This window comes from Onychomys torridus, chromosome 1 (assembly GCF_903995425.1).
Source record: "Onychomys torridus chromosome 1, mOncTor1.1, whole genome shotgun sequence".
Taxonomy (NCBI): Eukaryota; Metazoa; Chordata; class Mammalia; order Rodentia; family Cricetidae; genus Onychomys; species Onychomys torridus.
In genome coordinates this window covers 150412862-150484950 of record NC_050443.1, presented here as the reverse complement: position 1 = coordinate 150484950, position 72089 = coordinate 150412862, and the positions used below count along the sequence as shown (strand labels likewise).

The following is a 72089-nucleotide window of genomic DNA, read 5'->3' as shown; positions in this document are numbered from 1 at the left end:
GCAGAGACACATTAGCTTAATGAGGAGGTTTACAAGCTCTAACAGGAAATCAGCAAGACTAGCCAAGGGTCATGAATTATCCCAGCTCTTATCAGAAAAAGCAAGCCAAGAGTTTCCTCTGAGAACTAGTAAGTTCTAATGTGAGTACATGTATGGGTGTGCATGCTCGCACACACAATTTAAATCATTGTAGCCACTAAATGGAGGATATAGTAACATATTGCCCACACCCCACTGCTATGTTGAAAAGACTGGGTCAGAGACCACAATTATCTCCTCAATAATTAGTTTGGTTTCTTCTGGTAGTGTTGTCACTAGCAAAGAAGAAAGTAGGCAGCTACCAAGACAAGAATGATTCAGGTGGCTTTTGTTTGTTTGTTTGATTATTTTTGCTTTTTTTTTTTTTTTTTAAATAATTTGCTAACTGAGACACATGTTTTGAGAGCCACATGACTTGTACAGGATGGAGTCCCTTTCTTGGGGACCAGAAATTGTGGTTGGCCTTTTAGTCAATAGGAATTTTGAAACTTCCTGAGGAGTTCCCTGGCAGTCTCATTAATATCTGTTTTGGAAAATGGTGATGTTCAAAATAGTAGCATAGCTTATTTGAAACTATACGGTACTAGAGGGCATCACTCCAGACCATGTTATACTACAGTAACAGAAAATCGGTGCAAGCATGGAAGAGGATTGGTCGATGGCTGCAGAGCAATTTATCAGGACTGGTAATTTTTGTACCCAGAGCACTGGACTCTTCCTTCCTTTGTTCATCTGATTGATCTACTATTGTTCCTATTGCATTCCTAGTTTTGGGTAGTTTTTATATAGAGGAATTATTAATACATAATATTCTATAGCTTGGTAAGTTTTGAAAGATGTTCATTGTCACAAAATCATCATCACAGTAAGATGATGTACTGATCTTACCACACTTAAAAGTTTCTTAATGCAACTGGGTGTGGAGGTGAATGCAATACTTGAAAGGCTGAGGCAGCAGAGTTTTTGCAAGTTTGAGGTTTGCTTGTTTTATGTGATCAGTTCAAATCCAACCTGGGTTACATAATAAAACCTTGTATTAAAAAAGAAACCAGGGAGGAGAGGAGGGAATCAGAGAAGGATGGAGGAATGGAGAAAAGAAGAAAGGAAGATTCATATTGGCGTCTGTAATTCTTCCCCATGCCTCTCCTCCCCTGGCAGACAATGATCTGCTTTCTCTTATACAAGTCTGCACATTTTAGGAGTTTATACACATAAAGCCACACAGAATACACACTGACTTCTTTTGCTTGTCTTCTTTCATCTGAGAGGAGTCCAAGCTGTAGAATGCATCAGTGGTTCACACTGTTCATTGCCGAGAAGCCCTCTAGTGTTTGAATGTATTACAGTTGACCAGCCTGTTCATTCACCTACTGATGGATGCTTGAACTTATTTTGGTTATTGGACATTGAAAATAGAGCTGCTGTGAGCATTTGTGCATGTGTCTCTGTAGGGAATATGTGCTTTTGTTTCCCTTGAGTCAGTATCTAAGAATGGAATGGCTAGACCGTATGATACGTGTTTAGCTTAAGAGTAGCTTTATTGCTATACAGATATACTTTACATGTTTAAATTACATACATTAATAGATTTTGACCCTGGTAAATATCCATGAAAATGTAATCACAGTCAAGGGATGAGCCTGGGACTGGAGAGATGGTTCAGTGGTTAAGAGCATTTGCTGCTCTTGAGGAAGACTTGGGTTTGATTCTCAGTACCCACAGGGTGGCTCATAACCATCCATAGGCACATGCAAGGGCACATGCATGCATCCAGGCAAAATACTTAGATATATAAGAATTAAATAGATAAATATAAAAAATTTAAAAAAGGCAATGAGCATACCTATCACTCAAACCTGTTTGTTCTGGTTCTATGTTTCTTTGCTTCCCAGCACCCAAAACAAGAAGCTTTCTGTCATTCTTGAGGAATTTATTTCCATTTTCCAGATTTTGTAAAGTCTTTTATTTTAGCTGTGTTTGGCTTATCTCCCATGATCTCTCCTTCCTCCACACTCTCTGGCTCTGAGAAATTCCTTGGGTTCTTCCAGGAGGACATTGTTTCCATGTACTCAAGTCATCCTCAGGTCAAAGTGCAATTGTGATAAAGGAGAAAAGTTCCTGGAAATCACTCGCTGCCTTTGTGGAAATCTTCACACTGACTCCAGCCACATCGCCTGCTGCAGTTTTCTGCCCTGATTCATGTAGAAGATGAGCTGTGGTCAGTTAATTCAGACCAGGAGTCTTAGAGACTGAGTTCTACGTGTTCTTAGAGAAAAGAGTCCTACCAGGTGTTATGTATAGAGTGTGGTAGAATATTATTTTAAGGTGTGTTATACTTGTTTATGCTGTGGAACATTTGTTTAATGATGCAAAGATGTGTTACATTCTTTTATGTTGCATTTGTTTAACTCTGTGAAGCTGTGTTACTTTGCCTGCCTAAAACACTTGATGGTCTAATAAAGAACTGAACGGCCAATACCAAGGCAGGAGAAAGGACAGGCGGGCCTGCCAGGCAAAGAGAATAAATAGAAGGAGGAGCAAGGACAAGGAGAGGAGGTCACAAGGGGCTTGACCCCCAGCCACACAGTTATCCATGGAGTAAGAGTGAAAGTAAGATTACAGAAGTGAAGGAGAGGAAAAAACCCAGAGGCAAAAGGTAGATGGGATAATTTAAGTTAAGGGAAACTGGCAAGAAACAAGCCAACTAAGGCTGGGCATTCATAAGTAAGAATATGCCTCTGTGTGTGATTTATTTGATAGCTGGGTGGTGAGACCAAAGAGGCAAAAATCTGGAAAGAATAAGAACGCCAACAACAGTAGAGATTTGTAATAGTTGTGACATTAATTTATTTGGTGCATTCCATATCAGGTAATGTGGTATGTACACAATCCCAGTCAACCATGGTAGCTCTATGAGGGAAATATATAATTTATCCTGACTGATGAGGAAATGGAAGTGGGGACTCTAATTTCTCCCTAAGAAAATGGTGACTGGCAGAAGAAATTCACTTCTGACTGGTCCCAACACTGTCTCGTGCCACTCAATGGGGCAGCATGAGAAGCAAAAGGCCAACTTGGAGCTCTGCTGAGGTGAGCCTTGAGGGTTGGAGTGGCAGGTTTCAGTACACAAACCCAAAAGAAAAAAACATTTTTTATGGTTATTTTTTGACTGATCTCTCATCTGCGAGGATGGATGAAAAGAAAAATCTCCAGGAGTTACACTGCCATTCTAGAGAAGTTAAAATTAAAAAAAAAAAATGGTCTTCATAACTTCTGAGAGGGTCAAATCTCTGTCTCCATTAACCTCTTTTATTTCCCATGAGAAGTCCCTATAGTGTTTAGGGCATGGACATCTGCTTGGGGTGTTCAAACTTATTTTGCTGCTGTTCTGGATCTGGTCACCTTCTGGTTGGCTCTGCTTTGGAGCAGGAGTTCAGTTCCCTGTGCTCTTGGTTCCTTAGGTTCATTTTCCTTTCTTTGCTCACCTTCATCCTGCCTTGGCTCTGGGGCCGCCCTGTCCCCTCATTGCTTCTCAATGGTGCTCTGTTGCCATTAGGAATTTCTCTCTCTCTTACCCCTCCTACCAGCTCTGCCCAAACTTTGGCATTGTGGACATGTCATTGTTATCTACAAACTTCCTGTTGGAGAACCATGCAATTGACACACACACACACACACACACACACACACCAGGGAGAACAGCCAAACACAATGCCATGACTAAGTTTTTGTTTTGAGTTGGCTTCATTCCTAGCTGTTCTGCATGTAGCTTGTGGGCCTCAGGTAGGACACACCTGCCGGGGATGCTGTAAATTATACTAACCATGAAAACTTTTGGTAAAACACAGCCAGAAAGTTTCGTGTTTGGCAGACACTTATACAGAGGCAAAGACAGACAGATAAACTTGCTGAGAAAATACAGTGAGAATAGAAGCAAGTTATTACCTAAAGTGTTTGGCCAGTCACACAAGCAAAGGCATCTGTATTCAGTTTAGGAGACTGACACTTCGATTATTGACTGTAGAAAGGTTTTACCTTAAAATAAACTGTAAGTCGTTTTGTTTATGATAACCTAAGTTTTTTGAGGAGTACAGTAAAGACAAAACCAGGGTGTGTATGTGTGTGTAAGACTCAGTTGTGTGTCATCTGAAACTGTAAATGACCATGTTGCAATGTTAAAGCTTGGACAGGAGCAGTGCACAGAAATAAAAGAGAGAGAAAGGAATTCATAGTGAAGACAAAGCATCATGGATAAGCAGGGAGAGGCATGTGATACCCAGAGGACTAGCCTTGGGTCATTCCTCAGACATCACCCATCCTTTAAAAAAAAAAAGTTGATTTCATTGTATTTTATTTATTTGTTTATTGAGAGATGGGGTCTCTCACTGGCTTGGAACTTGTTGGGTCAGCTAGGCTGGCTGGCCACTGATCCCCAGGCATTCATCTACCTCTGTCTCTTCAGTGTCAGGATTACAAATTCAAATCACATCTGTTATGTTTTGTGAGTTCAGGGCACCAAACTCAGGTCCTTCTTATACAATAAACACTTTACTGACTGCAGTCTCCACAGCCCAGAAAGTAACAATTTACTGTATCATTTTCAGGTGGTATGCTGGTCAGTTCACAGTGACTATGTGAAGACCTGGGACATAAAGGATTTCGAGATTATTGCAAAGATCAGCAAGGATCAACTGAGTCGGTTTCAGTGTCTGCCAAAGGGCCTGGAAGGGACTGCCTGGTTGCCAGCACGTTCCCTGTTGCTATGCCTGCTGCCTTCCATCGTTCTGTTTCTTGTTAGGGAATCAAAGGAGATGGAAATTGAGCATATCAAGGAAGTAGGCATTGTGATAATAATCTGTTGACTTTAGGTGGCTAAAATAGTATTGACCTAGACACCACTGTCGTCACATGTTTGGGTAGTTATTTTCCGTCATAGTTTCTCAAAGTCCCAGTCAGGTGTTAGAGAAGAGCCAGTCAATGACACAAATCCTGGACTCTTGCCTCAGCATCCCCGTTTTTCACTGAGACTTCTATATCTGTACACATTTCACTATGGGGGAGTTTGTTCTTATTTGGCAAAACTTTTCCTGGATCTAGAATGGTTCCCACTATGAAGTGCTCAGAAAATTGGATTGTTTTAATTAGTTCCATGTCTTTTCTGTTTCCCTCCATTCTTCCTTCTTTTTGTTTTCTCTCTTTCTATACCCCTGTGTGGTGGTATTGTGTTCCCCAAAATATTGTTCACCCTAGTAAATTTATCTGGGGTCAGAGAACAGACAGCCACTAGATACAGAGCCAAAAATGGTGGCTAAAAAATGGGTCAGAGCAAGCCATGGCAGAAGCTGGGCGGTGGTGGTGCACGCCTTTAATCCCAGCACTTGGGAGGCAGAGCTAGGCGGATCTCTGTGTGTTCAAGGATACAGCCAGCATGGAGACACATACCTTTAATCCCAGGGAGTGACGGCAGAAAGAGAAAGATATATAAGGCGTGAAGACCAGAAAGTAGCAGCATTTGGCTGGTCAAGCTTTTAAGCTTTGGAGCAGCACAGTTCAGCTGAGATTCATGTGGATAAGGACTCAGAGGCTTCCAGTCTGAGGAAACAGGGTCCCCTGAGGAACTGGCGAGGTGAGGTAGCTGTGGCTTCGTCTGCTTCTCTGAACTTCCAGCATTCACCCCAATAACTGGCCTCAGGTTTGATTTTATTAATAAGAACTTTTAAGATTCCTGCTACACCCTGACCTTCTTTCAATCCACTTGGTCTCCCTCCCCAGCTCCCCTTCTCTCTCCCTTCCTCCCTACCCCTCACCCCTTCTCTTCACTCATCTCTTCTGTTCTTGAACACCCACTTTATCAGGTAGAGATAGTTCCTTGGTTTTCATCTTCTTGGAGGCACGCTGTGTCCTCCCACAGATATCAACAGAGGTCTTGGTTGAAAAACTGAGTCGGTTTCTCTGAGTTTTTGAAATGGCTTCCAGGACGCTCACATGAGCGGTACATGTGAGTCAACTATAATCACTTCCACTGCTGTGTCACTTACCTGGGGCTGTGACCCTTGGGTGACAAACACATGTGAATGTGTTGCCATTTTACAACTTGTGTTAGTTGTACCAGTTTACGGGCTCATAACAAAATTTTCAGAAAATGCAACTTCTGCTGACATTTGTAATTTCATTTCCTGTGAGGCTAGAGACAGGCACAGCTTGCTCTGTCCTCTGCTTCAGAGACACTCTTCGGTTGTACTCACCACTTTAGCCTGGCCTGCAGTCCTTTCAAGGCTCAGCTAAGGGTGCTGTGCCCAAGTTCTGTGACATGGCTGCTGGAGGGACTCAGCTTTCAGGGTTCCTGGCTTCAGACGGCACAATCCCCTATCACTCTAGTTTCATGGGCTCTGACACTGTTTTCTGGTATCCGAGGTCACTCATATGCATGCCCCCTCCCCCTACATACACATAATTAAAAATAAATAATTAAATATATTTTGAGAATGGAATATGAGACTATGAGTATTTTTCTCTGTCCTTGGATAGAGACATGACATTCTGAATTGCCCAAAAAGTCACTGATAGATAAGCATCTAAAGCTCTGATTACTATTTAGCAGAAGGCTTTTGGTACAAAACAAATTATACCTCTGGCCGTTGCTCACTTCCACCCCTTGTGAGTATTTAACTTTATCGTGTAATACATTCTTCCTATATTCTACTCATCTTTGAGTATCTCCGTGAACTCTTTTGATGGAGATTACAGAGCTGGATCAGTGAAGAGAGTCCAGAGCAAGCTCCCCATGCCATGCTTACTTTCACTGCCAACCATGCCTAGTCTTAATTAGTTCAGAATGTAGTGTCTGGAAGTGGGATGCTATATGTAAAAGAAACCAAAATATGTGTTCTTATCTTAACACAGGGTTGGCGAGCTTGTAGGCCAGATAGTGTAGAGAACATGAAATAGAAACTGGTCAAGCAGTTTAGAGCAAGGAACCGAGAAGCATGGTTCTGTTCTTGTCTTTGGCTGGAAGCTGAAAATGTCCTTAGTTCTGCCCTGGAGTGCCAGAAGGGAGCTCTGGTTTCTGACCTTTTTTTTCTAAATAAGAAGCCCTGCCTGGGAACTATGGACACAAGCCCATGACTGTACTCCGGTCCTGATGCGCATTCATTCTGGTGAATAGCTTTGAAACCGGATCTCTGAAGTTTCACAGTTAAAATGAGTTATGTATATCCCCAATCTTAGCCAGATTCTTAGGTGATTTTAGGGTCTCCGGTCTTGAAGGGGTAGAAAACCAGACAGGCATTCTGGAGCTTGAAAGCTATTAGGAAAAGACTCTTCTTGAGGTCAACTTTGGCTTAAACCTCCTGTTCCCCTGTAATACTAGAAAAGGAAGCCCCTCCTTAGGATTTAAATTACCATACATATCTGGGCTTGGTAAGGGCCCAATAAGGCAAAATTACTTCAGTCTGGTCAACAGAATTCAAATTCTACCTCTGGCCCAGGGAAGGACATTCTCGGCTACTCAAAGTGTTCCATACTATTGTCTCCTCCTTTTAAAGAGAGAATCTAGTTGGGGTTGATAACCATATGCCCAGGAGCCTACCCCTAGGAAAACTGGTTCATCTGAAGACATGCTAAGTGTGTGTGGGGGACTAATTATCCTTTCAATGAGATAATGTACTTATTCTTCCGGAAGCCTTCAATCGGTGCAGACATTTGGAGTGCTTCCGTGAGGGTGAACTGTGGAGCCTGTCCAGTTTTCTGAGACCTAACTTGGCAAAGTGTAACTTCTCTCTTTCTCTTTTCCCTCTTTTTTTTCTTTCAGATACTGCTCCAAATCCTAAGTATAGTAGGAATCTCAAAAGTACTTGTTAATGAAATCAAACCCGAGGCCAGTTATTGGGGTGAATGCTAGAAGATCAGAGAAGCAGAACAAGCCACAGCTATCTCACCTTGCTAGTTCCTCAGGTGATCCTGTTTCCTCAGGCTGGAAGCTTCTGAGTCCTCCTCCACATGAATCTCAACTGAACTGAGTTGCTCCAAAGTCTGAATGCTTAACCAACCAAATGCTTGCTTAACTAACTACATGCTTTACTCCTCCTTTAGTTCCTGGTCCTCACGCTTTATATACCTTTCTCTTTCTGCCCCCACTCCCTGGGATTAAAGGTTGGGTTGCTGGGACTAAAGGCGCGGGGTCACCAGGCTTAGCTGTTTCTAAAGTGGCCTTGAACACACAGATCCACTTGGCTCTGCCTCCCAAGTGCTGGGATTAAAGGCGTGTGCTACCACCGCCCAAATTCTGTTATGGCTTGCTCTGACCCATTTTCTAGCCACCATTTTTGGCTTTGTTCTAGTGGCTGTCTGTTCTCTGACCCCAGATATGTTTATTTCGGGGAACACACAATATTTCAGGGAACACGATACCTACCACACCTAAGCACGCTTTCCCTGGCACACTGGGTTTTCTCACTCTACCTCCTTGGCCTCCTCTCCTGTCATGTGGCGGCATACCGACCTCCATAGATGATGCACCTGTGTTCTTGAACCATCTCAGAAGCCATGACTTTCGCTCTCCTCCATCTTCCTTCTCCGGCATTCACTGAGAATGACAGCTTCCCTGTCCTTGGCTTTCTCGAAAACTCTAACAAGTCACTGCGCCTCCTCCGAGTCCACTTCTAGACTCTTTTATTCAGGAGACTAAAAGCTTCAATTTCCTCAGTAACAACATGAAAAATTTTAGGCTTTGCTGTCCTTGTATGATTATACAGCCACAAATTCTTGCTTTTTATCTTTTTTCCTAAACAGCTTTTTTGAAGAGGAAAAGAAAACATTCTTCACTAAGCCGTTTACAAATGGGAACCATTTTTAGCTCAGGGATCAACAAATAGGACTTGTTCCCAGGGGACAGTTTACTGGTGAAGCTCTGCTTTTCACTATGGATTAGCAGATGCCGCAGGCAAACGTTGACTTCGGCGCACACTAACCTGTCTGAGGTCTCTTTCTCTCTATTCTTAGTTTCTGGGTATTTCTTTCACTTTCTTGGTTGACTGGAAAATGACATATAGTCCCAGAGGTCACACTGTGAGGCAAAGACACACACATGGAGTGCTGAGAACTAACCAGGAGCACATCATAATCACGTGCTGTTTATATTTGGATGCTTCCAGAAAAAAAACGAAAGTTTAGTTTTCAGGAAAGAAAAACATTAGCAAGCCACGTTGATAATTTCTAAAACTTTATTATGGAACTGAAAAACTCAATTAAAACCATATCACCATCCTGAAACCCCACAAATCGCATCATTTCTCATTTCATTTGATTTATGATTCTAAGTGACCAGTATATTTGTATTCTCCAAAGCAATGATCATTTTCCCAATAAGAGAATGATACAATTTTACTATATTAGTTAGATTATTTAGCTCTGTAAAACATTGTACTCCAAGTACAAAAATAAGTGCTTACATGCACATTCTTTAATACTGTTTTTTTTAAAGTTATCTTTCTTTTGGTACTCTAGATAAATCCATATAAATAACAATAAAATGAAAAGAAGCAAGAGATTGTTAACAACTGGAAACTGGAAGTATAGTTTGCTTAAAGCTTCCTTCTCATTAAAAGATAAGATATATGACTATATTGCAGCCACAAAAATTCGTTTAAAAAAGAGATTTCTGCATGAGAATGGCACTAAAAATACCAGTGATTAAATATTTAACCCAAGTTAATGATGACCAATTTAAATAGACATGTTTGCAGTTTGAGCTCCCAAATATGTCCTAGGAATTATAGTGGAAAACAAATTTCAAAATTGTGTATTGGCAAAAGGTACAAAGACCACACTGCTAACTATTTACTGCCAAAACATGGAGCTATGGTTTGTTCAATAAAGTTTTGAATTTTATAAACATAAGCATACTTAGAAAACAGAAATGCTTAATGACCCAAATGTTTTCAAGTAAGTAAGCCTGGTGCTGACTGACCAGCACCTTAGATCATTGTGCACGTTCCTTACAGCCAGAGTTAAAAGTTTTCCAGAAACTAAACCTTGTTTTCTACTTCTGTGTAGTTTTTGGTATTTTTCTTGGGAGAAATACTTGAAAACTCATTTGACTTTAAGAAAAAATCATCGTTTATGTTGGGTGGGCATGCCGGAAACAAAGGTTCTGGGTAGAATTGATTTATTTTGGGAATTCTTATCAAGCGGTAAAGCTACCAGCAGACCCAGTCGTGTTCAGTTTGGAAAGCATACAGCGTGTCTGCCCTGGATTCTGTGCCCACTGCAGAAGAGGAGAAACACACATGTTTGCACTCATTGCTTCTGGAGGAAGGGTGGGTACATAGTAACAAAGACACATCTGGTTGTGAATGAACAGGTGGGCCAATCAGTACAGCTTGTAAAATTTTCACCTTTAGTAAAAGAAGATAAACGGAGGGCGAGAATTACAGGACACAACCAGCAGATGCTATTTTCCATTAAAAAGTGATGAAAGCCTTGGATAGGAGAAGGTGGGAGAGTTTGGGTGAGGAAGCTGGAGAGAGACAGGAAGAGTGAAGTTAAGGGCAAAGGAAATTGTGTTTGGGAACATTCGGTAAACGGAAGGGAAAAAGCAAAACGGAAACATCTACACAAGGCATTTCTTTCTAGTTTGAGGAGTAACTAGTGTAACTGAAGGAAAGGGAACCAGCAAAAACTCTGAGACTCTTCTGGTGCTCTGGGAATCTTGGGAGGGTAAGCAAACATTCCCAAGAGACATCTTTTATCTTGTCCCCCATCCAGTGTGGCCTAGATGGTCCTCCCTCACACAGACATACAAGCAGGCAAAACACCAATGCATATAAAATAAAAATGTATTGTTTAATTCAGTCTCCAAAATGACTGACATTTCCCTGGCTTTGATTGGAATCCAGCCTGATTTTAGATTCTAGAATTCCATGAAGGAGTTGACAATATTTTCTGTACCTTTGTGTTTGTTTACCCTTGAGTTCTACAGACTTTCACAAGGGACACTTCTTCTTTTTTTTATAAAATGTGAATTCTAGTGCTATGACTCCTAAATCAATAATAAAACGAGAGTAGTGATTGTGGATTTTGACTTTCTGTTTTGAACACACATAATCTGTATCAAAGCATCACATCCTTATAACCTCCATTTCTGGCTAGAGAACTTCCCCCACTACCAGGTGTTCTGAATACTCAGGAACATTTTGGCAAGTAACACTTTTACTGAACTCTGAAGGGATGGTCTCTAAGCAACCATTATGGGTGTCTTTCCTGGAATAGTTTCATTATGAAAGGACCCAGTCATGGTAAGTGCTCCTGCACACACTGAAAGATCAAAACACAGGAAGGACAATGATTCTTGGTGGATTTAATATGAACCGGGTAGAGAATTCAAAGCTAACCTGAAGTTAATATAACTGTTTGGAGCTGGCTGTGGTGTTGTGTATCAACAATCCCAGCACAGGGGTGCCAGAGAAAGGAGGACCACAGATTTGAGGCTAGCCTGGACTACAGAGTGAGAAAAACAAACAAGTTCACTTTTGTCTTTGAAAGGACTTTTTGGTCAATTTCTGATTATGAAAATATGATAGTACTACTGATTTACTGATTTATTTGATCAGTGTTTGAGTTCAGCAAAATGTGTCCGAGATGAAAGCAAATAATATGGACAAGTCAGGATTTCCAGACAAGAAAACGTCATTTTTCCCTCCAGTACTCAGTGCTGACATGGTTTCTGTGATCCGGGCGGCCTTGGGCAGGGTAGGAATTGTGAAGGAAAACAGTAGCTTAAGGTGTCGAATAAATCCAGGGCTTAGATTTGTCTCAAGCATGTTTGAAACACATCATATTGATTTCTGGGAAGTCCCCAGAGGTTGCAGGAAGAGGAAGATGCTCATTTATGACAGATTTTTCACACCAAAAATGATAATGGAACCTTCCACATTTGAGACAGTTTTCATGAGCTCAGGTCTGGGTTTATCTTATACTGTAGACGATGGTGAATACCTCTTATGAAGCCTCCTGCTTTCTAATGGTCTCTTTTGATTTTGTGAGTGATAAAGCAGCTGTGAGCCAGTAACTGAGACAGGGGTTTTACTGTCTGTGCCTTGCTATTGACTGCCTAGCTCTGTCTGGCCACAGCTCCTGGTACTAAGAGAGCTTACACCAATTTGTTAGGGTTTTATCACTTTATCAAGACACTCAGGATCCTTGGAAGAGCAACTTTTGCTGTCAGTGGTTCTTCAGATTTCTTTTAAGTAAAAGGCTTCTTAACATTTGATTTCGTTGAAGAATAATATTCACATTTCATGAGTAATACAAAGAGTAAGTCACACAGTCTCAGGAAAGTCCTTGCCTTGGGGAAGGAATGGCTTATGATCACGAGGGATCTGGTTAGAGGTTTGTATCTTCTACTGAGCATTCTGTGCATCTTATTCTTAGAAGAAAAGGATCTTCAGAAGGCTCCATATGCATCTCCTCGGGTAGTCACTGCAAAAGTAGGGTAGACCTCATAGGTTGTATATGCAGCTAAATCTTGTCCAAGTGTCACTGCTTGCTTGAGCTGAGCTGCAGACACAGGGGCAGTGCCACTGGGGACGGCATATCCTGGAGGAGGAGGAGGAGGTAGAGAATATTTCATGAAAAGGATTCAGATTTCCTCCTTATTTGGTACATTGTTTTAGCAATATGAAGAATTAGCATATTGCTGAAAACAAATGATATATATGATGAAAGTGTGCTCTGAGAAGACACAATATATGGATGCAGTTGTGTAGCATAGCATTGGTGGTTTTTGTTTGGTTTGGTTTTGCCTTTTTAGGTTTTTGACCTTAAAATGGGTCTTTTTTGTAGCCCTTGCTAGCTATCCTGGAACTCACATGTCGACCAGGCTGGGTCTGGAACACATAGAGACCCTCCCACCTCTGCCTCTTGAGTGCTGGGATTAAAGGCAAACACCACCCAGCTGGAATAAAATTGGAAGATTGAAGATGACATTCTCTAGAGGGAATCAACTTCCCTGTGTCAGGCTTACTTCACATCAGCAAATAGAGATGTCGGAGAGAGGGTCCAAAGAACAGAAAGGTACCATATGTTGCTGGCTAGCACTACAGAACTTGCCCAGGGATATATATATATATATATATATATATATATATATATATATATATATATATATATATATATATATAGGAATGTATACGTGAGGCAAGCTGTTGAGGTGTTGGCAGGGCATACTAATGGTGGGGTTTATGGGTCTGGTTCTGTTGAACACTACACTGGCCTAAAAACTTAAAATACTAAAAATATCAGGGCATGGTGGTTCATGCCTTTAATCCCAACATGCCAGGGAAGTAGGGACAATGGCAGGAGAATCTCTGTGAGTTTGAGGTCAGCCTGGTCTACATAGAGACTTCCAGACAACCAGGGCTACAGAGAGAGACCCTGTTTCAAATAAATGAATAAATAAACAAACTACTTTTACATAAGATGAAAACTAGAGACAGAGTATCCTAGTAGAGGAGATGCTGTACTGTTTTTAGAGTGGCTTAATTATCACCTCAAAAAGAAGTAATTTTTAAATTTTTTTTGTCAAAAACTGCAATCTGGTTTATTTTTATCTATTACAAATGCGAAAAAGATCCCTCATCACATGAACCCTGAGAATTACACTTTCAGTTTTCTGTAGAAAAGTAACACAAATTACACTGTAAAAAGTCTTTGAAATTGGCACAAAATGTTGTTGTAACGATATAACACCAGTTTTAAAAGTTCAGTAACTAATGAAGGTAGCCTTATATGGATGGTACATGGAGAACTGTAAAAGCTATCTCATTTGACCAATGAAAAAGATACCTTTTCTTTCTGGTTTCTGGATAAAAGCTAAGCATGCTTTCCCTGGCACTCTGGACTTTCTCACTCTTTTTCTGAAGAAGTCCCCCATACTTCCTCTGCTGTGTGGCTATTTGTGGCCTGCCACTGCAAACAGCATGGCTTACTTTCCTTCATCCCCATTTTCCTCCTGGGAGCTGCCGAGATTTACAGCTTGCTTACCTGTTGTCTGTCTCTGTCTCTCTCTCTCTCTCTTTATCTAAACCTCGAATGTAACTGTCCTCAAGCTTTCTTTTGAACCCATTTCTAGATTCTTATATTAAACAGACTAAGAACCTTAAAGCAAATTTCAATTTCTCTGGTAACACCAGGTTCAGGGAAAGACTGTGTCTCAAGAGATGAGATAGAGGGGTTGGAGAGATGGCTCCGTGGTTGAATGCACACTGCACGCACAGTGGGTCCGACTTTGATTTGGGCACTCATGTTGGGTGCCCAAGTGCCTGCAAAACCAGCTTCAGTGACTCTAACATTCTGGCCTCTTCAGGAACCTGAACTCAAGGAAACAAACACACACCCACCCCCCCCCACACACACACACAAACACACGTAAAACTCAATCTTTAATTAAAAAAAAAAAGATGAGGTGGAATGTGATAGAGGAAAGCAGCTAACCCTGACCTCTGGTCTCCACACACACTTGCATGCAAACAAGTATATATGTATATATACACACACCCTATACATACACGCACACATATGCATTCACACACAGGCATATAGACATAAACAAAACACAAAAAGTAGAAACAAACTCCAAACAACTACTAAAGGTTAGCTGATAGTGGCCAACATGCTTAATCTTCGAAGTCCTAGGATTCTACATCTGTAATATAAAGGGATTATGTTCTCACACAACTGCAAAGTGCCATGGAGGGTGACTGGGGGAACATAAAGCTTTCTGAACACTTCAGTGAGTACCCAGCTCATAGCAAGAGCTCAGTTAAATACCAGTTAATAAAGTACCAAAGTCTGTCTCTCTCTCTCTCTCTGTCTCTGTCTCTCTGTCTCTCTGTCTCTCTGTCTCTCTGTCTCTGTCTCTCTCTCTCTCTCTTGGTTTTTCAAGACAGGGTTTCTCTGAGTAGCACCTTTCCTGGACCCACGACGTGATTTGAACATTCAACCGTCTGATCTGGAGTCAGATGCGCTACCGTTGCGCCACAAGGCCTCTCCAAAGTCTCTTAATAACAGGTGAAAAAAAAAAACCCACTGGAAACTGACCGGGACTCAGGGGTGTTGGCTCAGTCAAGGTCACACAGCTGCTTAGAGCAGAAGCAGACTGAAATCAGCTTAGGCTGCTCTGGCGCAGTTTCTCTAGCTCCTTTCTATGGACACATGGTGCAAGTCAGAATTATTGTACATGAGGTTCCTACCAAGGAGGGATTCCCACACATTCCACAGTCTGCAGCGTCTGCCACAACTAATGCCCCTGCCCAGTACCTGGGAACACAGTGGCGGGTGTGACTGTGCCCGCTGCAGACCCAGTGTCACCTCCTTCTGTGGGGATGCCGAGGGTCTGTAGAGTGTGCTCAGCAGCGTATGTCTTCGCTTCATCCACGTAGGCGCTTAGCTTCGGAGGTGTGAAAGGCTGTCTGAAAAACACAGTCAGCCATTGTTACTTTTATTATTACAGGTAATTATTCAGAAACTTCAGTACCCAGTCAGGTGAAAAACCAAGGCATTTTTAACTTTTAAAGATGATTGCATGGTGAGAGTCTATGTTTCCCCCCCTCTGTTTGCCGTAAAAAGCTTCTACACATACGCAAGCACGGGGATATTTGTGAACTGATCTAGCACCTTGGTAGCTGACGATATTCCTGGGGAACACATGTAAGTTTTATTATACGACCCCTCTAAGGTATGTGCGGTCCCTAAAATATACAAATGCAGCCTGGAGGTGAAACCCACTAACAGATCAGATCTTCGCTATAAAATTGAAAAGGCGGCTCAGAAGGTTTCATAGCAAATGACAATGTCACAAGGATCACTTGTTTTGCGCCAAATGCTGCAGGAAGAACTGTCTTACAGTTTTGCTCCCCTCAGGTCTCTCACCAGCCCCCAGGATTCCCTCAGTCTATGAAACTTGGGGGCTTCTAGATGCCATCTAACAGCTGGCGCATATATCCCAGCTCAGCATTTTGCTATTTCATTTCTTTACAAAGGGGTAGGTAGCAGACTTGACCGAATACACTTAACACACAGGCTCATCTTATTCTAAAATCCCTATTACTAGGAGCTGGAAGAGGGTACGCACATTGCAGGGTTCTGGCTGGCCAACGCTGGGATAGTTACTTTGTATAGGAATAACTGTCTTTGGTCCTGTCCAATGGCAGAATGCAGCTGGTACACTGGCTGTCCCCAGTTATTTTTCTGACAGATTTCTTCTAGTATCTGCAAGAGTTAAAAAAAAAAAAACCAAAAAAACCCCCATATATATATGATTTCTTCCACAAATGCCACATTTGCATCACTTCTCTAGCTCTTAGGCTCTGAGTTCTGAACTTCAGTTTCAATTAATAGAAGAGAAAAAAATGCCACGTGACTTAAGGACTCATAAAATTTAAATTGAACTCAATCTGAACTCCATTTAAACTGCGAATGTCTATTATAGCTCATAAAATTATTTTCACACCATTTATTCCAGTAGTTTTAGCTTAGGCCATTACACACACACACACACACACACACACACACACACACACAACTGCACATGCACACACACATAACACACATTTACTATAAGCTTAATAATTCTTCATAATTTTTGTGTAGTTATTACAGTTTTTAGGAAATTGGTGCTGTAGCACTGTGTGGGTGGATTTGCATATTTTCTACCCCCACTACTGCCCTGCCCAGACCTTGTTCATAGTGTCTTAGGGAAGTTGACCTGAGAAGGTATTTTTACTTTGTGCCATATGTCATAGGATTTTTAACTTCATATTTTTGAAAAAAAATCATTTTTGGAAAGTTTTGAAAATGTTTTCTTGACTTATTTTATTTATTTTTACTTTATACTTATGAGTGTTTTGCCTGCATGTATGTGCCTCACATGCATGGTACCTTCAGAGGCCAAAATATCTGGAACTGGAGTTACAGACAGCTGTGAGCCACTATATGGGTGTCAGGAACCAGACTTGTGTCCTCCACAAGAGCAGCAAGTGTTCCTTACTGAGTTATTTTTCCATTCCTTGGGTCAGAATTTATTAATAAACACTAATAAGTATTCACAGTAGTGATTTTTTAAAAAGAATTTACTTGGCACTGTGCTAGTTTTAGCTACTTATGACAATCTGTTTTTATTACCCATCTGCATGTTATTTACTGCTGTGATCACCCCAAACTGAATCTTTTCTCAGAAGATTCATGTGTTCTTTACCCTAAAGCCAGTTTTGGTGATGCTGAGGTTCTGATCCTCTGTTCAGTATCTGGGTCTCACAGGACAAGAACGGTACAACAGAACCCCACCTCCTGGCTCTCCAGAACCTCTTAGCCTCTCAACATTGTTCTCATGTTAACCCAGCTGCTCTGTCATGACATTTTCCAGTTTATTCATTTGAAGATTGTGTTGATTTTTCCCATTATAAAAAAAAGCACTTGGTGGCATCTTCTATGTTTATGAAGTGTGTTCTGAGGTTCCTGAGCAATAGTCACTTAGCTTTTGATGCTAGACCAGCTGTCTACCCATTTATGCCCATTGAGCAAATACACTGAGCAGAGTGGCTTCTGCAGCTGCTGCAGGGCAGTTCTTGAACCCTGTCTACTGATTGGAGATTCCTGCTTCTGGGAGATATGGGGGTTAGTTTCCAGCCACAGTGGTTGGGGTGGTATGGTCTTTAATTTTTCAACTATGGCTGTAAAAATTCAAAGACACATTAGTTAAATACCTCTCATTATGGCCAACCTCTTACCTGCATTTAATGCATAAGCAGAGAGTTTTGCTCAGAATGACTGTTTTCATCATGATACCTGGTTTCATTGTAATTATCTGTTGATGTGTCAGTATTATCCCACTGGGTTGCCATATGATTTATGATTACAAGGATTTTTGTTATATTCATTTTTATATCCCTAGTGTCTAGCACACATAGCACACCAGAGAAGCCCAATAAATATTATTTTTTATACAAATGGTTCTTGTTTATCACTGCAATAGACATTATTCTGTTTATTTTTTTCTTAATGCCTGGGTAGAGTCTGAAGAAGCATTACTTAAAGGTACATGCAAGAAAAACATTGTCAATACCTCCTCTTTCATTCTCAGGTCTAGCTCTTAGATGTCATCTTTCCCCCTTGCTCACAGTACTGAGACTATTTCTTTTAAGCTATAGTTCTACCTTCCTCCTGAGGGCAGGGACATTTCCCTCAGCATCCACAGACTGTAACTCTAGCCATTCAGCAAAAGTGGCTTCAGAGGGAGCAGCACATGATACATACTAATGGGATAACCTGGGCTTAACAGGGACTGAGTCTGTTTTGCTTTAATTTTCAAATATGATATTTTGCTTTAATTTTCAAAAATTGGAACAACCTTTATAAGTTTTGGTTTCTACTACTACTAAATGAAGCACAGACTACTAAATGAAAGCAAATAGCAGTTACCATGATGACACTGCCCGATAAAAAGCATTGTAGAAGGTCTTATATAACTGATGGCATTTTATAGTTAAAGATTTACCTAGATTTCATGGTAGAACGTTCTCTCTCTTTTTAGATTATAATACAATGACAGCATTTCTCCCTTCCCTTTCTTCCCTCCAAAGCCTTCCACATGCCCCTCCCTACTCTCTTTCAGAATCATGTCCTTTTTTCCCCCATTAATTATTATTACATGTATATATGTATATTTACTCATATATTCTTAAATAACCTGTTCTGTCTGTATGATGTTACTTGTGTGCAGGTTTTCAGGGCTGACTGGCACTGAACAACCAATTGGTGTTTTCTTCCCTGGGAAAGGCTATCTTTCCTGCTCCCAGTTTTACTCAGTTGCCTATAGTTCTTTGTGGAGGTTGCGGTCCAGGGGACTTTTCCCCATCCACTTTGGCATGTCCATTGTTGTTGTGGTTCTTTTAATGCCATGTCCCCAAGAAAGGACCTGAACAGTCTACATCACCTTCCTAGCTATGACTCCTCAACTCGTCTCTTCCGTGGCTGACCAAGCCTTTGTTCTGAGCTGGGGTCTTCACTTAACTGTATTTTCATTGAAGATTTTAGTTGACCCTCTTTTTCAGTTTCCCTTGTTTGTTTTGCATTTTGATGGATTGTGATGAAACAAAACAAAGGTCCTTCTAGTGCCAAAGTGGAGTGGCATCCAGTCTCAGCAGCCCTCCTGATACGTTAGGCTGAGTGTCACAGAACAGTAGCCCATGTAAGCATCAATGCAAATCATATGGATGATGGTCCCTGGCCCAACTTAACCACCTCTGGAGTGATATTACCTACCTGAGGAGCAAGTTTAATTCCTTGTGGTTTTAAAGAGATGGGATTCATTGGGGTGAGTTCCATCCCAGGTAGAAGGTCATAGAGTTTGTCTTCCCGCTTGTCTCCTTTGACCTGGTATCCGCGACCCAGGCCTGTGTATGCCAAATACCCACGGCCGCCCAGTCCTCTCACTCCCGCAGCCCCTACAGGGACATTCATGTAAATTTCTAGGAATGTAAGAAGGCATTAAACCGAATCAAACCACCAGAAAATCACCCTGAATCTTACTGTAATAGAAAAGTTAGCCCAAGTCACATTGATTATTGCCATGAGGATGGACAGATAACCAGAGATTCTCATGTAATGAAACTCAACATCAGGTAAGGCCCACTACAGATTCTCAGTTTCTTAAAGCTCCTTGGGAAGAAAGCAGTCCCTTCCAGGAAAATGATAAGCACACAAGCCATTTAAAATTTTGTCAGAGAGAAAAGTATTTTAGTTACCTTTTTGTCAATATTATTTGGAGATTCACTAAGGTTCAGTATGAACTTATTAAAACATCCCAACATAATATGACCACTTGAATTATAGTTAGTCTGGTATAGAGACTATTATAGAGAATGTGGCTCTGCCAGCAAGCCAGAATGAATTTGATTATCACAACCCCAGAGTGTCATCAGACAAACATGTAGAAAGCATTTTTTTCTCTTTTAAGTTCACCACTCTCTCTGTTATGCATTGTTGATGTGGGGTTTACATTTCCATTGAGTTTCATACATAGATTCCTGTTGATTTTTGTTTTGCCATTTTGCTACATTGATTTTCTATTGGTGACATAAAGGAATACACTTTAAGTTGATCACTCTTTGCCCATAAATATTATTTATTGATTACTTTTTTGTTAATGCTATGTATTATTTTCCCTTGGAATGGAGTTTACTTTTTTTCTACATCACAACTGGTTGATAACATGTATTATATATATGCATAATGTTTCAATGGCATAGCTTGTTATAATATATAGAAAGTATTTTGAATAAAACCTTGATCATTACTTTTACATTGCAAATTTGGTAGGGGTGGTTGTATTATGAGCATAGACTTTTAAGTCCATTGAAGAGGTCTTAAATTTCTCAATTCATTTTTCCCTGAAAAAGAATGCAACGCAGTAAGGTAATTGTTTCTACAGTAATCTAGATGGGCCTCTTCTAAGTTGCCCAAGAGTGGATTTCAGTACATCATTTATTCCTATTTTCCAGATTGCTGTCATATAGGGCAAAAAACATATAGGACTGGGATCTAGAAGGTGTTAGCCACAACAAAGAAAAACTTCAGTGGAAAATACCACAAGGCAGAGACAAACTGGCTACATCTGTATGTACATTCATACATATACACATATATAAATTTACTGAGCTCAGAAACCTGCTCAAACAGAGCATCTGTGTAGGATTCAATCATGAAATATTTCCTGTCTGATAGTGAGATTGAGTTTGTTTTCTATTTTGAATTTATTTAGTTTCCTATATACTAAAGAAACATAAATTTCCTTAATAGTTTGGCCTTTTCAATGTTTTCACACACACACAGCCAGATGTGATGCACACCTGCCATCACAGTTCTCAGGAGGCAGAGGCAGACATTGTGAGTTCAAGACCAGCCTGGAACATATGGTAAGCCCTTGTCACCAACATATAGACAAACAAATGGAATAATAAAGGTATAAGACACATATCTGGAAGAGTGTTCAGACGGGAACATCTCATACATATGAACCATACAGATGTTAATTAGTGATTGGCATACAAAGGTGGTGTCCGTCAAGTACATATGTGCCTTTAAGTGATTTTGCTATTTGTAGTAGTTTCCATTGGGCCATGCTTCTCTCCCTTAAAATTCTGTAATCAGTCTAATAAGGTATATATTAGTGCCAGATGGTAGTCTAATAGAGAGAAAGAAGCAATGGGTATGGTGCTAGGTTGTACTCTGGGTATATTTTATGGGTCCATGCAGGGATCTAATTTGTATACTAGGCTCACTCGCACCAATTTCTGACAAGTATTTTTCAATAACCAGTTGTAATGTAGAAAAAATAGATTCCTAAAAAAAGAGAGATTATGATATATTTGATTTTTCAGTTTTCTAGTTTTTTTCTCCCAATGAATCTGTCCAAATTTTCTAAGGCTCCGGAACTATAGTTTATAGTTCATTTGAACCACAGTTTATCAATCATTTGAAATTGAAGAGTTAAGATAAATCTGGCATTAAATAGTGTTACCTCTGATAGAAGGGGCCCGGAGGAGGGTCCTGTTGCTGAGATGCCCTTTGGGAGCTGGGAAATGAAGACTTGGAATGGCCGCATAGGCTTGGGGGGTATAGAAGACAGGAGCTCCAAGGTAGGTTGTGGTGGGGTCATAAACGTGGCCCAGAGGGTAGGTGTATTCTCCTTGCAGCATGGTGTTCCTGCCACCTGTGCCCCGGGTGTACCTAACATAACTGTCCTTGTCCACTGGCTTGGCCAAGGTCACTTCAATTGGGGAACCATCCAGCACCTGTTTCAGACAGCAAGGAAAAGGCAAACTGAGAAACAGTTCTGACTACTCGGTATCATGCCACATGCCTGCCATTTGCTGTATTTTCATTGACTTGCACTTCTTTGTGTTTTTGTCTCTTAATTAGGTTCATGCTTTCTGTATGAGTTGGTTGTTCTCTGAGTGGTTTTGTTGGTAACTGCACAAGATGCCAACAGGCTTAACAATGCTATGTTGACTACTGAATTTATAATGTAGAGACAATCAATGAGATATAAAATTATTCAATATTTTCTATTATGTGTGATATATGTGTTTACAATTACATAGTTACTTAAGTATAAGAAGTTCGAGCTGGGTGGTGGTGGCGCATGCCTTTAATCCCAGCACTTGGGAGGCAGAGTAGGTGGATCTCTGTGAGTTCGAGGCCAGCCTGGACTACAGAGTGAGTTTCAGGAAAGGAGCAAAGCTACAGAGAAACCCTGTCTCAAAACAACAACAACAACAACAAAAACAACAAAAAAGGAGAAAAAGAAGTTCAAGATCTTTATGGGTGGAAAACAAATTACACAGCACAATAAAATGAAGGAGATGGAAACCATTAAAGATATCTTATCATTTATCAACACCACAGTGATGAAGTCCTGTCAGGCCTTTCCAAATGCTCATTAGAGCAGCTCCACAATAGGTGAGTATTTTCTGGGGAGAGAGAGGAGCCTAGGTAGATCCTAAACTAGGTAGAGACTAAAGTGTTGCAATGAAGCAAATGTTTGCCTTGCTAATGAACACGGGTGGCAGGGGTTGGGATATAGGTAAGAGGGCAACCCAGAACTCTTGAGTCAGGTACAAATTAAAACATGCCCTTAGGAATTATTGCAGTAGCCAGGCAGATGGCATACACTTTTAATCCCAGCACCAGGGAGGCAGACAGGAGGATCTCTGGGAGTCTGAGGCCAGCCTGATCTATAGAGTGAGTTCTTTGACAGCCAGAACTACATAGAGATGCTCTCTCTGTCTCAAAAAAAAAAACAAAACAAAATAAAACAAAAATTAAAAAAGAAACAAAAAAGTAAAGAATTTTTGCAGTACTTGGGGAAAAAAAGCCTGGGTATGAAGGTCAGAGAGCAATTCTCTTTGTCTACTGTGTGAGTCTTGAGGATTGAAATCAGACCACCAGACTTGATAGAAACACCTTTACCCTCTGAGCCATCTTGCTAGCCACCCTGTGCTATTTCACTGGTTTCCTTGAATTGTAAATATGATCAATACCTTACAATAGGCATTCAAAGTCTCACTTTGTCTAATAAACCTAAATACTCATAGGTATACTAAGAAGCCTGGGGAAATTATTTTTTTATGTTATGCTTCGACAGCAGTTATTAGAATTTACCAGTAATATTTATTAAATGCATAATTAGCTACATATTTGTAAGCGTTGTTATAGAAATGTCTAGGCTCAAATAATAACAAAATTTCCTTGTTGGACACAATGTGTTATTGGCTTGAGCTATTTGAAAAGCAAGCAGTACATTCAAGGTTATTGATAAGTATACAAACGATTTAAAATTTTGTTATAGGGAAAATAATTTTAATTGCCCATTTGTTAAGATTTTTTTCTGTAGATTCACTAAGGTTCATATGTGATTATTAAAACATCAAAACAATACGACTGAATTACAGTTAGTCTTGGCATAGAGACTGTTACAGTGAATGCCGCTCTTTCTGCCAGTGAGTCAGAAAAGAATTTGACTATCCTATCCCATGCCTTCCCCCCCATGATGGTCTGTCTCTTAAACTTTGAACCAAAATAAAGCTTCCCTTCCTTAAAAAGAAAAGAAAACAAAAACAAAAAAAGGTAATAGCTTGAGCAGTTTTCCACTGGAATTATTCTGATATATTATTTAGCATTGGGTTTTGTGGGAGGCCAGCTCCCACCTTTTATAGGGTTCCTATGAAGAGGAGAGAGGCATAAGGAATTTGTAGATAGAAAGATAGCAGAGATAAGACAGACAGAAACACAGGATAGCTTTGGGAGAAGCTGGATCAAAATCCACTAGCCAATTCTGTCTCTTCAAAAGGGCTTTTTATAACAATGCCAAAGGGCAGGGCAAAAGACCTCCCCCTTGCTAGATCAAAGCATATCTCACAGCCCCGTGCAGACCCTTCCAAACACCTGGTAACTACATACATGGTCAAGTCATCCCCCTTATGCAGCCCTGCTGGGTAAAGCAAGCTCAGACCTCACTAGGAAAACTGTGAGCTCCCACAGGGTTTACTATTGTTGGGCCTTCTCAGTAAACACTATGTACATTTAGGCATGTTTACTAAAAGAAAGCTTGCTTACAAATTGATTTTGAAGTAGTATCATTTTAATGATACTAACACAGTAATCAATGAAAAATAATGTTTTGGTCATAGGTACATTTAAATATGAATTGATTTTACTTTATAGTCTTTATAGCCCCCCCCCCTTTTAATACTTCAGAGTTGCCACTTTCTTCCCTAGAAGACTTATGATGATGATGGTACCTGAGGCTGTACACGCCCTGGGCTTCTCTGTGTCTCAGTCTATGCTAGGAAGCCTTTCTCTTGTCCTCCCAATCAAATTCCCATCAATGTTCAACCTGCACTCTGCTCTGGTGATTACTCCGTATAAGGTCCTCTTCAGGGTTCCTGGGCCCTCTGCATTGTCATTGTATTGGCCAACAAGGAACTCTGGGTATGAGGATAGGGAATGAGACAACAGTAAATTTGGGGTGTGTTTTCCTGGTGACTTCCCTGAGAGGTCATCTTGGGCCCCCTGTATTTATTGAACAAAGTCATGTCAGATAAAGCCTCAGGATGGTATGATTCCAGATCAATGTCCCTTTCAAAGAGACAAAGCTCTGTCTAATTTCAGTATTCTACTAGACTCAACTCTTTTACAAACAACTTTCCTTTGATTAGTTTGCATCTTGGACACTACTAGCAGATCAGTGGCCCATAGACAGTTTTTAGTGCTTATTGGATTGATGTAAATACTACATGGGTCTCTACAGGCAAATGAACACAAAAAATGACAAAGTTGATTTTCCCCTGACCCCACTCTTGATAAGGAGAGGGATTCTAATCCTCCATGTTGGGAAGAACAAATGCTGAGAGCAGAATGACAGCTACTTGACATTTTTCTGACCATTGGCCATAAATTTACATTATAAAGTGCGATAATTAGAGATAATTGGGACTTAGGAGGTGTGGTGGTTTGAATGAGAATGGCCCATAAGCTCATACGCTTTCGTGTTTGGTCCCAGTCGATGAACTATTTGGAAGGATGAGGAAGTATGGCTTTATTGGAGGAGGTGTGTCACTGGGAGTGGCTTTGAGGTTTTAAAAGCCCACACCAGGCCCCGTGTCTCTCTCTGCCTGATGCCTGGAGATCCAGATGTAAGGCTCTCAGCTACTTCACCAGGACCATATCTGCCTATCTGCTGCATGTTCCCTGCCATGATGATAATGGACTCAGTTCTGAAACTATAAACAAGACCCCATGCTGTGGGATATCTTTCTGTACACTATGAATATGTGTTGCTCTCATTGGATAAGTAAAGCTGTTTGGACAATGGTGAGGTAGGATAAAGTTAGGCTGTCAAACTGAAGACGGAAATGAAGAAGGGTGGAGCCAGGGGAGACACAGTGAGCTGTGGCCAGGAGAAGCAAGATGTGAGAGAACAGGTAACTCCACAAAGGCATGTGGCAATGCATAGATTAATAGAAATGGGCTGAGTTAAATTAAAGAGCTAGCTAGCAAGAAGCTTGAGACATAGATCACACAGTTCATAATTAATACAAGCATCTGTGTGTTTATTTTATAAGCAGCTGCAAGACTGTGGGTGTGAGAGATTCGATTTGTCCACAGAAACCTCTGGCTACAACTCCACTTAAATGCTTTCTTTTGTAAGATTTGACTTGGTCATGGTGCTTCCTCACAGCAACAGAACACAAACAAGGATGGGGGAAACATCTTGAAAAACTTTAATCCCTTCTTCCTAAGAAAACTGAGGGTTAGTGACTTGTCCAAGTCAGAAAAAAAATTGAGTTAGAATTTACTACATAGCTACCTCTTTGTTCTCTGTATCTTTTTCTGTTATTTCTCTTTTGCGCATCCCCAAAAGACCACTGTTGGTGATGGGCAAAGCTGAGATAAGATGGACTCCTGAGATTACTCTTTGGTATAGCGTGCCCATACCAAGCTTGGATGGAGTCTGTATATTTTTCTTTTCTCCTACATTACCTTGCCATTTAAAGCTTTCATAGCTTCCACAGCATCTTCTCGGTTACTGAAATGCACAAAAGCATAGTCTCGGATTTTCTTCACCCGTTCCACAGCACCTGTAGATATAATGTCAGCAGCACCATCAGCAAACTTGGTACAGTGATATGATTAGCTTCCAAGTGTGTAAGTATCTTGTGAGACTCCTTTGTGTGTCAAGGTCTAAAATTCTGTATAGTCAACATGAGCTTTTGTTTGCCACAAAAATATTTATAATCTTATTCCTTAGAAATAGTTATGAATTATGTTTTCCAATTCCTAGATTATAAGACATTGAAGGGTAAGAATGGCATCTTTTTGCATATTATGAAATATAAAAGTTAATAATACTTTATAAAGATAAAGTATTATTAAATTGACTTGAACCCAGTTATTAATTGTCTTATACACATATGTTCAACTAATTTACTGCAAAATACAGTTTTATCTGGTAGGTTCAAAGCAAGGTATAGGAATAAGAAAATGCAAGTGGAGCTAGAGCAAGGTGGTGTGCTTCTGAATGGGGAGCTACTTCATGCATGGAGAGGAGGCAAGTGTATCCACTGGCTGCTGAAGTCTTCCCCCAGACTCTGTTGTGGAGAAGAAGCATTGCTGCACAATAATTTATAGAGTGAAAGAAGGTATAATTTCCCAGCCTATCCCTATTGGTCAAATTTCACTCCAGGAGTATAACCCCTCTCTCCAAGTCTGGGTTAGTGTGGCTATGTGAAACGCCTGATTCCAAGTCCTGTGGTGGAGTATTCATCTAAGTCTGCTGGGAAGAGAGGGAAGCTCCAGACATGTGGAGGAGCACCCTTGATTAATATCTTTAAGTAGGAAAAAAAGTTGCTTCTGGAAGAACATGTGAAATCAAAATAACTTATATCTGTAGTATGGAAAGGTTGGAAAAATTATCTACTAATTCCAACTTGTTTTTGCATACATACAAGGATTTTTCTATAAGGACACAAATTATACCACTGTAGAAATAGCAAAATTAAACAAGATCCATTTTTTTTTTCAGAAATCATTAAATATGATATATTTATACTGACTCCATTTAAAGAGAGTAGACTAGGTTACATGTACTAACATGGAAGGATCAAAACCCTACTGTCTGTTTCTAAAATTTGTAACAGGAGAAATATGAGTATCTGCTCTAAGTACCTCAACCAACATATAAATACACACAAATTCAAGTACACCTGTATCCAGAGATAGCTGAAAAGGTGGAGATCAGACTGCCAAGAATGGTTACTTCAGGAATGGAGAGACGACTTGGGAGAATGTAAATATCCTAAATATTTATTCTACTTTTAATTACATGGATATGCGTATCTCTGTCTGTGGTTCTGTGCATGTGAGTTCAGGTACCTGTGGAGGCCAGCAGAGGGGGTCAGATCCCAGGGAGCTCAAGCTAGAGGTAGTTGTGAGCCAGCTGATGTGGATGCTAGGAACTGAATTGGAGTCTTCTACAAGAGCAGCGCCAGCTTTTACCGCTGGATCAGCTCTCAAGCGCCAAGAATGAAAACATTTTAATTGACATAGTTTTATAAATATTAGCCATTTTAATTTAGTTTATTGTGTAAAAACACCCAGAAAGCAGCATACCCTGTTTTCATGTAGAAAGACTGCTGTGTACCTTGATGATAATGTGTGAACAAAAAGTAGTTATACCAAGATGCTTGGTGCTATCTTTTAATTGTAGCTGATCAACTTGGTTTTCAAAGCAAACTTTTTCTTTGGTTGATGATTAAGTGGAAACTTACTTCACTACCACTTGAGCACACTGGTTATCTTTCAGCTTACATTAACCTGGGTGTCTTTTAAGCGTCTAGGTTTTCTTCAGTTACCCAGAGTTCTCAGAGTCAGTGTGATGTGCCAGTGTTCTTAGGAAGTAGAGGAAGAGGAAAAATTTCTCTCCCTATCAAAGTTCAGATCTCTCAAGACTCAAGGCCACTAACAGATTTAGTGCCAGTACTCTACCGCCTGGTTCAATGACTATGAATTGCCATCCATTAGAACAATGGATCTAAGGATAAATTTTAAAACATTGCAGTAGTTTGAGTCTCTCTTCCTTTAATAGTCAGCCATTGGCTTCTTGTGACAGTCATTATACAGAGCAAAATAACATGGCTAGACTGAGAAAATTTAACGAAGGTCCATGAGCCCATGAAGCACAGGACATATAACTAACTGAGCTTTTATGTTAGTCTCTTTGCCCCTTTGGCTCCATTCCCTGGCTTGTCTTGGTGAATGAGAAGTAAGGAGTTAGCCAGAATGGCCTCCATCCTTCCCCTCCACTCTGCTCCTCTGATCTATAGTTTTCCTGAGGAGGGAATAATGTTTGCTTTAGCCACAAAAAATATCGCCTTTGCTTACTTCTTGCCTAGTGCCAAGGATACAAGAGCTAGTCTCTCAGTAAATACACACAGAACCAAAGTATTATCAGTATTTCCATGTGCTCCCAACACTCACATTAGTCATGTAGCATTTATGTTGATAATGGATTTGGGTGTCTGAAATTCTTGTGAATATTCTAATCATTATGCCTGTTTTGGAGCAATAATATTCAGACACCTCTGCTTATGGAAAGCTTCATTTGTGAACATCTGAGCACAGACAGTAAATTAGAAGGTAGGGGTTTGGATAACACAACATGGATTTCTCCTGTCTATGAACTAACCAGACCTAACTATACTTAGAGACCAAATAAGGGTTATATGGTCATAGACTAGCTGCTGTATAATAGCAGTGGCCATTTGCCTCACTTTAACATACTTCTTTTTAGTGCTTGCAATCATTTCTCATAAGTAGTCCATCAGCAAAGAACTAGATCTGTGATCAGAACATAGGAATTAGAAAGACAGACTCAAGGTATAGTCACCAACCCAGTAACATTAGCTTCACCAGGGAACTTAAGAAATAAAGATGTGTAGACCTAAGCAGATGAGGTAGGCAATCCGTGTTTTCAGCGGCCCTTCTGGTGAGTAGGTTACTGCTGAAAAGTGTAAGGAATCAGATCTCATAGAGTGATTATACTTGGAACTGCGGCAGACACCCTAGACCACATAAGGACAAACTATTCATGGCCCTGGGTTTTTGTGGCAATTGTCGCTTGTTTTCCAGAGTATTGATGTAACATTCTTCCCAGGGAAGTCAGGGTTCAAATTATATACAGAGTCATATTTTCAGGCTCCTCCAAAAGATCTAAACTTTAAACAGAAAAATTTAATATTTTTCTCTTTCCGCAAATTTTCTAAAATAGCCTCAAGATACTATATCCTTGCACTGGAGAAGAGATTTGTGGCTTTAATTTTTTTCTCTCCATAAGACAGATATCTGCTAGTTGTTTATATTCCTTTGCAGAAGGTGAAGCAGGATGACATACATCATACACATCATTATAGAGCCTGGGGGGTTGTGCTACTGGCCCAATAAGTACTCTGGAAATGAGAGAATACTTTAGGCTGAAGATAAAGAAGGATAATATAGTAATGCTGGGGGTGGTGGTCGTTGAAGACATGGGAGGAGGTGGGGAAGACAGAAGAGGAAAGAGGGACAAGTTGACATTCATTATTTTCTTACAGCTTCTAGGGTGCCAGTGTCTAGGCATATCTATCATACATATGCAGACTAGACCAATAACCATTCATTATAAAAAGAAACAGTCTTTTGGCAGTTTCTCATTCTAACCTCTTTAAAAACAAAAGCAATATTTTAATTAGATGGGAAAATAAGTATTATTCACTCTGGGAAAACAATACATAATGCAGAATGGATGAAACATGCATACACACACAGCTCCTGGGCCTACACAACCCCATCAACTTTCAGCACTCATGTATACGTGACTTCTCTTAGACACGATTTTCTCTGCATTCCAAGAGTAGGATGACTTAGCTATCCCTTTTCTGTAAATTCCTTCTACACACAGCTCACATCTGTTAATTCCTCCCACGGTGCATGGCATGTTGGAGCTACTGAAGGAGCAGCAGCTGCATGAATGAATGAGTGAATGGAATGAGAACGGATGTGGGGGTTCATAAAGCTGTTAAATCTGGGGTCTGCCAGCTGCTAGCTGTGTGACTATTTAGCTACTCTGGGCTCTGTTTTTCATGTATAGAAAATAACAGACAGCATGAAGGAACCTCTGTGATAGGGTCATTATGAAGGATAATTGGCATGTGATGTGAATATGCCCACTCTAATTCCAGGGGATTTTATTTATTTATTTTTTGTAATTTCTGTATTACTTATGGATTCACAGCTGTTCGTTCGTAGCCACACTATGATACACAATGTCAGGAAAGACAGTGTTCTTGTGGCTGAAGGAAGATAAATGTTTGAGAATTCTTTAAAAGAAAAAAAAATGGTACTCCTGCTAATTATCTGCAGAGCAAATCATAAGCTTATCATCCAATTATACTCGGAACTTCGTATCCACTTACAGTTGGAAACAGACAATCTGAAAGTTTGAAGACTGTCAGAGGCTTAACATGATAGCACCAGAGTCCATGCTTGTCAGAATTCTATAGAACTTGCCAGAAGCCCAAGAATTCTCAGTTGTGGGAAGATGTTTCTATAATAAACACAGGCTGGTGTGACTGAGTATGTTCCCAGACATACTGATGGAAATGACTATAGATGTTTTGGGTTGTTATCTGGGGTAGGTTGCTATTGCTGGCATGCAGAAGGAATGGACCTTGCATTTTGCTCAATACTCTGAAATCTACCAGACTGATTCTTATCACCAAGGATGATTTGTTCCAAAACGTCAGTAGCAAAGAGGTTGGGAAATCTTGAGTTGGTTAGAACTCCAGTAAGAGGCAGGTGTCACTAACATAGTAAACATTTACTTAGTTCTTAGTCTGAGGGTTAGATAGAAGAGCTAATTAAAGGAAGAACTCACAGAGTAATGGGCCTCTGAGATGAGTGTTTTTAAAGTATGTTTTGAAGAAGTAATTGCACGTGTGTCCTACCTGGTTTAATACTGTTGAATTCTTTTTCAATCATCTCTTCCGAGGTAGACAGCATAAGGTTCCTTACATACAGGATTTTCACTGAAGACATCGTGTCTTCATCAACTTCCACTTCTGGCTCTGCCCAGTCTACTGCAATAGGATGTCCCCACAGCTGAATTCTTCCTGTTGACAATGATCAGAAGAATAATTAATTATTTAGAAATCACAACATCATCTCAGTTCATGCTGATGGTCTTTTAAATTGAACTGACTGTTAAGGTCTTAAATGACTAAGACCACTAAAAAAGATTATTATTGATTCTAAGACATTCAAATAATGTAAGAGTTGGATAGAAAAGACTTCTGTGTGACTAGTGGCTTATCGTAATGATTGAATGTAAAGAGAGGGAGGATGTGGTTTGAAATGGAGAAGACGGGAGGAAGTGGCAGGCACATTGGACTCTCAGGACAGCTTTTATAAGGTAGGGGTAGTTTTTAAGGTGAGATAATAAAAGGGGAGAACAGCTAAGAGAGGATTTAGGGCTCAGACACAGAGTCTGACTCCATGAAGCATTAAGAGGTCTCTTGGACAGCATCCGCTTTAGTTGGATTATGTTGTCTATTAGCCAGAGACCAGTACTGAGATATATACAAATGAGCAAGGGAGGGTGGGGCAAAGCGTTCCTTGTCCTCTGTCCCTCATACTCGATCCAGTGCTCAGACCGGCTGTGTTCCTTCCCCATCCTCTATCTGAACACGGGCAATTTGGGATCTCATGGAAAACACATTTTTAAATTCAGAGAAGACTAAGGGAAAAGTTGATGGTAAGAAATGTGTCTCATACTAAAAGAGTAGTCATTATCCAAGTCAGCACACACTCCTGTACTCCTACAGTGGTAACTTACTGGATGCTTCTCACTGTACTGTGTGTTTCCCATGAGCCTCTCAGTTCTTTCTTATCATGACCTTGTGGGAGGAGGGGTGATACCCAAATTTTACAGCTTCAAAGTGGGTCACTTGACAAAGGAATTTCCATTCATTACTCCTCTCCCCTTTGAGTTTTGCCAACCAGCAACCATATTCTCCATGTTGAAGGTGGTGGTGGGAGAAGGATGAGAAATCAACTCAATTTCCAAATTCTATGGGAAATCTGGGTTGTGTTTTCATTCATTAATTGGAAGCAAGCTGTATCTTGTAGGGAGCACAGAGTTTGACAAAACAAAATCAGGTTTCATTAGTGTTGGAAAGGATTTCTTTGTGTAATTATTATACAGGGGAAGCAAATATTCATCCTGTTATTCCATAATAACCAATCATGGTCTTTGACAGAGGTGCCAAGAGCATACAATACAGGAAGCATTGTCTCTTTAATAAAGAGCTCTATGGAACATTGATCACAATGGTACTTGTCAGGCTGAGGCAGGAGGAAATCAAGTTGGAGGTCAGGCTGTGCTAAATAACATGATTTAAAAAGCACAAAAAAATCAGTGGGTAAAGTGCAGATGTAGAAATCAGGCCTTTATGCTAAACCATATAAAAACAGTAAGCTGGGGTTGGGAAATAACTCAAGAGTTAAGGGCATTTGCTGCTCTTCTAGATGACCTGCTTTCAATTCTCAAAACCTACAGAATGGCTCACAGCTGCAGTTCCAGTGGATCCAGCACCCTCTCTGGCCTCCACAGGCACCAGGCACTCACTTGGTACATAGACATGCATGTAGGCCAGACATTGCCATACACATAAAACAAATAAATTAAAAAAAATAGAATTACTAACTCAAATGGATAAAAGACCTACATGTAAGATCTGAAACTATAAAACTACTAGAGGAAAATACAGGATAAGCATTTCTTCACATTGGTCCAGGCAATGGTTTTTCTTTTGGCAATGATTCTAAAAGGTGCTGGTAATAAACAGAGCGGGAGGTACCAGCTAGATCAGAAACAGAGTGGGAGAATGGGGAGGGAGTTACCATGATGGATGAAGACCCCAGGGGAATAGGAAGGAGCAGAGTGCTAGAGAGGTCCCCAGAAATCCACAAAGATACCTCCAATGTAGACTACTGGCAATGGTCGAGAGAGTGCCTGAGCTGACCTGCTCTGGTGATCAGATGGCCAAACACCCTAACTGTCATGATAGAACTCTCATCCAGTGTCTGATGGAAGTGGATACAGAGATCCATGGCCTAGCCCCAGGTAGAGCTCTGGGAGCCCAATCGGCGAGAGAGAAGAGGGATTGTATGAGCGAGAGATATTGAGACCATGATTGGAAAAAGCACAGGGACAAAAAGCCAAACTAGTGGAAACACATGAAATGTGAACCAATGGCTGAGGAGCCCCCATGGAACTGGACAGGGGCCCTCTGGATAAGTGGGACAATCGATTAGCTTGAACTGTTTGGGAGGCCTCCAGGCAGTGGAGCCCAGACCTGTCCTTGGTGCATGGGCTGGCTCTTTTGGAGCCTGGGGCCTATGCTGGGACACTTTGCTCAGGCTTGGTGTCGGGAGGAGGGGACTGGACCTGCCTCGGCTGAGTCTACCAGGATGGGCTGACTCCCCATGGGAGACCTTGCCTTGGAGGAGGTGGAAATGGGGAGTGGATTGGGGGGGAGGGCTGTGGGGAGGGAGGAGGAAGGACGGGGGAATCCGTGGCTGATAAATGAAATTAAGTTAATTATAAAATTAATATATATATATATATATATATATATATATATATATATAGTAAACAGAGTCAGATGAAACTAAAATGATTTGCCTGACAAAGGAAACAAGGGTATGAAGAGATAACCTAAGGAGACTCTTCAGTAGAGGAAAAAAGTCTGAATAAAACGGCAAAATATTAAGTCCAGGTCACTAAGAGGCTATGAATGCTTCCTGTCTGTGAGCTTTTGATTCAGAAGTCTTGGCTACTGGCTAGCACACTATGGGAAAGCTTCAACACAGAAAAACATCCATTACTTTATATAGATTCAGCAATTTCTAGATTTTACACAATCTTTCTCAATGCAGAAGCTAGCATCCAAATGTTGAAATTTTCTAGAGAACTAACCCCAATACTATTTTGTTTGCATTTAAGAATGTATGCAGGAATTTAGGACCCAGAAATAAACTGACAAACTCATTGGTACCTAATTGTTGACAAAAGTGTCAAAAACATGCAGTGAGGGGAAAGAAAAGAAAAGAAAGGAAGGAAGGAAGGGATGGAGGGAAGGAGGATGTGGTGATATTTTATTTGTGCCAAAATGTGGTGATATTTTATTTGTATGTTAATAAATAAAGTTTGCCTGGAGATCAGAGGTCATAGCCAGCTGTAAACAAAAGTCAGGTGGTGGAAGCACATGCCCTGAATCTGATCACACGGCAGGGTCTCTGTGTGGTCAAGGACACAGCCAAGAGTGGTGACTCACACCTTTAATCCCAGTACCAACCATAGAGACCTGGAGGTCCGTACAGACAGGCAGTGATGAAGAAGTGAGGTGGCTGGGCTAAGAGCCAATGAGAAGGCAGAACAGCAAGGCAATAAAGGTGCAGGTTAGACAGGAAGAAGCTACAGCAACATGGTGAGCTAAGGATGGTTGGTGGCTCTCACTGTTTCTCTGATCTCTATGGCTTTCAACTCTGTATTTGGCTCTGTGTTTCTTATTTAATAAGACTTTAGAAATATGTCTACTGAAGGAAGGGAGGAAGGAAGGAAGGAAGGAAGGAAGGAAGGAGGAAGGAAGGGAGGGAGGGAGGGAGGAAGGGAGGGAGGAAGGGAGGAAGGAAAGAAGGAAGAGAGGAAGGAAGCCATTTCAACAAGTAGTGCTGGAAAAACTGGATATACAGAAGAATAAAATTGATTCATACCTCTCTCCCTGTACCTCCCCCGCCCCCGAATCAATAAGCAAAATCAACTCAAAGTGAATAAAAACCTTATTTTGAAACTTGAAACTGCTAGAGGAAAATATAGGGAATATGCCTCAAAATATGGACGCAGACAAGAACTTTCAGAACAGAGTCTCAGTGGCTCAGGAACTGGCCCCAAGAATCAGCAAATGAGATAATAAGAAATTAAGAAGTTTATGCATGACAAAAGAAACTATCAGCAGAGCAAGCAGGTAGCCCCTGGGATGGTAAACTTTGTTACCATCTGAAATCCTTCAGAAAGATGGCTAATATTCAGAAGTTGTAAAGAAAACTGCACAACATTCCCCCAAACTGCCGGCCAGCAAAAGTGCTAATGAACAAAGGCAGTTCTCAAAAGACAAGAAACAAAACAAAGTAAGACAACAAGCAGCAAATGGTCATAAATGTTTTTCAAAGCATCCAACATCCCTCATACTAGGAAAACGTATACTAAAACTGCTTTGAGGTAGCACCAGACTGGACAACACCAAGACATCTGACAGTAAACGCTGGCAAGCGTGTGGGGAGAGAAGAGTCATTATTCACTGCTGACGGGAATACAAACTAGAAGAACCATTATGGAAATCAGTATGGAGGTTTCTCAAAAAGTTAAAAAGAGAACTACCATGTATCCTGCTACAACACTCCTAGGAATCTACTGAAAGAACTCCATATTCTACTGGAGATATCAGTGTGTTTATTGCTGCTCTGTTCATGATATTAAGGAACAAGAAACAGCCTAGATGTTCATCAACACATGAATGGTACAGATATGCAATGGAATTTTATTCAGCTGTAAAGAAAAATGGAATTAGGGAATTTGGAGAACAATGGATGGATCTTGTGCTGTTTAGTTTTGGTCAATTTGACATCCAGGAAGAGGGTGTCTCAATTAAGAAATTGTCTCTATCACGTTGGCTTGTAGGCGTGTCTGGAGAGCATTTTCTTGATTGGTAGTTGATAGAGAAGGGCCTAGCCCCCTGTGGCTGGGGATGCCACCCCTGGACACATGGTCCTAGGTGATATAAAAAAGGAGGCTGGACATGATCCAGCAAGCAGGCCAGTAAATAGTGTTCTTCTGAGACCCCGTTTCCATTTCTGCCTCTAGGGTCCTGCCTTGGATGGGCTGTATAAAACCTTTGAAGCAAATGAAGCCTTTCCTCCCCTAGTTGGTTTTCGTCAGTATTTTATCACAGCCACAGAGAAGCAACCTGGAAAGTCTGGGGAGCCCAAACTCAGAAAGACACAAACTGTGTTTTCTCTCACACACAGACGCTAACTTGGAATATGTATGCAAGTGTCTGTAAATGGGTGTAGTGGATAGCCATCCCAGCATTGGCCTGGAAGTTCCAACCTCCATTGAGGCTTCAGTAATGATCACGCCCACAAGGCGGGGCACAGGAGCAGGAGGAGGTGGCTCTCTTGGTTCCGGGACGCCGGACGCTGGAAGTAGACCGAGCAGAGTTCTCCAGAGAACACCGCCGGACTACCCTATACCTTTGCCAGACCCTGCAACCTACCCCTTCATTTGTAAGTTACCCCACAAAATAAACCTCCCTTTTAACTACGTGGAGTGGCCTTAATAATTTCACCAATAAATGGGTGTAAGTGTGGGTAAAGTTTGAAAATCTAAAGAGAGAGAGAGAGAGAGAGAGAGAGAGAGAGAGAGAGAGAGAGAAAGGAAAGAAGGAAGGAAGGAAGGAAGGAAGGAAGGAAGGAAGGAAGGAAGGAAAGAAGGAAGGAAGAAAGGAAGGAAGAAAGGAAGAAAAAAGTTAAAAAAGTTCTGAAGATGAGTAGGGCAAAAGAACACATGTGATAGATGTGATAGGAAAGTGGACCAAGGCTAGAGAGAGGTCATGTAGGGAACCAGAGGAGGTAAAGAAAAAGAAGATGAGGAGGAGGGAGATCTAATAAAACACTCTGAAAATGCCACAGTGATATCTAATGCCCTGTGTGCTAATTTAAGGAGCAATGTATGCAGCGCTAGGACATAGCTGTTCCCTCTATTAATCAACAGCACCTTAAAAAAACAAAACAAAAAAAGAAAAACCCACAACCAAGAAAAACCGTATAAGGTCAAAATAAACCCAGACCTTTATTGTTCAGCCTCCACCTCCAATCTGGTGGCTCTCACAGTTTTTATAAGAAGAGCAGACTATAGCTGGGTGGTGGCACACGCCTTTAATCCCAGCACTCGGGAGGCAGAGCCAGGCGGATCTCTGAGTTCGAGGCCAGCCTGTTCCCCAAAGCAAGTTCCAGGAAAAGCGCAAAGCTACACAGAAACCCTGTCTTGGAAAACCAAAAAACAAAAAAACAAAAAAAAAAAAAAGAAGAAGAGCAGACTGTGAGGCCACTCTAGACCAGTGGTTCTCAACCTGTTGGTTCAACCCCTTGAGGGTCTCATATTAGATACTTACATTACAATTCATAACCGTAGCAAAATTACAGTTATGATGTAGCAATGAAATAATTGTTTGATTGTTGGTCATCACAGCATGAGGAACTGTATTAAAGGGTCGCAGCATCAGGAAGTTTGAGAACTGCTGATCTAGATAGTTTCTGCCATTAATATGAATTCATGTCAGCATCCGACTATGTAAGTTTTAGTGAATATTTTACAGCCAACCAAGGACCTTTGAATATTTGCCTGCATTGGTCTGACCCAGACAGTGTTGTTGGGTTATTAAACTCAGGAATTTCTGTGGGTGCCCACATGTGTGGCTGGAGCACCTAGCAGAGGTGCCTGAGAAGAATGCTTGTGTTTCTTCACTCCAGTTAGATGGCAATGATTTAGAAACTTGGAAGCACATTGATAGCATGTCTGTCAGTTGCCCTTGGGATGGTGTACTACAGGGTGACGTGTGTCTATACTGTGATAGGTTGAACATAGACCAATTCTAACTAGCCTATGAGCTTAATCTACATGCAGCTATTTCTGTGATGAATTTGTTTAATCTTTTTTTTTTACCCTTTTTTCTTTTTATTTTCTTCTTTTCTTTTTTATTCAATTGTTTTTAGATTTGTTTAATCTTAAGAAGATTCTTCACTGAGGATGCTCTGTAGGATTGCTATTGATCATTGTTCTTCTGATGAACTGATGTGTAACTTTCCAAAGCACATCTGTGAAAACTTTAGAGAAAGATGAGCAAGATGAAAAGCTTAAAGGCAGCCTAGCCAGGAAGCTCAAATACTGCATGTGGAGGCCTGCGGTCTGCATGGAGCACAGAGCACCGCTCAGGAGGGATGCTCACCTGGCAACAGCCTCCTCCTAGCCATGGCGGCTGCGCGGTGACTCTCATATTCCACAAAGGCAAATCCCCGGTTTTTAGTTTTATCTGCCGCGCTTGGGTAGACGATGACATCAACAACTCCTTCGGTGACCTTTTTCATCTCCGATAAAATCTCTTCTCTCTTCTTGGTTTTGGGGATTCCTCCCACAAACAGTCGGCAGTTGTCCACACTGGCACAGACCCCTAGGAGACGCCCATTCCTAAGGGAGGGGGGAAGCAGTTTTCATAGGTAAGAATCTGTGTGTAAGGGAGGATGGTGGCAGAGGATGTTTCAATATAGACTGAGCCCACCCCCTTCACTATCCCCACCCGACCCCCAGCTCAGTTTTCTCTGGTGGTGCCAGGGCGTGAAACCAGGGCATGAAACCAGGGCGTGAAACCAGGGCCTTGCAGTATGTCATAGATTTGGTCACTGATCTATATATGCAGTTCTGACCCTCAATCTAAACACAATTGAAAGGAGCCAGCAAGATTGTTCAGTGTGTAAAGGTGCCTGTTAATAAGCCTGTTGGTCTGAGTTCTACCTCTGGACTCACATGGTGGAAGGCTAGAATGAATTCCCATAAGCTGTCCCCTGACCTACACACTCATGGTACACATGTGTATACACAAAGTAAATAAAATGGAAATGGTCTCTCATCTGTAATACATTTTCTTATGTTAGCTTAGTTATCCCAGACAAACGAGCCTGCAAGATGAGCAAAGTAAATGTTATTTCTGTTCTATAGACAATGAACTTGAGATTCCAAGAAATTAAGTGATTCGGTGAAGGTCTTATTGACTCTGAGGGGTGAAACTGGCCCTGGGCCTCTGTTTATTCTTCCTTGTGGCATTAGTAAGGTGAAGGGTGCCTTCGCTGGCACAGATAGCAGACAAGCTTTGAATGTACGTAACTGTTGATTAAACAATGCTCCTCTGGAGTAGACCCTAGCAAACAGAAGTGAGGCCCAGGCCATAGGTATGAAGATGATCACCATCAATTAAAATATCCAAGCTGTGAAAGAGCAGTGTCTCATAAGACAGAGATGTTCTAAAGCAGCTTTGTTGAGATGATATTTTCTTGTGCCTGGACATTGCCTCGTTGCATACTGTAGTATATTAGCCCTGGATCTTTTAAAATACTTTCCTGGTTTTATGTGTATAAGTATTTTGTTCACACATATGTGCAGAAAAAGGTTTTAGATCTCCTGGGACTGGTCTTTCAGACACTTGTTAACCAACATGTGGGTGCAGGAAACCAAATCCAGACAGTCAGCAAGAACAGCCAGGGCTTCTAACTGCTGAACAATCTCTCTAGGCCCTGACCCATGGTTCTTGATCACTAGGTGCCAATGAACAATTGTCAGGTCATCCAAAAATGTCTTCTACTTTCTAAATGTCTTTTAAGAGTAGACATTGTTGCTTCTGGCTGAGAAGCTCTAGTGAAGAGAAGATGGACTTTCATACTGAAGGGTGCTTTGCAGCCACTAACAATAGCAACATAGAAGCATGTCTGGCAATTAAGAAGTACTCTGCATCACACTGCTCAGGTTTTGTTTTGTTTTTTAAGTAAGTAATATAAGAATAAATACATGGTGCCATTCTGTTTTTAAAAATATGTAGAAAATCTAGAAAGAAAATTAATTTCAACATAGTATCTTAGGCACCAGGCTTGTGGATGAATTTGCCTTTTGATATTTTCTATGTGTTAAATATTAGGCTGTGGGTTTTATAAATAGCTAGAATTACTGAAAACAAAGAGGCATCCTTTACAAAAACTTCTTGTTTGTCACGAGTAAAAGGTCTTCTTTAGGCGAGTATGGACCAGTCTGATTTTCTTGAAACTATTCGCTCTTGATTATCAGGGGCCACTGTCTGATGATTGCTTCTCTTTTGCTGATGAGCCAAGGGCAGGAGTCAGACTTGACAAACCCATCTCACTCTGCCAATGTTTCCCAGAGAGTGGGGTTTCTTGGGTAGGGGGTTAATAAAGTGTTCTTCCTGTTGTTGTTGTTATTGTATGTTTTATTATTTCATTCTATTTTATTTACACAGGAGTTCAGGCTAGTCCCAAACTTACTATACAGCCAATTATGACCTTGAACTCGCAATTCTTCCCTCCGTGTCTCAAGTGCTGGGATTGCAATTGTATACTGGTTTATGTGGTCCCTGGATTAAAATTCTGGCTTTGTACATGCTAGGTTCTACCAAATGAGTTTCATCTCTAGTCTTAGTTATGTATATTTTAAATTTTCCTTAAGAAGGCATAAATACCTCTCTCACTTAATTGAGATCATATTTTTGATGGTTAGTGGGCTGTTCTGGTATCAGTTGCTAACAGGAGGAGTCTAGAATTTCTAAATTGTGTGACTGGCCAATATCCTTTCCCAGAATTGCCTGGAGACAAAATACAATTTCTCACAAGCTTAGGGCATGACTTTAATGTCTCCAGAAGCCAGGCACTCAGAGGATGTTCAGTGAATATTTGATGGGGAGTAAGATGATGTGATAGCCGTGGGTCTTTTCTGGGTAATAGCCTCATCCATCCCCTGAGAAATAGTGGCTGACAGCAAAGCATATGTTATTGTTCCTTTCTGGAAGAAAGGTTTTCTCTCTGACAGACAGACCGAGACAGAGTGGGATTTCTGATGATAGCTCTTGGTCTCTTCTGACTAGTACACATTGAATTTACCCCACCTCTTCATTTGTAAAGGTTCTCTGTTCTTTTAGCTTCTCATTGGAGATTTGCCTGTGATCTTGGCCACTTTCTCTTTCCAAATTCTTTATCATATTTTTTTTTTCTCATTCTTTCCTCCCCACTTAATACTACCACAACTGCTCGATAGCTTACATAGCACCTGGTCCTTTGAGGTGCAGAGATTTAAGTACTTTATCTTAGTTTATTTCTATGACATCCTGTGAGTTTTATAGAAAACACAGTGAGATTCAAGAGAAGACTATTAATGAACAGCCATCCTGGCAGCCTAATGGTGTTTATTTTCCATACAACCAAGCTATCAATCTCCTACACAACCAAGTCCATGTACATTTCAACTCAAAAGGCAAATGGGGGTAGCTTTTACTGATAATGTGTTCATATTTCACAGAAGACTGAGTGAAAGGACTCTTCCTGTCACTGAAACCATATAACTAGGATATCTGAATTCTGTTTGAGTGACTACCTTAACCTATCTGAACTGCTTTTTAAAAAAATGACATAGTTTTAAATTTGTTTTTAAAAATATTTGTTTATATAATTTTATGTATATATCTGAGTACCTGCATGTATATATGTGTACCATGTTTGTGCCTGGTGCCTATGAAGCCATAGATGAGGTTAGATCCTCCAGAATTAAAGTTACAGACAGTTGTAATTCTCCATGTGGGTGATGGGAACTAAACCCAGGTCTTCTGCAAGAACATCAGGTGGTCTTTAACCACTAGCCCCCGAATGTTTTTACTTGTGGTTTCATTATAACAATATGCTTTTTAAAAATAACTCTGATATTAAAATTATAGTTTTGCATAGCCCTTTCCACATTTGTCAGTGTATATTATTTTTGTATGATGTTTCAAACATATCTGTGTGAGGTGACCAAGTACAAGGATAAAAGCGATGTTCTGAGAAGTCAAAGGATTTTACTAAAGGTTTCCTGAATACAGTCTTCTACACACCACACAGATTTCTTTTGGGTACGTGTGGGAGGAAGGTCTATTTGCTCTTCCTCTCAGATTGTTCTAGAACCCAACCTTGGATTGACTAAAGTAAAGGTTGCCACACCCAGTCATTCTTCATGTAGCTAAAGCTGGATGATGGCATCCTTTAATCCCAGCACTCTTGAGGCAGAGGCAAGCAGATTTCTGTGAGTTCAATGCCAACCTGAGCTACAAAGTGAGTTACAGGACAGCCAACACTGGTTGTTAATTGCTTCACAGGATTATGAGAATGTTTGTAACTTAATGTACTTTTGCATATGTAGGGAAACCATTAGAGAGAAAAACACTCTGTCAGTATTGATCAGATTTAAGATTCCACCAATTTTAAGTTTCATCTGCATTACAGAAGGGAGTTAAAGTGGAAAACTGGATCCTGGTCTACAACGTTTTGAAATTTTCAAAATTCTTTGAATTGTCTCTATAATTAAACCCAGGAAATAGATGAAATCTCTACTTTATAGATGAAAGTTGGGGCTGGAGAGCTGTGTTAATGGGTGGAGCATGTACTGCTCTTGCAAAGGACCCATGGAGGATGGCTCATAACCACTTGTAAGTCTAGCCATGGTAGATCAGATGCCTCTTCTAGACTTTGCAGGCATACACATGCACACACACACACACACACACACACACACACACACACACACACACACACACTTAAAATAAAGTAAGCCTTAAATAAATGAAAATGGGTTACAAAGAAGCTAAGCTACTTGCTGGCCCTTAAGTGAAGCTTGATTGATCCAGAGATTTGCTGTTTCACTGGCCCTCCCAGGTGGCCCAGGGCCTTCTTTAAGGAAGGATTTATGGCAGGTTTTGTCTTACGTGAAGTTTAGAACTCTGTTTTATAAAAGCAGGTTATTGGTTCTACAGCACCAGTTAAGTCCTGGAGCCCTCCTGTGCCTTATGATTTTAAATGACTTAGAAATGCTGTAACTCTGATCCTTCTCCTGCCTCCACTTTCATGAAGTCACCCTGTATCTTTCCTTGGGTGTCTAATGTGAATCTTTAAGGTCAAATGCCTCAAGTAAATGTTTTGCATGCTTTCTGCTTTCCTCCAGTTTCTCTATCCCAATGGCACAGCATTCTCACAGATACTTGGACCCAAAGCTCATGTTATAGCCCCTGACTCTGGATGTGTTCACACTTGAAATGCCATATCTTGTTATCATGTTCCCCTCTTCCAGCTTCCCCCATATGCCCAGTTCTTAACCCGTTCTGTTCCCTTTGCTCGTGATATATCATCAAGCAGCTGTCACTCTTGTCTAGATCTAGAATGTGCCTCATGCTTCTGCACGGTTCCCTCTTTCAGCCCCCACTCTACCACAGTCGCTGTCTACCCAGCAGCCATAACAATGCTTTAAGACACATAAAGCTGATGAAAATTCTTTTCTTATTCCAGGTCTTTCAATCAATAAGTTCAGATTCTTCAGCAGGGCTGACATTCTCCAACTGCCTTTAACCATCATCTCTCTTTCCCCTTCTGGATTTTTCTTCCTATCTTTCAAACATCAAGTTTGTTTTAATTTTAGGAAATTTGTACTTGCTGTTTGTTGTACCCCTCCCCCACTTAATAACCTGGTTTGGGGTCTGACTATCTTGACTGAATTTTTCATCCAAATAGCAGATCGAATTTTACTTTCACAGACAGTATTTTCTTAAAATGGCCAAATTCAAATAACATTTTCTTCACACAATCTGTCCTACCTTGGTTTTATATTTCCAAATTCTTTTTTAAATTTTTTTCATTTGTGTTCTTTGGCGACAGAGAATACTTTGATGTAGTTCTGATCTCTTGAGCAGTATTGAGTACATATTAATGAAATTAGTTAATTAACAAATTTTATCTCTGTGAACTTTAGCACCTCATACAGTAATAAAATTAAATAAATGTTTAGCCAGATCACTTTCACCAAAGAAAGATCTAGCTTTTTATTTCTAGTTTGGCTAGCTTGTGCACACACTTTATTACATAAATGATAGAAAACAGACACAGGTGAACTTCTGGATTCAGCTTGAGTCCAGAAGATGAGGAACTTACCGAATTTCGTGATTATTAAGTTGCTTGATTGCGTTCTTGGCTTCCTGCTTATTTGAGAATGTCACAAACGCATAGCCTCTGTTGTTGCCATTAAAATCCATCATCATTCTCATTTCATAAATTTTACCAATCTGCAGTGAATAGAAACAGAATATTCCTATTTACATATTTATACTCCCAAATGTATGTGCACATGTGCACACACGGGCACTCACAGGCACACACAAGATACTTGCTGCACTGCCTCCTGCCATGTTTGGCATTTGTATCCAGGGGGAATGGTTTGCATACTTTTATGGTGGCTTTGGATTAATTATTTAAATAAAGAAAATAGAGACAAATGGCATTTCAGCCTCAGCTAACAAAATGTGCTTTTGGCTGAGCAAATGACCTTTGGTCATACAACTTGGAGATTTATGTAATGTCCTGGGGAGCCCAAAATGCATTTGTCATCTGCAATACAATTTCTTTATAGATTTGCTCATGCCTTCTGATTTGTCTCCTAATGTCTCCATGGATTGACCTTCACTTGGTTATAGTCCGCCGCTGACATTTAAAATGGGAAACAAGGATACTCATTTGGGACCTTGCTAAACTAACTTCCTGGCTGTCATTTCCCACTGCCATGATGTCAGAATGAATACAGTGTATTTCATAGGGAGGTCTCTTATGTTGGCAGTTTCCAGGTTGAAAGTGAATGCTAGCCTCAATACAACTGACAGAGGACCAGAACCTCAGCAAAAGAGCGCTTGCTCTCCGTCCATTCTCTCACCCTACTGCTTACCTTTGATCTCCTTCTCCTGTGCTCCAGCTATCCTGAACTAATCCAAGCTAAGTGGTTCACTACCCCTAGCTTTTGTGAACAGGGTGGTTCAAATACGTACAATAGGCATGTGGGAGGAGATGCCAGTAAGCCTGCCCATTACTTGAATTCTTGGCTGCCCTCTGCTTAGCGTTACTCTACTCAACTTCAAAGAACTCATTCAGGAGCATTTACTTCTACTTGATGAAAGAGTGAACGTTTTTTTATGTTTCATGTGTTACCCATTCTCGTTTTCATGTTAAGAATTTAAAAAATGTACAGGATTTTTGGTATGCTAGTTGAGATTCTGTGTATAAAATCAGTGGCTCTGAACCAGAGGCTGTACATGGTGACAACTGATTTTTGTCATTTAGGGGAAGAGCCAAATTCTCATGCTAAATAAACCTGGCAAAGTATTAAAAATTAACTTTAAGATTGTGCTTTTTTCTATAATTTTGAGTTTAGTATCAAACTGCCATTTGGAACTAGGGAAATATTTTCCTTAGTAATCATCTAAGGACATTGAGTAACCACGTTCTTAATCTGTTCAGTGCATTAAGTAAGACAATCAATTCTACTTGCAGAAGAAAATTTTATTTGAATCAATATGTATATATACAAATTTAAGCCATGACAAGCATATTTAATTCCTTATATGAAATGCTGTACTTTATAGTTATATTAAGATGTCAAATTGGAGCAGTATCTTGATGGATTGCTGCACTGTTCTGTATTGTTAGATATACTGAGTTTGCAGTGACTCAGCTACCAGGAGAGAGATGGGGAAGAGATATGAATTTGAGAGTTGTCATCAATGGTCTTTCAACTTCTCAGTTCAACAAGACAAAGAGCTGGGCAAAGGCACCAATAATGACGGGACAGTCATTAATGGATAGGAAAATTTATCGCTGTCCATGTTTGGTTTGAGAGATGTGAGAGAGAATCATCAAACCGGGCACATTGAGACGGCCCAGTGGGTGAAGAACTTGCTGCAGGACCTATGTAAAGCCAGATGCAGTAGCATACATCTGTAATCCCAGGGCTCCTACAGGGAGCTGGGAGGCCAAGGCAGGAGAAATCTGGAAGCTCATGAGCCAGCTAGCCTTATAATATGCAGTAGTGAACAAGAGAGCTCTGACCACCACATGTATTATTGTGTTGCCTTCATCCACACTCACACACATGAGCATAAACATACACACACTGCATACATATATTTTACATAGAGATTTTTTAAAAGTTGAAAAATAGTAAAAGCAAACTAAAGAGAATAATATTTTTCTCCTGAAAGAAGAAATTAAATTTGGACTCACTTTTTCACACAATGGTATGAGTTCATCCTCAAAAAGGTCCCGGGGAAGTTTTCCAATAAAAATCTCACAGCCCCTTTCAGGGGGTGCAGCATCCCAGCCTGGTGGAGGACCACCATACTTTCTTTGTCCATTTTCCTGTGTGTCCAGTGAGGATGGTATATGAAGGAGAGAAGAAAACATCAAAATCTTTAGCTTGTTTTCCTTATTTAAAAGATCATTTTAGTTAAGGATTATTGTAGGGAATATTTGTCATTGTCAAGTAATAGTAGTTGACTTTCTAGAAGATAAAAGTTAAAGACTTGTCTATGTCTATGTGAATCTTAACACTTGTCTGTTCCAAAGGCTTGCTCAAGATAAACATGATTGACACTTGTAAAGTGCTGAATAATATAAGAAGTTATTCAAGGATGTCTTTACACAATTTCATATCAGTTACACTGTTTTAGAGCGATATTATGCATCCTAATAGAGAGGAGTGATTCAGAACCTCACTATAGGTCTAGGCAAAGAGACAAAGTCTGTGGCTCTGTGTCTTTTGTTTTAAGAAATTATTTTTGTCATTTCATTTTATTGTAGTAGAATACCTAATTCTGTCTTGGCTTCTCAACAATTAAGGAGATATATTGGTGAAATTATTAAGGCCACTCCACGTAGTTAAAAGGGAGATTTATTTTGTGGGGTAACTTACAAATGAAGGGATAGGTTGTAGGGTCTCGCAAAGGTATGGCGCAGTTGGGTGGTGTTCTCTGGAGAACTCTACTTGGTCTACCTCCAGCGTCCAGGATCCCAGAACCAAGAGAAGCCTCTCCTCTAGATCCTGGGTCTTCAGCTTCCTCCCTAAGCCCCGCCTTGTGGGCGTGACCATTACAGAAGCCTCAATGGGGGTTGGAACTTCCAGGCCAAGGCTGGGATGGCCAGCCACTAGAGAGATTGGTTGTTCTACTGTTGTATAGATGTTCCCAAGGTGGGTCATCAAGGGATCTGACTGTAATTGGGATCTGGGCTCTGACTGAACTTTATAGCTGTGTGTAGTGGCAGCACACTGGAGTGTTTTGACTCCATTCAATACTCACCAGCTGTGGTACTTTAGGCAAATAACTTAACCTCTCAGCACCTCAGTTTTCTCATGTGCAAAGTGGGGGTAACAGCAGCCTTTGCCCCGAGGGCAACCTGTATTAAATAGGCAAGGTTGGCCCTTAGCCCTTAGCCCGTAATCAATACTCAGCTGTTAGCAATTCCTTTCTTCCCTCCTTCCTAAGACAAGCAATGTAGAGACGGTCTAAACTGAAAAACATGAAGATCAACACTTGGAGATGTGAACTGGCTAATTTGGGGGATAAATCTGTTTCCAAAGATGATGGTATGGTAAGATGTTCCCTAACACTGCCTCTTTCTGTGGGGAGCAATGATGTTCTCAGTCCAAATAACATGGACTTCTACGTTTCTCTCCAACCTAATGTTCTTTTTGGAGAAGAATGGGACTGGCATTTTCCTCCAGTGCCAACTATCTGTTTTCCTAGGCGTTAAAGACCAAAATATGGGCCCAACTGGGCGCTGCTGATCTGCGGTAGTTCATTTGTTGGAGGAAGATAAACAAGTCACAATATACTTCAGCACACTTAGAACTCCAGATTATCACATTTTATTGTAACTATTAAAGGGCCCAATGGTTGGCGCTCATTACAAAGTCACCATTATACATTAGGTAGTTTTGTGCCAGGATGCATAGTGTTGTGTAACAAACATAATATACACTGTGGAAGGAAAAACACCTCAGTATATCACTCCCCTCATCCTCAAAGTAATTACTGGCATAAACTTTAATTTGCCTTCCTAAATGTTTTTTGTGTATACTTTTGGAAGGTATGTTTTAGTTTAAAGACATAATTTTTGTGAGGTGGCTACTTATTTTTTAAAATTAACTAAAATCAAGCAACCTGTGGCATCATTTTTATGCTCTGCCTATACCAACTCCAGTTTTCAATGATTTTTTTATTTATTTTCAAAAATGACTTATGTATTTTTAATTCATGAGCAGTGGTGTTTTGCCTGCATGAATGTCTCTGTAAGGATGTCAAATACCCTGGAACTGGAGTTACAGACAGTTGTGAGCGGACATGTGGATGCTGGGAATTGAACTCTTAACCACTGAGCCATCTCTCCAACCTCAGTTTTCAATCATTTTGTCAGAGTTTGCTCCAGTGCTCTTTGCTTCGCAGTATTTAAAAGATGTCTGTGGTCAGATTCACCTTTATATTGAGTTAATTTATATGATGTTGCTTTAAATAATAAGACATAAGAATGCATTGCCTTGGTTACTTTTAGCTTCAAGCCATTGGGCCTGTTTCATCTTACTAAATCTTTAGAGCTTTGCCTATAGAGTGTTTGTAATTTCTTACCCTATATTCTTAAAGGTTATCTAGCAGCAAAACTTCAATTTCCAAGAAGCCTGAGAAATGACATACTTTGTCTTAGTAAAACAACAACAAAAAACCACAATCCCCCTAAGAATGTAGTATCTGGATCTCAACCGAGAGTTTCCTAAACATGCCAATTTGACATCTCTGTAATTGGTCAGTTTTATTTTCTGGTTTTCTAGCGACTACTGGATATCAGCTACTGCCTGCCACATCGCATTCTAGCCTCAGAGTGGTGTCATGGTGCAGGGGCTATTGCTGTCCCATTTTACAGGAGATACAAGGTCAGAGAGTAATTGCTGAGGTCCTAAGGTTGTTATGGAGAGAAGCCAGGGTTTGAACATAGGAAGTCAGCCTGAGTTCATCAGCTTGATCCCTACATATCACAGCCTTGAAGTTAGAAAGCCTAGAGACTTAAACAAATACAGACATTCAACTCAATGTATGAAAATATTTGTTCTGCCCTTAATCAGAAAAGTGCCCTGCCTCACTTAAAACTGTTTCCAACTTCCAGTCATTTAATTACACAAAATTTTGGGGAGAACATATCTCACCCTGATTATATACAAAGGGGTGTATTATTAATGCTGATCACCATTCCCTCCCTGGGCCAAATCTCATCATTTGGGTGATGGTTATACCTCCTACATTCTTTCCTGTGCATTTCAGATATTTATAATACCTAACTAATTGTTAGAATACACAGTATAAATTTGGCCAATATTTTTACCCCTCAGATTGAGGGGATAAAACTCTTATTCCACAATGGCCAAATGGCTCTTCTGGAATCTTTGAATACTTGAGTTTCCTTTGAATTGAAAATAAATAAGCAATGAGCAGAGTGACCTTTTTAGGTCTCATTTCTACTGTCTTGATTGCTATAGTTGCTAAAAATAACAATGTGTATGTTATGGGTATAAGAGCTCCATTTGCTTATGTAGTTTGGAAGCTTATTAATTGTGTTTTCATGGTTTCTATAAACACATGAAAAATATGCCCAATAATAGTCTTGGGGATTGCAGAGTCCAACCAGTTTATAGATGCCCTGAAGTTCATGCAATGGGGAACATTTGCCCGGGGAACCACCCACTACGTTTGGAATGCACCAGCAGGAGAAGTCCAGAGCAATTTGAGGCAGGCACTGGGCATTAGTCACAGGGTCAGAATAACTGTCCATCACTCTGAAAGGACTGATATTTCAGGCCCTATTTTTATAGTTGAGGAGTTTAAAATAGGTAAAGCCAGACTAAAACTGTGCCTTTCTCTTCTGGCTGGTATCCTCAGGGCCTTATTCTCCTCAGCAACCCAAACATATTAATAGTTCAGAAAAACAGACTAGAAATATTTTCTTAGAGTTTTTTTTTATGTAAGAGGATGTTTATCAAACTCTAGGAACTTTTACCTTTCTTTATAATCAGGTTTTCAAAATGTCCTTTGTTTCTGCACCTCTATAAATAGGTAGAAAACTTTGAATGGTCTAATTAAAAATTGAAGACTCAGTTCTAGCTATGACTCCTGTTTCTTTTTTAAGTATTGCACGCTGAGGCTGCCTTGTAACTTAGTTTAGGTCAAGCATGTTTAGAATTTCCTCCTACACAGATATTTTACATTGCTCTTCATGATGAAATTATGGCTACCGTCTTCTTGAATTAAGATAAAACTAGATAACTTTGTTTAATAGATCATCCTGAGCAATAAATCTTAGCATTAATGTAAGCATTAGCTGAAAGTAAACTGTTTATTTTGTCCACCATGCAACGGAACCTATTGTCCACTGAGAAAATCTACCTCCTAGAGGATTTAAAAATGTCAGCTATTTGCTTTTTTGGCTTTCCGTTCAGCTTGGATGGCTGTGGTTTTTGGAAGTAATAAAATTGAGTTCTGGTATAAGATTTGCAATAGTTCAAACTTGAGTGTTGAACATTTGCTGGTTATGGGTACATTTTCTCATCATTATAAATCTGATGTGCTTTTGGGTTTCATTCATAAAAGTTTTTCCTTAACCTGGTTCTCAAAACCCAAACTTTCATCAGCATCTAGGGGTAGAGCCTTGTGAAATTTAAGTACATGTACATATGAGCAATGCATATTATATAGGTAATATATGCATATACAACATGCATATAATGTTATATATATGCAATATATAACATATTGAGTTCATTTAGCATTGTTCATATGTATGTATGTAACAATAATTAAAAAGAGGAAATCAAGAATTTGAGAGGGAGTTGGGGGTAGGGATATGAAAGAATGTGGAGGCAGAGAAGGAAGGGTAGAAATGTTAAAATAGTACTCATTTATGAAATTCTCAAAACATTTTAAATTAAAAATATCCAAATTTTTAAAGATGTAATACTTTCTTAACATAAGATTTTCTGTTTGATTAGCTAGAATTTTCTCCTGTTATTTGCACATAAAACTAATGACAACAAGACAGCTGTTCAGTGTGGTTGAGTCAGGTGTTATGTGAGTCTTTGAATGCGTTAACTCACACAATCTTCCCCACCTGTGAACGAGGAACTGCAGACATAGGATGTACCTGAATTTATACACATAGTATATATATTCAGAGATACAACTGAATCCTAAGATCATACTTTTAGTCACAACATCGTTTTCCAGGGCTCATACATTATCAGCCCATATTCTCACTTTATGGGAAACAAACGAAGTTCAGAGACATTACATAAATTGTCTACATGTCCAGCATTTTAGCTGATTGCAGGAAATACTATACTGGAGGTCCCATGTTTCTCAGTTGAGAGAGCTTTAGGACATATTTGTTATTCAAAATGTTTTTGTTGGTGTTCTTTTCAGGTTAATCAGCCTTTTGCTCTCTGTGCTGCTATGCCTACTTTCTTTCCCAGCTTCAACAAATAGGGAGACCAGATGGTTTCGCCTTGTGTGTGAGCCCATTTGTAAGCAGGGAGATCATTACTGAATGACCCCTTACCTAGTCACTATCAACTTCAATTCTTTCAATGACTCGGGATTTTTATATTCAGTCTGTAATATTTTTTTTTCTGGTTTTCTTTGGCTCTTTGTACCTTTTATCTTCTCCCTAAAAGAAAAGAAATTGCACATCTTTTCTAACCAAACTGCTTTAGGAGCCTGTGTTTTTTCACCTGGCTGTTTGCATTTATCCTCTCTCCTGTTACTGCAGATGCTGGCCTATTCATCTGTTCATGGTAGCGTTTCTAGCTCCTGTAAGCCTGCCATACCCAGAACAATGATTTTGGGGGTCAACACCTCTGCATGGTTCTTAGCATCAGCACCAATGCATTGAGAACATTGGTCTAGATTGTACCTGCTAAGGGTCATGATTCTACAGTGTATGTTCCCAGCTATCAATTTGCAAGACCCACTAAAAGATTTTATTTAGACAGTATTTTCTTGTATAGTCTGCCTGTATTATAGGTCCCTCATTATGTGATAGATGAGTCTTACAGGCCTTAATTAAGATATATTAAAATGTAAATTCATTGCCTTGGGTTAACAGACTATAATGCTATAGTGGATATTTGTCTTGTTAATTCTATATAAAGATAATTCTATATGAAATTAATTCTATACAAGGATAATTATTTGCCTGGTTTAGTTTTTTATTTCTCTTGTGAGACAGTGTCTCACATACTACTAGATAGTACAGATAGCCTGTAATTGTTATCCTTTTGCCTCAGCCTCCCCAATACTGGGATTAGAAGCATATACCACCATCTCTGACTAGATTGGGAGGTTTTTTGTATGTATATGTATAATTAACCTATATACTATCAATGTTGGTGTTGTTATCCTTATTAGTTAATTTTATAATCCATACAAGGTATATGCAAGATAATGTGAAATATTATTTGACTGAAGGCTGTGGAAGGTCCATCACCTTGGTAAATAGTCCAATCTTCATTTTAAGTTATTAGTAACATCATAAGGAAGAAGAAAATCTTAAAAAATCAAATTGACCCTTTTAATAAAATCTCTTGATGCTTCTTTTCCTTTGCAAAATATTTGAAGCATTCAAAATCAAACTGTCTATGAAAAATAACTTGTACCTTATAAAGGTTTTAGCCATCCACAGGGATACTAAATTCAAGAATAGACAAAATCAGAAATCAGAAAACATATTCTGAGCACCTGTATTTGTTTCTATATAAGAGAACATGTAAAGTGCCAGCTGGCTTCAGAGGCCTGCTGGCATCCTGTAGAGCAGTTTCCATAATGATGGGCTGTGAATCATGTGTTTCCTTTTGGAGGCCTGGGATTGCTGTGCTCTGCCACCCATGGTGGTTCTGGACATGCATCTTGATATATTGATGCAATATCCAGGTGCCTCTAGTATTTTAGATATAAGTTGGTGAAAGTCTTGGCAGACACAGTTCTGTGTTTTGGGCTCTTACAACCTGTAATTTAACCAGTAGCCTCCACTTGTCAAACTGTGGACAGTGACTTCCATGTGTGGTTGTGTCAATAAACATGGAGTACTAAAAAATTTGGCATCAACAAAAAAAATCTCAACACTGTATGACTAAAAACGAATTAAAAATCAAATGCATGATGAATCCTAGGTATTTTTTGGAGGTGTTTCTTACCTGTCTATTGCATCCTGAAACTCTGCTGCAGCCTTGGTTGTAGAGCATGTGCACTGCCCATTGAGAATACCATCATGCCACAAAAGTGACATGGAGCACCACCCAATATACATGGGCTCAGAGTCAAAACTTCATATGCTACAAATTATAGTGGTTTTTTTTTTTTACTTTAAGTATGAAAATTTCTCATTGGGCAGAAACATAATGGTTTAATTATGGGAAATGACAATATTTTCTTACCCTCATCCCTCAGCATGTAAGCATTACATTAGTGTATCTTTGGATTTTATTATGTCAGAATGTTTGATTTTAAACATTTCTGTTTGAATGACTGGCTCAAGTTTCATAAAATAATCATTGAACAAATTTTGGTTTGCTTTTGGGACAGTTTCCAACAATTTCTGAAATGGCCTGACCTCTGCCATTTTGTACTATGTGTGTTTATGGTGATGTATTGGTGATCACAAAATCAAAATATCAATCAATTCTGAGAACCATTAACAATGCTCGGTACCTTTCAGTACCACATTTTTAGCCAAGATTTAATTCTTTGTGCAAAGCAAGCACATCAGCTCAGGGATCAAATTTGCTTTCATTTTTGATCAATGATAAAGTTATGTGTATATCAAAGAATACTTTTTGAAATAAATAGCACTTAGGAAACTCTTGAAATTGTCTGAAAGAAAGCCCAAAGTTAAAATCCCCTGTCTGTGTCTCTGAATATTTGGGTCAAGAAGTTCACACTAAATTTTAAGTTGATGAAATAGAACCCCTCTTTGCTTCTAGTCTGAGGGATAGCACCACAGTGCCTAGCTTGTGATGATGCTGATTCTCTGTTGAAGATCTCTTGTGTTAAGTTTCTATTAAGGTGTTTAAGGAGCAATTCATTGCTATTTGAAAACAGCCACAGGAACACATGTATTTCCAAGGATAATGGGGTTCCCATAGATGTTGGACCCACTCACAAAGGGGTTCACAGAACTGTTTCTTTATTTGGAGGCTTTCACACCACACCAACATTTCCATCTAGAAGAATCAAGGCTCCTCTGAGCTCTAAAATAAACTTGGCCTGTTAGTGGCTGGAGAGACATGTGTGCAGAAACTCATGTTTCCAAGAATTTGACTGGTCCCACTATGTGTTTACAGAACTAACATACATGGTCTAAGTCCTTGGATAGCCCAGGAAGGAGGAGATGGTGAGCACAGACCACAGAAGAGAAAGGACCAAGAAACTATGTTTTACCAGGAAGTCCAGTTTCTATCTCTGTCTTTAGGGTTTATGTGCAGTGATGGAAAAGACTAACTCAATGCTACTCTGATTTTTCTACCTGTCCCTTTCTGAGCCAGTGTAGGTGAAGGTAACTAGTTACCTCTGTGGTCCTCATGCTGACCACCTCTTTTATTGCACTCTTTGCAGTCTTTTGTTGAACTCTTTATCATTATTTGATGACCTTTGACCTCTTTTACAGTTTCTGATTTCATGTGTGTGTTATCGGGTGTTTGTGCAACTTCTTACATCTTCTTCCTGTTCTGTGTGCATGGACATCTTCCTACTCTTTTACGTCCAGGTCATATACACCCTTCAGGTGACATGAATCCCTGCAATCAGTACAGCGGTGGGTCTTGTGTTTTTTCATCTAGACTGTCTTTTAGCTGAAAACTCAGTCTATTTTATATTCAAGTTAATTATTGATTTTTTAAAGACTTATTACCTCCATTTAGTTGCTTTGTATATTACTTATTCATTTTTTTTTCTTCCCGTTTCCCATTTGGTTAAGTGATGTTTCCCTGGTAGTGTATTTTCATTTCTTTGTTTTTAAATGTGTCTATAATGAGGTTGTTCTTTTGTTTCATTTTGTGTTGTTTTTTGTGTTTGTTTGTTTTGTTTTTGTTCTTTGAGACAGTGATTCTCTATGAATTCCTGGATGTCCTGGAACTCACTCTGTAGACCAGGCTGGCCTCCAACTCAGAGATCTACCTGAGTACTGTGTAGTCTCCTGAGTACTGTGTAGTGAGTGCTGCATAGAAAAAGGTTAATTTTAATTTTATGTGTGATTCTCAAGTATTTTGTGCATATGGGTCTTTTACTGCATGAATTTTTGTGTAACATGTATGTGCCTGGTACACACAGAAGCCAGAAATGGGCATTGGATGCTTTGGTGCTGGAGTTACAAATGCTTGTTAGCCACCATTTGGGTGCTGGGAATCAAACTCTAGTGCTCTTAACTGAGCCATCATCTATCTCTCTCTAGATTGCTGTAATGAGTTTTTACTTTGTGATTAGCAACAGGCTTATAAAAATAATTCTATAGATTTAACATTATTTTCAACCAGTAACTATGATCATGTTTTTAAAAGATAATTGTTGATATCGCAATTTATACCTTTGTGTTACATATTTCTCATTGCTAATGTTATTGTTATTATTGCTGTCAGTAGGACTATTACTATTTTGTAGAACAAAGGTGGATTGATCTTCTAGCATATTCTGAGTTGGCCATCAGCAGTTTTCATGTCACTCTTCAGTATCTTCTTGTCCTGATGATCTCTCTTTAACATTTCTTGTAAGAGAAGCCTGGTGTCGACAACTTCTGTCTGCTTCTGTTTGGGACACTCTTGACACCTCTGTCTGAAGGGTGCTTTTACTGGACATAGTATTCTTGGCTAGCAGTTTGTTCATTCAGAACATTGGCTATATAGTTTTACTCTCTCCCAGCTTGTAGGGTTTCTGCTGCTAAGCATAACTGACTCTCTTGTATCTCAATTACTGTTCTTCTGCTGGTGCTCTTTCAGGATCCTCTTTTTGCCTGACCTCTGACAGTTTGATACATCTAACTAAAAGGAGGGAAGTTAACTTAGGCTGGGTTGCCTTTCAAAGGGTATTGGTAACCAAATCAGATTTATGTTGCCATAATGCCATTATTTTTACTTTACTTTATGGCATATATATGTGTGTGTGTATATATATATATATATATATATATATATATATATATATATATATATATATTAATATCATTTGCAAATCAGAATAAAAGCATATAATTCCATTGAAACCCTCTTAATCAGAGAGCCTACATGCAGTTTAAGGGCAAGAATTAAGGATGGGGGATTGTCACAGTAGCCAGGCTCATACCTGGTTAAAGGGACGTGAGAGCCAACTTACATCATTTTAAATGTGGCAATCTTTGAAACATAGGTCTTCACTTCCCAAAGATATTATACATTTGACAAATGTTTTGGTTAAGGTGTGGTTCCCTATGCCAGGGATGTTAGTATGTTTGTGGCTTTTTGAGAGGTTTGCTTGCTTCCATCTCCTAACAGTGACATCTTGTCTGAAGGTTGTCATCTGCTTCTCTCATTCAACCTGGTTTGTGATTCAAATCCAAGGCACTGAAAGTCCTTGATTGTCACTGATTTTCTTCCTTGTTTTCTGTTTTCCAATGAGAATGATCTTCATAAGGGTAAAAACTAGATTTCTCTGTGGAGTCAATCACTATATCAATAAATAGAGGGATAAAGGCTAGGTTCTTGAGTTAGCATGGATGGGGGAAATAAAGAAGGTTGCATCTACTTCCCAGGACAAATGGCTAACTGGGGTGTCTATTGAACATATCAAAGCAGACCTGGCTGTCAGGTTTTCCCAGCATCCCTCAGTCCCTACCATTTTTGGGTATGGCTGCCATGCTGGCCCCCTACCCTAACCTTCTCTAGCCCAGGGAGTGGCTCATTCCTGTATAATCCAGCCATGTTGGCTATCCCAGTCTTTTTATCCTTTTACCCTCTTAGCGGCCTCTTGATCCAGGCAACCCCTCCTGACTGGTCAGTGATTCCTCTCTTGCTCTCCCTCTCCCTCTCTTCATTCATGGCCCAGCATAGTTTGACGGCCATGTTCCTCATGGACTCTTCCCTCTGCCTGCTTCCTCCCTTATCTCTACAATAAAAATCTCCTCCATGCCTTAGGAGTAGTCATGTTCTCTTCCTTCTTACTTCATCTTCTCCTTCTTCTTCTTCTTCTTCTTCTCCTCCTCCTCCTCCTTCTCCCCCTCTCCCCTTCCCCTCCTCCTCTACAATCTTTGGAAACATCATTTTTTTTTTTTTTAATGTTGGAAACTTTCCTTAGGGATTGTGGATTAGCTTATGGGACAGACTTCCAGGCTTCTAATGTTGCCATTCGAGATCAGCAAACATTACTGCTGAAGGTCAGATAGTTGACATTTTAGGCTTTTTAATAAAATATTAACCCTTTGAAATGTAAAACCCGTTCATATGCACTGAGTTTAGATACAGGCTATAGCCACACTTGACTGTTTGCCAGTCTATGATGTATAATTCTAGGGCAGTTGTCTAACTACAAAGAGGAGGTTTGGACTCTATTAATATGACACAAACATTGAACAAAGATTTGCTCAGTGACTCCAGATACCCACCATCCAGATGAGACAGTGAAATTCTTTCTATGAAAATTGTCCAGTTTTCCTAACTGAATAATTATTGTAGTTTTTTTCTACTTTAGGATACTTCCCCCTCAAATAATCTACAGTCACTGTGGAAAGATTAGAAAATAAAGAAAATATCAGACATGAAAAAGTGTACTTAATCAGAGAGAATATTTTATTTTCCAATTTTTAAATTCATGTGTTCTTAACATGGTATTTGAAACATTTAGGTTTTAAAACTAAATGTTGAGGTGTATGTACACACTTTTGCATGTCATATGATTTTTTTCTCCTTTGACTCTCAAAACAATATTTGGCAGCTTTAGAAATCTAGGAAATATAATTAGGAGTAGAAAAATAAAAAGGAAAACCCCTCAAATAACCTCACCACCCTGTAGTACAATATCCAAATATTTCTACATCACGTAGTGCTGCTATGGAGCTTAAAGTTTAACATGTTAGCTTTATATAATTTTTAGAAGTTACAATTATTTAAACCTTTCTGTTTTAAGGATATGGCATTGAGTTTTTCAGTCTCCAAAGAACTTTGATAAAACGTTCAGGCACAAATATCCAAGGATATTCAGTTACATAAAAAGAGATGTTACAGCTTATGCTTTTAATCCTCATAAGCACATGTTATTGCATCAGTTGCCACATTAAGGGCTAGCTTATGTTATTAAGTAACTTGTAAAATTCTATTTTTGATAACTGTGTTTGTCCTGCTGGTGATAAGAGCACACAGACTCGTCACCTCTGTGTTTTGAATTTGAATTTGATATCACACTGGAAAGACACAGAAGGGCAAGTCCTTTGAATCAGAAGTTAACTATCATCTTCATTCTGTCCAGAGATTTAAAACAAACAAACAACAACAACAACAAAAATAAGTCAATGCTGTCTGCTGTCTTCTTTGGTATCGGTCATTCCTTTATTCCAGCATAGGAATGCTGAAGTATTAGGAAGACAAGAAGATTTACCTGAATCATAGAGCCTGAGGTTTTGTCTTGATACACAGGATCTACTCTTTGACCTAGAGTCCAGTCAGCTGTCCATGAGTACACTGAGATGACACTGATTACAAAATCAAGGCTAATAGTCTAGGGCTGGACTTTACTGACCTTAGGGTAAATTAAGGTCTCTAGCAATTAGGAAACTTGTTCATGATTGTACACTTAGCAAGTGATAAGGAGCAGGTGAGAGTATGGCCTTCTGATTGTGCCATTTCCCACATTTACAGCCCAAATCAGGAGAGATTTCTAATTCAAAACTATTTATTGTGTACATATTTTAAAACATATTGAAATGTATATATATATATATACACACACACACATATTTTTATCCCTTTGATTGGAACATTTAGGTCTAAGCAACTAGTTTTTGGAATGCTAGGCTTCCATGTCATCAGAGAACTTCACACCCAATAATCATTCTGCTAACAAATATTGCTTAAGTAGTGCTGCTAAGTTTAGATTCCAACAAGGCACTTTTTGAATGCCTAGAGATATCCCCACAGCTTTAGTTCCTCAGATCCCTGTGTCAGAACTGGTCAAACACCCCACTTCCCACTCTCTTCTGCTTCATCCATCCTGCTGCTTCAAAGCCGAGTGAGAAATTGCATTTAACAGATCAAGGAATAGACCAGGAAATAGAAAAGAAATTCTTTTTCAATCTGATGCATACAGGAAGGGGCCAGAATGTTGACTCTAAATAATTACACTTGACCTAAATCTCAGCATTTTCAGGAGGAATCCTTTATTACCTGAATATTACTAAAATACCACGAGGATTATCCTACCCTATATTCTATCTTGGTGGGAGGGTGTTGGCATAGAGAGTAATGTTAAATGGACAGTTTAGGCTGTAGGAGTTTCCCCTTGAATTTTGCTTGTTAAAGAAAGTGCCTGGGCAACCATAGTTTATTTAATCATTTCCATACTTTCTTCTACTTATGTTTGTGATATCAGAAATGTAGACTGCTCTTATGTACCTAAAGATTGACTAACAAGTTTTAAAAGGGTTGAATGCTTTTGCTTTGCTGCATCTCCTGAATAAAAGTTTAAGGCTTGAGGGGAGCTAAAATTAAAAAAAAACTAATATAAAATCACTTTTGATTATATAATATTTATGAAAGTATTTATTAATAAAATGAAAGAAAAAACATCTTTTTTTAAAAAAAGAAAGACCATCTTTACAGTTAACTGTTCCTGAAGACTTGTGAAAAACAAGTTACATTAAATATATTTGTTTTATAGACTAAATTCTTTAGAATTATCTGTGATTATTTTCGTGTAGTGGAAAGATACATAAATATTTAAATTATCCATTAATTTTAGAGATAAGAACATTTACAGTTCATTGATCCTAAAATAACTGAGCTTTTAGTAAGTATTGTAGCAAATATCTCAGTGTCTCCCTTTACTTAATTAACCTTTAAAAGTCAACTATGGAACAATAAAATTTATGAAATATTTTAAAAGCCTGACTAACTCTTTATTGGGATGAAAAATACAAATACTTGAGGTATTATATCATGTATAACAATGCATTTATGATTTATAGAATTAGTATAAGTAAACCTAGTACATTTCCAACAATCTAACAATAGTACAGCTAGTAAAAGTAGGATGTGGCATATTTTTTTAATCACTGTTCATACATAACATTTGTATTCATAATGATAGTTGGATTTGAGTCCATTGGAAAAGTATGTGGGTGAAAAACCAATAGTTGGTAGATCCAAATACATTGTCTTGCTACAAAAGAAGCATTATGTATTCTAATGGGATAATTTTTATGTATCTAACACTAGCTTGCTCCTTAATGCAGCATATATTCAATAAGAAAAGTTATCACAATGACAATAATCATATGCAAAAGATGACTAACAATCAGGCCTTTCTAGTGACCTTTGTTTTGTTTTTTCAAAAGGGCCACCTTTCTTTGGACAGAAGTTATTGTTATATGCCTTTGACTAGACCAGCTGAAATAGCTAAACTGACAAAATATTACCTTCTTGGAAGTCACATCTTGGAGTCTTCCTTCATCTGCCAAGACCTTCATTTTCTACCAATTCCTCTAACATTAGCTAGGTTCATCTTCACTAAGAGCTGGGGATTCTAGCTGCCTTTCCATATTATGAAATGTTCTTTTGAAACTGCAATAGTCTCTATGGCTGTGGATAATGGTTCCACTTTCAAGCAACAAGTTAAGGTTGAGAGGATAGTCCAGGGGAGAATACTTCATCTACAAGGTCACCTTCAGACCTGAAATGGGTTATTTTCTTCTCTTCTGTGAAAGACAACTCTGTGAGAGTTACACAGGAGCTGCTGGCATTCTGCATCAAGGGACGTTAGTGTTTCCAAGACTCTGGATTCAATGTTGAGTCTCAGCAGTCATCACAAGAAGTGCCTACCTGGACCAAGCTATATCCTGTGCGCTGGACCAGTGCGCGGAGGGCCGCTTCCTTCTGGGTGCCGCTCAATCCATCCCCGGATTTGTGATTTGATTCCATTGAGAGTGATTATCAGCAAAAAATCAGGTTAATTAGGGTTGCTCACTGAAACCAAATTTAAGATAAATTAAATAAATTGCTACAGCCAAGTCCACATTTGCCCTTCATGTGAGGGCATCTTTAGGATAGGTCGATAAATGAATCATTCATGTTATTACTGCTAGCAGCTGCATTCAGATAAGGCTTGCCAAATGGTTTTTTTAAACCACACTTTTATAATTATATATAATTTTAAAATATTCAACCTTTAGAAAGAAACAAAAACCAAAGATGATGCATTCTCTGATTAGAACATAGTCCACTCATTCTCAGTTCAGTTCTTGGATATTGCTAAATATCCAAGGAAATTAGTTCATGCCAATTAAAAGGATGTGAAGGGAGATAGCTTAGCAGGTAAGAGTGCTTCGTGCTCAAGCATGAAAATCTCAGTTAAGTTCCCTGAACCATGTACAGTTTGTAACCCTAGCACCGTGGTGGCATTACCAGAGCTTTCTTGCCACCAACCTAGCTCTGGGTTCAGCAAAAGACCCTGTTTTGAGAAAAATGAGGTGGAGAGTGATAGAGCAGGGTGCCAGATGTCTTCTTCTGACCTCAGGTGTACACTTGCACATCATTTACATGTGCACATAACACACACACACACATACATACACACACACACACACACACACACACACACACACACACGGAGGGAGGGAGGGACAGATAATATGAACGATCTGTATAGGTCTGGAAGAGGCTGCCACTAAATCAATTATACTAAGGTAGGAAGTCGAAATTCTGAGGTTGGGCTTCATCCGTCTAGTCTATGTGCTTCCGGAGACATTTGCCTATTTATTCTACAAACAAGACTGGTTAAAGGATTTTAAAAGTCATATGTACACACACACACACACACACACACACACACACACACACACACACATTCTCACATTTTTACATATATAACAATTTAGAACAAAGGTTTCAGTGTTTACAGTTTACAAAAGTTTATTCTTTAAGTATTTAAATTAATTAAGTGTGTGTGTGTGTGTGTGTGTGTGTGTGTGTGTGTGTGTGTGTGTACAGACATGCATATACAGAGGTCAGAGGAAAACTTGCAGAAGTCAATTCTGTCCTTTTACCATGTGGGTTCTGGGGTTTGAACTCAGGAAGTTAGACTTAGCAACAAGTGCCTTTGTCTGCTAAAACATCTCATCTATCTGAAGGTCCTGCCCTTGTTTTTAATCTTGATTTTCTGTCTTGGTTAGGAAATTAGAGTCTTTTACACCATAGTTGTGATTTGAGAATATGTGGCAATTTGTTAGGTCATGTGGCTTTACCGCCACAGTTAGAGTACATACTGTTCCTATGGATACTAAAATATAGGTGAATTTGTACAGTTGTACAAATTGCTATGAGGTAATCTTAAACATAAAATTATAAAAACTATTTTTGAAGATTTATAAAGAAACTATTACAAGAGTTACATTTTGTCTAATGGTAGTTTTTTGGTTTTTTTTTTTTTTTTTTAAATGTTACTAAATATCACTGAAGTTGTTGTTTAATCTCAGATCCTCCCATTGTGCCTTGCTTATCCTGGAGGCCCAGGAAGACATGGAGGATCTGATAAAGTTATTTCTATGTGCCTTGATAGCTTTGAAGGCAGTCTACAGTCTGTCAGCCAAGTTATAGGTTTTTCTTTTCTAAACTTCATCATTTCCATCAAAATGGTAATACTTCATGGTTACCATTTCTTTTTTTTTTTTTTTTAAACCTACCTTGAGTTTGGATTAGTAATTATTAAAGGTTATTTTATTAAAGGAATTTTGACATCATAAAAGCCTCTCAGCTCCATTGGAGTTTGTGGTGAAGTTCTGAGAAGTCCTTTACAACATCTAAATCTCAAATCACTGGCACTCCGTAGTACATCAGAATGAAAGTCATAATTTGCAACCAAAGGCACTTTAAGGATTGGGTGTAGTTTTTAGTGGCACAGCACCTGATTCAAGTGTGAAGTCCCAGGTTTAAACATCAGAACTCCCAAACAAAACCCAACCCAACCCAAAACAAAACAAAACAAAAAAGACAAAAGAAGAATAGAGTCGAAGAATTGTGTGGAAGAAGCAGGGGCCCAGAGATGGGGCCTGGTTTCTCAGTGGCTTTATCGATCCAGACAGATAAAGTGAACGGCAGGTAGACAGGTATCCCAGTCTGAATTTCAAGGGAGAGTTCCACCTGGGAGACACTGGCTTGGAGCTGACGGATGACAGATTTGTCTTGAGACTGGATGAGCTCATGTAAGGATGGGGGAGAAAGTGTATATCTAAGGCAGATCTCTTATAGGTAACTAACTTATAGAAGCCAAAAGATAAGGAAGATTCAGCAAAGGAGACCTAGACGGAAGAGTGTAAGGGTAAGAGAACCAGGGGCTGAGGTGGTTCAGAAGCTGAGGAAAGAGTTCCGAGAATGGGGGAGGAGGAGTCAGCTGTCGAAGGGCCACGGAGCAGGCAGAGGCCTGAGCAGGAACACAGACCTGGGAGGAGCCTTTCTGTTCTCCTCCTGCTTTTTTATTGTTGTCTCTAGCAAGCTCCTTAACTATGTCTCAAGTGCAGCAATGATTTCCCAGTCACCCTGGGTGTAATAGGAGCAACGTACCGACACTGCTTCTGCAAACCTCCGGGTTTGTTGTACCAGCCAGAAGATCACTAGACGTAGGATTGTAGCATCCGTCAACGGAAGTAGGAGAGGCATTGTAATTGCCAAGTGCCTCTCCTTTCAACTCTCAAGTTCTGCTACGAAAACTTACGTGGGTTTGTGGAACAGCACTGTTGCTCAGTGCAGATAGAGGGAAGAGTGAGATAAAAATAGGAGGTGGGAATGGGGGATGGGCTGGGGGGCGGAGACTGGGGGTGGGAGGAGGGAGGACAGGGGAATCCTTGGAATGATATGTAAAATTAAATTAATTATAGAATAAAAATATTTATAAAAAAAATAGAAGTTGACAGAAGGTCACAGGCAGTATTACAGGGAAGAATCATACATTTACATGCCCACGCCGAGCGTCGGGCTTTTCATTTGTGGGTTGCAGTGAAAACAGGCTGTAGACAAGTGGCCATACTGAAGATGAATGAGAAAACATTTCCGATGTGTTTTCTTTAGGTCTAGCATGTGTGATTCAATGTGATTTACTATTCCCACTAATAAGTCATAATGAAGGACAGCTGTGAGATAGAAGGGTAGCAGAGTAATTCCAGAAAGGCCTTGACCTAATTTACATTCTGTTGCTGTGATAAACACCATGGCCAAAAGTGATTTAGGAGAGAAGGGATTTATTTCAACTTACAGGTTGCATGCAGCCTATCACTTATGGCAATGGTTCTCAACCTTCCTGATGCTGTGGCCATTTAATTCGGTTCCTCATGTTGTGGTGATCCCCAACCATAAAACTATTTTGTTCCTACCTTGTAACTGTAGTTTTGCTGCTGTTATGAATAGTAATGTAAATATCTGATATGCAGGATCTCTAATATGTGACTTCCAACGGGGTTGCTAGCCACAGGTTGTGAATCACTAATTTAGGGCGTTCAAGGCAAGAACTCAACCAGAAACCATGGAAGAATGCTGCTTTCTGGCTTGTTCACGGAAGCCTGCTTAGCTAGTTATTTTATATAGTAGAGGCCCTCCTGCTTAGGGATGGTATTTCCCATAGTGAACTGGCCCTCTTATATCAGTTAGCAATCAAGAAAGTGCCTCAGACACATGCCCACAGGACAATCGGGTGGAGGTACTTCTTCAAATGAGGTTCTCTTTCCCTGGGTAACTAGGCTGTGCCAAGTTACAATAAAGGCGAACCATGACGGACTCCCTGGACAAGCTTCATTTGAAAAATATGGTGAAAGGAGACCATGATATAAAATGCCAAGGGTCTTCACTAGCACTGCCCAGCTACCATTTAATAGTCTCTGGTCAATGTCTCCATGTTCTCTAGGGCTATATTTTTCTTAGCAATAAACTCTTAGTTCAAATGTATATTGCCTATTGAACTTAACTATATAAAAATAGGCTCATTGATCTAATTGTGGTAGTCATGTCTGTAATCCAAGACTACTTGGGTGGGGGGTTGCGGCAATGAAAATGAGTTCAAGGCTAGCTTGGGCTACGTAAGGAGACCCCATGTTAAAAGAAAAGGAAGCTATCCCCTTTTATTCTTCTGCTTCCAGTCCAGGAGGAGCTCTTTGAGCTTCAATGTCTTTATATATAAAATTAGATAATAGTATTTCTTATTTCATAGTTCTTCTGAGGATTAAACATTAAAATAAATATCAACTACTCAAAATGGTCTCTGGTATTCAATACCTGCAAAGTGTTGGTTATTATATCTCTACATAACTCCATGTGGTAGACAAAGTACCATGTCACCAGCGTGAAATGTTCTCTTCAGTACCACAGTCTGGGTTTCCTTTTCCCATCCTTCATGTGTTCTTCCTTTTAACACCAGCATTTTTCCTAAGTGTTCCAGGCTCACTGCTTACAACTTTCCTTTCCTACGTCTTCAGACTTCACTGACTTTGTTGATTCCATCTAGATTTGGTTGGAGGCTGTTTGCTCTGTTGTATCTTCTTTGACAACCTCCCTGGGTAACATTAGGTTCCCTCTCCTTAGTGCTCAGGAAAGCCTGTGCAGCTGATATTGCCGCACATGGTGCTGTAAGGTTCCCCTGACTATCATTCTCACTGAACTGCAAGCTTGCTAAACAAAAGGACTGTCTTGTACTTGTAGCTTGCCCCAAAGACTTGATGTTATGCCAAGCATTCAACAGACATTTGTGGAATAAACAAAAGACTTGGGATCAACAATTTTATAGATTATAGTGACTTGCATTCAATCAGAAGTAAAATGAACATATAAATTAAATGTCCTAGTACTCATTATTTCTTATGATTTCAAGAAACTTTTTATAGTTCTACCCTAGAGTAAACTAATTTTATGTGAGAAATTGATTTTTGATATTTTCTGCACATGTCATATTTATGACAGAGACAAGAGTAAATATTTCTCAAGGGCAAAGTAATTTAAAACTAGACATGTTTTCTCCTTTATGAATTTACGGTTTTCCATTTGCCATATCCATTTCCTTTGGATCCAGCAGGACCTAGAAACTGTAGTTCAAGATTTCTGCTTCCCTCAAAGTTGAGGGAGGTTTGGAATAGGCCTGCTATCACCTAGCTAGATTGCTTAACACAGTTTAGCCAGAGTTCACTGCTGGGAGGTGTCAGGGCTACTTGGTGGCCATGAGGTCTCTGGTGTCAGTGAGACTTATGTCAGGGAAGGTGGAAGGAGGGGGGAGGAAGAAAAGAAAGGTATTGTGGAGAAAATGATGACTTTTCCAAATCTTTACCTCTCAGGTAGAGAGTCATGCTGTAATGCAGTTATAACTCTGGCACATTACAGGAAGAGGAAAATTATTTGATAAAATTTAATGCCACAAAGAATAGCAAGTTACAAGGGAAAATCAGGATAGGCTTGAAAGTGGGGATTGTTCCTTGGATTTTATTGTTCTGGAGGACCCTGCAGTGGAGACCAGAGAGACAGAAGGAATAGGGGAGCAAACTTCACTTTTGTTTCTAAAGTCTCCAAAAACAGAAAACAGTCAAGACATGAGACAAAAGCTGGAAAGGCATGAGAGGGAAGCAAAAGCTTGGAATGTAAAAGCAGAAATTACAAGCAGAGGACAAAAGGGGGGTGGAGACAGTGGAGGGCATTGGGCATCATTATGAAAAGTTCAACGAAACAATTATCCTCAACTTTTATGAAAAGATCAACAAGTATTAACTTCCTCTATATATTCCTGTATTTGGCAATTTAGAATTTGGAAAGAGTAGTTATGTTGCTATAGTTACTGTGTCATCCACTTATTTGATGCTTTGGAAGAGGTTGGGTGAGGAAACGGAACGGGGAGAAAGACAAACACTTGTAACCTGGTCAGTAGTAGAGAGGGGTCCTTCTCACTGAGTAGGAACCTCAGGGCTGTGGTGACACCAGACCCCGTGTGCAGTTGTCATTAGTGAAGACTTCACTTGCTGTTTGGATGTCCTTAAGCCATATTCATTTTTTTCTAATGTTCTATTGTGACCCGGTCTTGCATGATATAACTGAGACATACATAACCCTTATGAAACATGTTCAAGTGATTTTAACAAGAAAGCCAACCCTTTAAAGTACCTCCTGGGAATTTCCCAGAGTTCATATTGTGCAGAAATGAAGGGTTTGTGATAAAATTCCATGGACTTTATTGATGATGCAAAGTAAATAGTACCTTGTATTGCTCAATAAAAGAAGTGTAAATTAGTTCCAAAACTCAACTTAGGAAAATGTTTACAAATTAAGGCAGTAGTTCATCTGAGTATACATCATGAACCATAGAAAAACTAATAAGGAATATGTATATATATATATATATATATATATATGTATATATGCATTCATATATGTGTACAAAAGGTTGCTGTAGTGATTTGTGGACTAAAGAAATAGGGGCCGTGCATTTGGAGAGAGAGTAAATGGGTATACTGGGAAGGGTTGGAGGGAGGAAAGGGGAAAGGGAAAATGATATAATTATATTTTAACTTAAAAACCTCAAAAGCATTTTTAAAAGTCATTATGTGTCACCTTATTATTTATAAAAATGTATTAGTGAATTAATCAGAACTATCTCCCTATTATTAAGGTATCAGTTAATGTACAATCCATTAGTTTGTGCCTAGATAATCTTAAAATAAAGAAATTAAAGGTTTTTTTTTAATTTAAGGAATCATGTTAATTGTACTTGTAATGAACAAAACCTCAGTAGTGAATTCCATATTGTTTGAGAGGAACATAATGACATTTCGATTTCTGTTCTTCCACCATGATTTTAATGTTCTTAAACCCAGTTTTCTTTTAAAAATTATAGTATAAGATCATTGATACCTAATTGAAAGGCTTAAAAACAAAATGTCTGCAATAAGAAAATGGTTGAACAGATAGGGTACTGTGAGATGTGAGAGCCTGTCATACAGTGGCATTTGAGAGACACTCATCTGATAATCCTACTTTGGTTGACTCAGAGACCTTTTGTGAAATTCTCATTGGTTCGTGTCCCTGCCAGCCACTGTCCAGTATGGGAGAGATGTAGTTCTCGGTGCATAGTGCTGCGTTCTTTCAAATAGCCTCAATAATTTGTACATTGCGCTTTTTTCTTGTTCCAGGAAGGTCTGTAAATCCATATGAGTGCGTTTTTCATCTCCCAAAGAGCGTATTAGTGTTGTAAGGAGACTTAGACATTGCCTAAATGATGGAGAGATATTTGAATGAACAGTGCCTATAGAGTGCAGGTTGATAGTCTAGAAAAAAGAGTCACAACTGAGGTAGATTTTTAAAACATATAATCGAAAGTTAGGTTGTAAAAACAGTGTGTGATCAAATTTCATTTATGTTAAAATTATATTCATAAGGTCATTGATTATAAAAGGCTAACTGGCTGAACCAGGTAGTAGAAAAATGACTATTTTTTTTTAAAATTTTATTCACTCCTGCTTATTTGGTTGTTTTTACCTTTCTATGATGTATGGCTTTTAAAATTTAATATATATATATTATACATATTATATATATATATATATATATATGTATACAAATTCAAAGTTTTTACTATATGAACACTTGGGGAAATGGAATTTTCATTATAAAATTGGGTCAAAATTTTAATTTGAAAAACAGTTTGCTGAAAACAGAAGTCACTGCAAATAAGCACGCAAGGGAAGAAGCTAGGAAAAATAATCATGATGGACTATTAGATAAAAGTAGAATTAATAAAGCAAAGTTCTATAGACTCGACACTAGGGTGAAAGATTATGGAAAATATGACTCTTCAGGAATGCTGCTGGTCATCCTGACCAGGTAAAGAGAAGTGTGTTCTTAAATGAGAGGAAAGTCCATAGTCACAAGCCAGAGACTTCTCAAAAATGAGGATATAGCTTTTAGAAATTTGAGAAATATAGATACAATGAATATTTACTTAGAAAAGTATGATTTTCTTTACAAAATTGTTCCAAGGATAAATGACAGTTTTAGATAAACTAATAACCATTAGCTTACACTGAAAAACATTCAATGCTTCTTTCAAGTAACATCAAAACCAGATAATTTTACTAGGCACACTTCATACATTATTAATGAAATTCGGCTCAGTGTCTAAGAGTGTTTACTAAGCTTACAGAGAAGTTCAGTTCCCAGCACCCATGTCAGAATGCTCACAACTCCAGAGGAATCTGATGCCCTCTTCTGGGTGTGGGTGTTCACACACATCTTAACACACACACACACACACACACACACACACACACACACACACACACACACACACACACACACACACACACTCTAAGTAAAGAAAGAAAGAAAATGTAGAAAAAGAGAAAGAAAAATTCTTTCATTAGAGGTAGCACTTTGAAGAATGGAAATTATGGAAATTTATGAAATTATCTGTGGGTGTACCACACCTCTGATATAAGCTGTACGAATGTGTAATAAAGACAGAAAACTAGTAGAAAAGAGATTGCGTGTGAGTTTAAAAATGAGCTGGCAGCACAGCTCTGAGATTAGAATGAGACAGCATCGTTATAAAAATGCGAAGATTACTGAACATTAGGGATTTTATGAGTTTAATTCTCTTCACTAATGAAAACACATATGACTTTCATGGCAAATGAACAAGTGGTACTGAGGAAAATGATATCAACATTAGTTTAAAAATAATGAAGCTTGTCTTGAGTTGGGAGTAGAACCCAATTTCCTTGCATCAGTAAAGACACAGCAAATGCATCACATTAGAGTGGTGTAGTATGCCTTCTTTTTCAGAATAAGCAAATCAGTTCTATAAAAGTAGATTACAGCTAACCAAAGCACACTGTAAGGGAAAGTGTACACGTTCTCTAAGGGCACGAATAAGAGGCAAGGAGAAAAACTGACCAATGACAGGAAATAAGAATAAACAAGGAGAAATGCCTGAAACCCTATGGAAAAAAGAGATAAAATCCAACAAGAGAGCCCTAAAGAACTGTTTAAGTAAAAAGTTTATTGTGCGATGAAATCTGCTCTTCCCCATTTTTAATGTGCTGCCACTCCAATTTAGATTACACTATTTTAAAATCTGAGAAATCAATTCCATAATTCTTATGCAATGAATGCCACAAGATGTATTGAATGCTTGGAATGATCTGTAACCAGCCTAACCAACAGTAAGAAATCAAACAATCCCAAGAATAGCAAATCACTGGCACAGAATCAAAAGCCTTGAGCCATAGTTTTGTTTAAATTGGTATTTGCCAATAGGTGTTATTTCAGATCATAGGGAGGTCGTGGACAATTTGAGGAAGAGATAAAGTTGCACTATCACCTCATAACCTATGTCCAAGTTCTAAGAGGATTAAAGAGATAACATTTAAAGACGTTACATAACTACTAGAACACTGGAGAACATTCTACTCTCGTGGCACAGAAGATCTTTCACAGTTAAGTATAAAAATCCACAACAAAAAGACTGGCAATATAAAAAATCACAAGCACATGTCATTGCTGTGTAGCCTTAGCAGAGACTAAAATAAGATGACTGATATATCAATAGTAGACACAAATGATATCTGTAAAATGCAAATAATACTTTTAAATCATTAACAGAGAGACTCACAAGTCTGTGGACAGATGACCAAAGGGCACAATGGGTCAAAAGAAATAAAGATAACTTAAAAACCTGTACTTTACACATGATAACCTTCTTTTGTTTGTTTATCAAGACAGAGTTTCACTGGGGAGTCCTGGCTGTCTGAGATCTCACTCTGTACACCAGGCTGACCTGAAACTCAGAGATCCACCTGCCTCTGCTTCCTGAGTGCTGGGATTAAAGACGTGTGCCCCCACCTGAGCTTACACACGATAATCTTTAGTGAGCAAGTTAAAAAACTAAATTTTTTTTGGCTGTTATATGGTGAAAATTTAAATGATAAGTAAGAATAATAAACAAGGCAGACATAAACTAAACATGTATTACATGCCATATTCATATTAAAACATGATTTACTTTATTCCCAAAAGAATTCTATGAAGTAGGTGTTAACATTTCTTTGATTAGGGTAGAAAGGAATAAACCCAGGAAGAGAGAAGCTAGTTGATGCCCAAGATGCCCTGGGTGACACGTAGCAGACAAATAATCTGAATCTAAATGTCTGGAGGCTCAGAGTCTGTGTCTTTAATTACTGATTTTTCCTCTAATTGTCTTTTTGTTTTTCTACATAAAAGAAGTGGGTGAGGGTCAAAGAGAGCATAAGATCTACCTTGCTTTCTTCAGAGTAATTGTATGAAGAACACAGGACATGAAGGAAAGTCAGAAAGGACAATGCTGTAGTCTGCTTTTTCCTCCACAAGGGCACATGGGCTTCTTCAGCTAGAGCATTACATCATTTGGTCTGGACTGAATTTATTGTATTAATTCCTTTGACTAGGCCATAGTAGATTGTGTGATAATGCCCACTGTCCAGGGCCTTACTTCCTTTACATATGGTCCAATATGAACATGTGGTCATTATCAGCCCTCTGTTATACACTGACCATTTTTCATTCAAATTATAGCAGAGTAGAGTGATTTCATGATTTACCCTGGGGTGTATCATTTGGCAGTATTTATTTTTATTCTTCAATTTGAATTAAAGCTCTAGTTTCTGCCCATGGCTCCTGAGCTCTTCTAAATGATAGAAAGTAGATAAAAGGAGGTTGGCTATGGACCAAATCCCTGATGTGGTAGTGCGACATTGAGTCACTACAACCACAGGACCTTTGCACGACACCAGACATGACTGCTTTGACAGTGGGTTTTTTCTGTCTACTATCAGTTGTACTTGCAATTCCTCTTCCTCACCCTGCCTCTTGCTCTTATTCTTGCTCCAGCTCCTTTGCTGAGCCTCAT

At 39.4% G+C, this 72089-nt stretch overlaps 1 protein-coding gene across 2 annotated transcripts; it reads right to left on the bottom strand.

The window, feature by feature from the left end:
• Window positions 1-12481: 12481 nt before the first annotated feature.
• Window positions 12482-61108, bottom strand: A1cf (APOBEC1 complementation factor). Of its 2 annotated transcripts, none has more exons than XM_036167153.1 (11): window positions 61010-61108; window positions 46147-46281; window positions 44032-44162; window positions 38256-38494; window positions 31137-31301; window positions 26137-26234; window positions 21614-21887; window positions 19357-19562; window positions 16169-16305; window positions 15355-15506; window positions 12482-12633 (listed from the first exon to the last, which is right to left on the bottom strand). In XM_036167153.1, exons 1-11 carry the CDS (start codon window positions 61106-61108, stop codon window positions 12482-12484), a joined length of 1788 nt encoding a protein of 595 aa, XP_036023046.1. The 2 variants fall into 2 exon arrangements, with proteins under 2 accessions (XP_036023046.1, XP_036023048.1); XM_036167155.1 differs by having other exon boundaries at window positions 19357-19538.
• Window positions 61109-72089: the final 10981 nt, after the last annotated feature.

Coding starts and splice junctions, on each gene's coding strand:
- A1cf (XM_036167153.1), bottom strand. CDS start 61,108: ATGGAATCAAATCACAAATCCGGGGATGGATTGAGCGGCACCCAGAAG. Junction 21,888..26,136: donor TGAAAGCTTTAAATGGCAAG/GTAATGTAGGAG, acceptor TGTCTGAAACAG/GTGCTGGATGGTTCCCCAAT. Junction 19,563..21,613: donor CCGGGCCCCTTCTATCAGAG/GTAACACTATTT, acceptor TTACATTCCTAG/AAATTTACATGAATGTCCCT.